The 72089-nt window shown below is 42.9% G+C and overlaps 1 protein-coding gene across 1 annotated transcript; it reads right to left on the reverse strand.

Moving 5' to 3' along the window:
• Window positions 1-37323: 37323 nt before the first annotated feature.
• Window positions 37324-39748, reverse strand: LOC125516096 (ethylene-responsive transcription factor 1-like). The gene is made up of 3 exons (XM_048681578.1): window positions 39343-39748; window positions 37645-38517; window positions 37324-37565 (listed from the first exon to the last, which is right to left on the reverse strand). The coding sequence occupies exons 1-2, from the start codon at window positions 39659-39661 to the stop codon at window positions 37676-37678; spliced, it is 1161 nt and encodes a 386-aa protein (XP_048537535.1). The 5' UTR covers window positions 39662-39748; the 3' UTR covers window positions 37324-37565; window positions 37645-37675.
• Window positions 39749-72089: the final 32341 nt, after the last annotated feature.

A 72089-nucleotide genomic window follows, 5' to 3' on the forward strand; every position in this document is an offset into this window, starting at 1 on the left:
CTTTAGTGAACAGGGTGGCTATATCATTCAATTTAGTAAGATGTGCCACAACAGTTTCAGATTCATAACCATGAAAAGGATCAGATTCAACCAAAGTAATTACATCAGGATCAACAGATAATTCATAATCCTTATCAGTAACAAAGATAGGTGAAGTAGCAAAAGTAGGGTCAGGTTTCATTCTAGCATTTAAAGATTGCTTACTCCATTTAGCTAATAATCTTTTGAGTTCAGTTCTATTTTGGAACGCTAAAATAGCTAAGGAAGCTTCTTGATCAAAGACATAACCCTTAGGAATAACAAGTGATTCTTCATCATCACTTTCATCAGTATCATCAGATTCAATATTTTCAATCTCTCTAGCCCTAGCAAGTTGTTCATCAAGAAAATCACTAAGTGGCATAGTAGTATCAGGCATAGAGGTAGTTTCATCATAAGTATCATGCATAGCAGAAGTGGCATCATCAATAACATGCGACATATCAGAACGAATAGCAGAAGCAGGTGTAGGTGTCGCAAACTTACTCATAACAGAAGGTGAATCAAGTGCAGAGCTAGATGGCAGTTCCTTACCTCCCCTCGTAGTTGAGGGATAGATCTTGGTTTTTGGATCTCTCAAGTTCTTCATAATGATAAGCAGATATATATCCCAAGTGACTCAAATAATAGAGCTATGCTCCCCGGCAACGGTGCCAGAAAATAGTCTTGATAACCCTCAAGTATAGGGGATCGCAATAGTTTTTGAGGGTAGAGTATTCAACCCAAATTTATTGATTCGACACAAGGGGAGCCAAAGAATATTCTCAAGTATTAGCAGCTGAGTTGTCAATTCAACCACACCTGGAAACTTAATATCTGCAGCAAAGTGTTTAGTAGCAAAGTAATATGATAGTGGTGATAACGGTAGCAAAAGGTAACAATAGTAAAAGTAATGTTTTTGGTATTTTGTAGTGATGATAGCAATAGCAACGGGAAAGTAAATAAGCGAGAACAATATATGGAAAGCTCGTAGGCAATGGATCAGTGATTGAGAATTATGCCGGATGCGGTTCATCATGTAACAGTAATAACCTAGGGTGACACAGAACTAGCTCCAGTTCATTGATATAATGTAGGCATGCATTCCGAATATAGTCATACGTGCTTATGGAAAAGAACTTGCATGACATCTTTTGTCCTACCCTCCCGTGGCAGCGGGGTCCTTACGGAAACAAAGGGATATTAAGGCCTCCTTTTAATAGAGAACCGGAACAAAGCATTAACACATAGTGAATACATGAACTCCTCAAACTACGGTCATCACCGATAAGTATCCCGATTATTGTCACTTCGGGTTTAACGAATCATAACACATAATAGGTGACTATAGACTTGCAAGATAGGATCAAGAACACTCATATATTGATGAAAACACAATAGGTTCAGATCTGAAATCATGGCACTCGGGCCCTAGTGACAAGCATTAAGCATAGCAAAGTCATAGAAACATCAATCTTAGAACATAGTGGACACTAGGGATCAAACCCTAACAAAACTAACTCGATTACATGATAGATCCCATCCAACCCATCACCGTCCAGCAAGCCTACGATGGAATTACTCACGCACGGCGGTGAGCATCATGAAATTGGTGATGGAGGATGGTTGATGATGATGATGGCGATGGATTCCCCTCTTCGGAGCCCCGAACGGACTCCAGATCAGCCCTCCCGAGAGGTTTTAGGGCTTGGCGGCGGCTCCATATCCTAAAACGCGATGATTTCTTCTCCCTGGTTTTTTTCTCCCCGAAACTCAATATATGGAGGTGGAGTTGGAGTCGAGAGGCAACAGGGGGCCCACGAGGTAGGGGGTGCGCCCTAGGGGGGCAGGTGCGCCCTCCACCCTCGTGGAGAGACGGTGGGCCCCTGGCCTTCATCTTTGGCAGGTATTTTTCTTATTTTCTGAAAAAGTGACTCCATGAAGTTTTAGGTAATTCCGAGAACATTTGCTCCTGCACATAAATAACACCATGGTAATTCTACTGAAAACATGCATCAGTCCGGGTTAGTTCCATTCAAATCATGCAAGTTAGAGTCCAAAACAAGGGCAAAAGTGTTTGGAAAAGTAGATACGTTGGAGACGTATCACTGTTTGAAAATAGAAAGTTTACCGCTATTTCAATAATTCCCTAGAAAAGTCAGAATGTGATAAAATGTTGAAACCTTTTTCATATTAAGCTCTGATAAATTTACTATAGTGGGAATTTTCTTTCATAATTTTTGGAGCTAGGGAAGTATGGATGTTGCTGCATTCTTTACAGACTGTCCTGTTTAGGAAGATTGCTGTTATGTTTGCATTGTTTACATATGTTTGCTTCTTTAATGATTCTATTTGAGGATAGGACTATTAAATATGCAAAGGCATTTATTATGAAATGTTGAATAATAATTTTAGTGATTTGCTACAGTAGAGTATGATAAGGTTTTTGCAATGTGTTATACTAACTTATCTCACGAGTCCTTGTTGAGTTTTGTGTGGATGAAGCTTTCGAGATTTAGGGAGACCGTGATATGAGAGGAATTAAGGAGACACAAAAGCTCAAGCTTGGGGATGCCCAAGGCATCCCAAGATAATATTTGAAGAAGTCTCAAGCGTCTAAGCTTGGGGATGCCCCGATTGGCATCCCACCTTTCTTCTTCAACAACTATCGGTTAGTATCGGTTGATCCTAAGTTTTTGCTTCTTCACATGATGTTTGCTATTCTTAGATGTCATTTTATTTTTCTTTGCTTGCTGTTTGAATAAATTATCAAGATCTGAAATTATTAAATGAGAGAGAGTCTTCACATAGTTGCATAATTATTTGACTACTCATTGATCTTCACTTATATCTTTCGGAGTAGTTTGTCATTTGCTCTAGTGCTTCACTTATATCTTTTAGAGCATGGCGGTAGTTTTATTTTGAAGAAATAGATGAACTCTCATGCTTCACTTAGATTATTTTGAGAGTCTTAAATAGCATGGTAATTTGCTTAAAATCCTAATATGCTAGGTATTCAAGATTAGTAAATTTTTCTTATGAGTGTTTTGAATACTAAGAGAGTTTGATGCTTGATGATTGTTTTGAGATATGGAGGTAATAATATAAGAGTCGTGCTAGTTGAGTAGTTGTGAAATTGAGAAATGCTTGTGTTGAAGTTTGCAAGTCCCGTAGCATGCACGTATGGTAAACGTTATGTAACAAATTTGAAACATGAGGTGTTATTTGATTGTCCTCCTTATGAGTGGCGGTCGGGGACGAGCGATGGTCTTTTCCTACCAATCTATCCCCCTACAAGCATGAGCGTAGTGCTGAGGTTTTTGATGACTTGTAGATTTTTGCAATAAGTATGTGAGTTCTTTATGACTAATGTTGAGTCCATGGATTATATGCACTCTCACCCTTCCATCATTGCTAGCCTCTTCGATACCGTGCATTGCCCTTTCTCACATTGAGAGTTGGTGCAAACTTCGCCGGTGCATCCAAACCCCGTGATATGATACACTCTTTCACACATAAACCTCCTTATATCTTCCTCAAAACAGCCACCATACCTACCTATTATGGCATTTCCATAGCCATTCCGAGATATATTGTCATGCAACTTTCCACCGTTCCGTTTATCATGACACATTCATCATTGTCATATTTCTTAGCATGATCATGTAGTTGACATAGTATTTGTGGCAAAGCCATCGTTCATAATTATTTCATACATGTCACTCTTGGTTCATTGCAATCCCGGTACACCGCCAGAGGCATTCATATAGAGTCATACTTTGTTCTAGTATCGAGTTGTATCATTGAGTTGTAAATAAATAGAAGTGTGATGATCATCATTTCCTAGAGCATTGTCCCAAGTGAGGAATTAAAAAAAAGAGAAGGCCCAAAAAAAAGAGAAAGGCCATAAAAAAGAGAAGGCCCAAAAAAATGAGAGAAAAATAGAGAAGGGACAATGCTACTATCCTTTGCCACACTTGTGCTTCAAAGTAGCACCATAATCCTCATGATAGAGAGTCTCTTGTTTTGTCACTTTCATATACTAGTGGGAATTTTGCATTATAGAACTTGGCTTGTATATTCCAACAATGGGCCTCCTCAAGTGCCCTAGGTCTTCGTGAGCAAGCAAGTTGGATGCACACCCACTTAGTTTCTTTTGTTGAGCTTTCATACATTTATAGCTCTAGTGCATCCGTTGCATGGCAATCCCTACTCCTTGCATTAACATCAATCGATGGGCATCCCCATAGCTCATTGATTAGCCTCGTTGATGTGAGACTTTCTCCTTTTTTGTCTTCTCCACATACCCCCATCATCATATTCTATTCCACCCATAGTGCTATGTCCATGGCTCGCGCTCATGTATTGCGTGAAAGTTTATAGGTTTGAGATTACTAAAGTATGAAACAATTGCTTGGCTTTTCATCGGGGTTGTGCATGATGAGAGCATTCTTGTGTGACGAAAATGGAGCATGACTAAACTATATGATTTTGTAGGGATGAACTTTCTTTGGCCATGTTATTTTGAGAGGACATAATTGCTTAGTTAGTATGCTTGAACTATTATTATTTTTATGTCAATATGAACTTTTTCCTTGAATCTTTCGGATGTGAATATTCATACCACAATTAAAAAGAATTACATTGAAATTATGCCAAGTAGCACTCCGCATCAAAAATTCTGTTTTTATCATTTACCTCCTCGAGGAAGAGCACGGATTAAGCTTGGGGATGCTGATACGTCTCCAATCTATCTATAATTTTTGATTGCTCCATGCTATATTATCTTCCGTTTTGGATGTTTATGGGCTTTATTATACACTTTTATATTATTTTTGGGACTAACCTATTAACCTAGAGCGCAGTGCCAGTTTTCTGTTTTTCCTTGTTTCAGAGTATCGCAGAAAAGGAAAATCAAACAGAGTCCAATTGACCTGAAACTTCACGGAAGTTATTTTTGGACCAGAAGAAACCCAGAAGACTTGGAGTGCATGTCAAGAAAGAAACGAGGGAGCCACGAGGTAGGGGGGCGCTCCCACCCCCCTAGGGCGCACCCTCCACCCTCGTGGGCCCCTCATGGCCCCCCTGACGTACTTCTTCCGCCCATATATTTCCATATACCCTAAAAACATTCGGGAGCATAATAGATCGGGAGTTTCACCGCCAGAAGCCTCCGTAGCCACCGAAAACCAATCTAGACCCGTTCCGGCACCCTGCCGGAGGGGGAATTCCCTCTCCGGTGGCCATCTTCATCATCCCAGTGCTCTCCATGACGAGGATGGAGTAGTTCTCCCTTGGGGCTGAGGGTATGTACTAGTAGCTATGTGTTTGATCTCTCTCTCTCTCGTGTTCTTGATTTGGCACGATCTTAATGTATCGCGAGCTTTGCTATTATAGTTGGATCTTATGTTTCTTCTCCCCCTCTACTCTCTTGTAATGGATTGAGTTTCCCCTTTGAAGTTATCTTATCGGATTGAGTCTTTAAAGATTCAAGAACACTTGATGCATGTCTTGCCGTGCGTATCTGTGGTGACAATGGGATATCACGTGATTCACTTGATGTATGTTTTGGTGATCAACTTGCGGGTTCCGCCCATGAACCTATGCATAGGGGTTGGCACACGTTTTCGTCGTGATTCTTCGGTAGAAACTTTGGGGCACTCTGTGAGGTTCTATGTGTTGGTTGAATAGATGAATCTGAGATTGTGTGATGCACATCGTATAATCATACCCACGGATACTTGAGGTGACATTGGAGTATCTAGGTGACATTAGGGTTTTGGTTGATTTGTGCCTTAAGGTGTTATTCTAGTATGAACTCTAGGGCTGTTTGTGACACTTATAGGAATAGCCCAACGGATTGATTGGAAAGAATAACTTTGAGGTGGTTTCATACCCTACCATAATCTCTTCGTTTGTTCTCCGCTATTAGTGACTTTGGAGTGACTCTTTGTTGCATGTTGAGGGATAGTTATGTGATCCAATTATGTTATTATTGTTGAGGGAACTTGCACTAGCGAAAGTATGAACCCTAGGCCTTATTTCCTAGCATTGCAATACCGTTTACGCTTACTTTTACCATTAGTTACCTTGCTGTTTTTATAATTTCAGATTACAAATACTATTATCTACCATCCATATACCACTTGTATCACCATCTCTTCGCCGAACTAGTGCACCTATACAATTTACCATTGTATTGGGTGTGTTGGGGACACAAGAGACTCTTTGTTATTTGGTTGGAGGGTTGCTTGAGAGGGACCATCTTCATCCTACGCCTCCTACGGATTGATAAACCTTAGGTCATCCACTTGAGGGAAATTTGCTACTGTCCTACAAACCTCTGCACTTGGAGGCCCAACAATGTCTACAAGAAGAAGGTTGTGTAGTAGACATCAGTTTTCCCTTGAAGAGGGAAGGGTGATGCAGCAAAGTAGCGTAAGTATTTCCCTCAGTTTTTGAGAACCAATGTATCAATCCAGTAGGAGACTACACTCAAGTCCCTCGTACCTACACAAACAAATAAGAACCTCGCAGCCAACGCGATAAAGGGGTTGTCAATCCCTTCATGGTCATTTACGAAAGTGGGATCTGATAAAGATAATAAGATAAATATTTTTGGTATTTTTGTATAGATTGGAAAATTAAATAAATAGTAAACTAGAATTGTAGATCAGAAACTTATATGATGAAAAGTAGACCCGGGGCCATAGGTTTCATTAGTGGCTCCTCTCATGATAGCATATATTACGGTGGGTGAACAAATTACTGCCGAGCAATTGATAGAAAAACGCATAGTTATGATGATATCTAAGGCAATGATCATGAATATAGGCATCACGTCTGTGTCAAGTAGACCGAAACGATTCCGCATCTACTACTATTACTCCACAGATCGACCGCTATGCAGCATGCATCTAGAGTATTAAGTTCATAAGAACAGAGTAACGCATTAGGCAAGATGACATAATGTAGAGGGATAAACTCAAGCAATATGATATAAACCCCATCTTTTTATCCTCGATGACAAAAATACAATACATGCCTTGCTGCCCTTGCTATCACTGGGAAAGGACACCGCAATATTGAACCCAAAGCTAAGCACTTCTCCCATTGCAAGAAAGATCAATCTAGTAGGCCAAACTAAACTGATAATTCAAAGAGACTTGCAAAGATATCAAATCATGCATATAAGAATTCAGAGAAGAACCAAATAATATTAATAGATAATCAAATCATAAACCCACAATTCATCGAATCTCGGCAAACACACCGCAAAATAGTATTACATCGAATAGATCTCCAAGAACATCGAGGAGAACTTTGTATTGAAGATCAAAGAGAGAGAGGACGCCATCTAGCTAATAACTATGGACCCGAAGGTCTGTGGTAAACTTCTCACACATCATTGGAGAGGCTATGGTGTTGATGTAGATGCCCTCCGTGTTCGAATCCCCTCCGGCAGATCGTCGCAAAAGGTCCTCAGATGGGATCTCACGGGTACAGAAGGTTGCGACAGTGGAAAAGTGATTTCGTGGCTCCCCTGGATGTTTTCAGGGTATAAGAGTATATATAGGCTAAAGAAGTAGGTCGGTGGAGCTCCATGGGGCCCACGAGGATGGGGTGCGCGCCCCTTGCTTCGTGGAAGCTTCGCGGACTTCCAGACTTGTACTCCAAGTCTCAAGGGTTGCGTTTGTTCGAAGAAATATCCTCGCGAAGGTTTCGTTACGTTTGGATTCCGTTTGATGTTTCTTTTCCGCGAAACACTGAAATAGGCAAAAACAACAATTTGCACTGGGCCTTCGGTTAATAGGTTAGTCCCAAAAATAATATAAAAGTGCATATTAAAGCCCATTAAACATTCAAAACAGATAATATAATAGAATGTAACAATTAAAAATTACAGATACGTTGGAGACGTATCAATATGCTCGATTGTGAAATTGTTCCTGATCGTCAAGAGCGCCCAACAAATAGCCAGGAAAGCCACCCAGAACAACCGCTTAGAGGCCCCAACCAGACTAGAAGGGTCCGGAGGTCCGAGAAGGAAGAGGACTCCAAGCCACGTGGAGCCAGGACCTGATACAACACCGGACGAACTTTGCCAAAACACATTTGAAAAAGATATGGTCCGTATCCTCCATTTCACCACACAACGCGCACCTGTCGGATCCAGATCCAATATGTTTACGAATTTGATCCGCCGAGGGCATCCGCCCTCTGTAGGCTTGCCACAGAAAAATCTTGACCTTATGAGGAATACATGCCCGCCAAATCAACTTGAACTTGGTGGTAGGAGTACCAGAAATAAGCTTAGCATAAAGACTTAACAGAAAAATGCCCGAAGGCAGAATGGGCCAGTCCACCGAGTCTTCCCCCTCCAAGAACACGGGGATGCAGGCAATAAGACGATGCCAGTCATCCAACTCTTTGGGAGAGAGAGAGAGTGACGAAGGGCCAGGTCCCAGATATTACCGAAGACCTCAGAGATAGAGATCTCCGGATCCGGGCAATAGGAAAAAAGAACCAGAAAGGAAACCGCAAGGGGAGTGCTATGGCTTGAGCTTGCGTTGGTTTTCCCCGAAGAGGAAGGGATGATGCAGCAGAGTAGCGTAAGTATTTCCCTCAGTTTTTGAGAACCAAGGTATCAATCCAGTAGGAGGCCACACTCAAGTCCCTCGTACCTGCACAAAACGATAGCTACTCACAACCAACGCGATTAGGGGTTGTCAATCCCTTCACGGTCACTTACGAGAGTGAGATCTGATAGATATAATATTTTTGGTATTTTTGGTATAAAGATGCAAAGTAAAAAGTAAAAGCAAAGTAAAAAGCAAATCAAGATTAAAGTGATGGAGATTGATATGATGAGAATAGACCCGGGGGCCATAGGTTTCACTAGTGGCTTCTCTCAAGAGCATAAGTATTCTACGGTGGGTGAACAAATTACTGTTGAGCAATTGACAGAATTGAGCATACTTATGAGAATATCTAGGCATGATCATGTATATAGGCATCACGTCCGTGACAAGTAGATCGAAACGATTCTGCATCTACTACTATTACTCCACTCATCGACCGCTATCCAGCATGCATCTAGAGTATTAAGTTAAAAACAGAGTAACGCCTTAAGCAAGATGACATGATATAGAGAGATAAATTCATACAATATGAAATAAACCCCATCTTGTTATCCTTGATGGCAACGATACAATACGTGCCTTGCTGCCCCTTCTGTCACTGGGTAAGGACACCGCAAGATCAAACCCAAAGCTAAGCACTTCTCCCATGGCAAGAACTACCAATCTAGTTGGCCAAACCAAACAGATAATTCGAAGAGACTTGCAAAGATAACCAATCATACATACAAGAATTCAGAGAAGATTCAAATATTATTCATAGATAGACTTGATCATAAACCCACAATTCATCGGTCTCAACAAACACACCGCAAAAACAAGATTACATCGAATAGATCTCCACAAGAGAGGGGGAGAACTTTGAATTGAGATTCAAAGAGAGAGAAGAAGCCATCTAGCTACTAACTATGGACCCAAAGGTCTGAGGTAAACTACTCACACTTCATCGGAGGGGCTAGGATGATGTAGAAGCCCTCCATGATGACGACCCTCTTCCGGCGGAGCTCCGGAACATGCCCCAAGATGGGATCTCGTGGATACAGAAAGTTGCGGCGGTGGAATTGGGTTTTTGGCTCCTGTTCTGATCGTTTGGGGGTACGTAGGTATATATAGGAGGAAGGAGTATGTCGGTGGAGCACCGAAGGGCCCACGAGGCAGGGGGCGCGCCCTAGGGAGGGGGCGCCCCCCACCCTTGTGACCTCCTCTTTGACTCCCTGGAGTAGGGTCTCGTGTATCACGTTCGGTGAGAAAATCACGTTCCCAAAGATTTTATTCCGTTTGGACTCCGTTTGATATTCTGTTTCTCCGAAACACCGAAATAGGCAAAAAACAGCAATTCTGGGCTGGGCCTCCGGTTAATAGGTTAGTCCCAAAAATAATATAAAAGTGGGAAATAAAGCCCGATATAGTCCAAAACAGTAGATAATATAGCATGGAGCAATCAAAAATTATAGATACGTTGGAGACGTATCAGGCATCCCCAAGCTTAATTCCTGCTCGTCCTCGAGTAGGTAAATGATAAAAAGAGAATTTTTGACGCGGAGTGCTACTTGGAATAATTTCAATGCAAATCTTCTTAATTGTGGTATGAATATTCGGATTAGAAAGATTCAAGACAAAAGTTTATATTGACATAAAAATAATAATACTTCAAGCATACTAACAAAGCAATTATGTCTTCTCAAAATAACATGGCCGAAGAAAGTTATCCCTACAAAATCATATAGTCTGGCTATGCTCCATCTTCACCACACAAAGTATTTAAATCATGCACAACCCCGATGACAAGCCAAGCAATTGTTTCATACTCTAAATTTTTCAAAACTTTTTCAATCTTCACGCAATACATGAGCGTGAGCCATGGATATAGCACTATAGGTGGAATAGAATGGTGGTTGTGGAGAAGACAAAAAGGAGGGGAAGATAGTCTCACATCAACTAGGCGTATCAATGGGCTATGGAGATGCCCATCAATAGATATCAATGTGAGTGAGTAGGGATTGCCATGCAACGGATGCACTAGAGCTATAAATGTATGAAAGCTCAACAAAAGAAACTAGTGGGTGTGCATCCAACTTGCTTGCTCACGAAGACCTAGGGCACTTGAGGAGGCCCATCATTGGAATATACAAGCCAAGTTCTATAATGTAAAATTCCCACTAGTATATGAAAGTGACAACATATGAGACTCTCTATATGAAGAACATGGTTCCACTTTGAAGCACAATATATGAGACTCGCTATATCATGGTGCTACTTTGAAGCACAAATGTGGAAAAAAGAATAGTAGCATTGTCCCTTTTTTGGGCCTTCTTTTTTTTCTTGGGCCTTTCTCCTTTTTTTTGGGACAATGCTCTATTGAATGATGATCATCACACTTTTATTTATTTACAACTCAATGATTACAACTCGATTCTAAAACAAAGTATGACTCTATATGGATGCCTCCGGCGGTGTACCAGGATATGCAATGAATCAAGAGTGACAAGTATGAAAAAATTATGAACGGTGGCTTTGCCACAAATACTATGTCAACTACATGATCATGCTAAGCAATATGACAATGATGAATGTGTCATGATGAACTAGATGGTGGAAAGTTGCATGGCAATATATCTCAGAATGACTATGGAAATGCCATAATAGGTAGGTATGGTGGCTGTTTTGAGGAAGGTATATGGTAGGTGTATGATACCGGCGAAAGGTGCGCGGTATTAGAGAGGCTAGCAAAGGTGGAAGGGTGAGAGTGCGTATAATCCATGAAATCAACATTAGTCATAAAGAACTCATATACTTATTGCAAAAATCTAGAAGTTATCAAAGCAAAGTATTACGCGCATGCTCCTAGGGGGATAGATTGGTAGGAAAAGACCATCGCTCGTCCCCGACCGCCACTCATAAGGAAGACAATCAATAAATAAATTATGCTCCGACTTCATCACATAACGGTTCACCATAAGTGCGTGCTATGTGAATCACAAACTTTAACACAAGTATTCTTTAAATTCACAACTACTCAACTAGCATGACTTTAATATTATCACCTCCATATCTCAAAACAATTATCATGTTTCAATCTTTTCTTAGTATTCAACACACTCAAAAGAAAGTTTCACAAATCTTTAATACCAAGCATATTATTATTAGGCAAATTACCATGCTATTAAGAGACTCTCAAAATAATTTAAGTGAAGCATGAGAGATCAATAGTTTCTTTAAAACAAATCTACCACCGTGCTCTAAAGGATCTAAGTGAAGCACATAGAGCAAAATTATAACGCTCAAAAGATATAAGTGAAGCACACAGAGCAAAATTATCTAGCTTAAAAGATATAAGTGAAGCACATAGAGCAAAACTACTTAGCTCAAAAGATATAAGTGAAGCACATAGAGCAAAACTACATAGCCCAAAAGATATAAGTGAAGCACATAGAGTATTCTATCAAATTTTAATTCATGTATGGCTCTCTCAAAAGGTGTGTACAGAAAGGATGATTGTGGCATACTAAGACACAAAGACACAAATAATACAATATGCTCCAAGCAAAACACATATCATGTTGGTGAATAAAAATATAGCTCCAAGTAAATTACCGATGGAAGTGGACGAAAGAGGGGATGCCTTCCGGGGCATCCCCAAGCTTTGACTTTTTGGTGTCCTTGGATTATCTTGGGGGTGCCATGGGAATCCCCAAGCTTAGGCTCTTGCCACTCCTCGTTGCATGATCCATCAAAAGAATTCACCCAAAACTTGAAAACTTCACAACACAAAACTCAAAATAGAAAACTCGTGAACTCCGTTAGCGAAAGAAAACAAAAGACCACTTCAAGGTACTGTAATGAAATCATTATTTATTTATATTGGTGTTAAACCTACTGTATTCCAACTTCTCTATGGATTATAAACTATTTTACTAGCCATAGATTCATCAAAATAAGCAAACAACACACGAAAAACAGAATCTGTCAAAAACAGAACAGTGTGTAGTAATCTGTAGCTAGCGCAAGATCTGGAACCCCAAAAATTCTAAAATAAATTTCTGGACGTGAGGAATTTATATATTAATCATCTGCAAAAAGAATTAACTAAATAGCACTCTTAAAATAAAAATGACAGCAGTTCTCGTGAGCACTAAAGTTTCTGTTTTTTCAGCAAGTTCAACAAGAATTTCCCCAAGTCTTCCCAACGGTTCTACTTGGCACAAACACTAATTAAACACAAAAAAACACAACAAAAATAGAGGCTAAATAATTTATTTATTAAATAACAGCAAGGAAAAATATTGGGATGTCTCCCAACAAGCGCTTTTCTTTAAAGCCTTATCGCTAGGCATTGATAATTTTAACGATGGTCACATGAAAGACAAGAATTGAAGCACAAAAGGAGCATCATAAAGAATGTGACAAACACATCTAAGTCTAACATACTTCCTATGCATAGGCATCTTATAGGAAAACAAATTATCAAGGCAAGCAAAAATTAGCATATGCAAGGAAGAGGAAAGAAACAATAGCAATGTCAATATAACGAGAGGTAATTTAGTAACATGAAAATTTCTACCACCATATTTTCCTTTCTCATAGTAATTACATGTAGGATCATAAGAAAATTCAATAATATATCTATCACATAAAATATTCTCAACATGATCCACATGCATGCAAAGTTGGCACTTCTCCGAAATAGTGGGATTAACATTAACTAAAGTCATGACCTTCCCAAATGCACTTTTATCAAAAACTTCATAAGATTGAACATTCTCTAAATATGTGGGATTTAAAGTTGACATTCTTCCAAACCCACTTTTAATATTATTGCAAACATTATAATCAATCTCATATTCATCATGGGGTGTAAATAAAATTTTAAGATTAAAAGAAGAATCACCCCAATCATGATCATTGCAACAAGTAGAGGACATAACAAAACTAGCATCCCCAAGCTTAGGGTTTTGCATATTATTAGCACAATTGTCATTAATAGAATTTATAATAACATCATTGCAATCATGCTTTTTATTCAAAGATCTATCGTGAATCACTTCATAACATACTTCATTGCAATTTTCAGATTCACGAATTTCAAGCAAAACTTCATAAAGATAAGCTGGTGCACAAAACTCACTAGCAATTGGTTCAACATAACTGGATCTCTTAAAAAGATTAGCAAGCGGATGAGGATCCATAAATCTTAGGTTCTCTGTTTAGTAATAAATAAATGACTATTCCAACCATACGAGCAAACAAAAAGCAAACGGGCCAGAAGAGGCAAATAGAGAGGGAGGATAGAGAGAGAGAGGGCGAATAAAACAGCAAGGGTGAAGTGGGGGAGAGGAAAACGAGAGGCAAATGGCGATAATGTAATGCGAGAGATAGGGATTGCGATGGGTACTTGGTATGTTGACTTTTTGCGTAGACTCCTCGGCAATGGCGCCAGAAATCCTTCTTGCTACGTCTTGAGCTTGCGTTCGTTTTCCCCGAAGAGGAAGGGATGATGCAGCAGAGTAGCGTAAGTATTTCCTCAGTTTTTGAGAACCAAGGTATCAATCCAGTAGGAGGCCACGCTCAAGTCCCTCGTACCTGCACAAAACGATAGCTACTCGCAACCAACGCGATTAGGGGTTGTCAATCCCTTCATGGTCACTTACGAGAGTGAGATCTGATAGATATAATATTTTTGGTATTTTTGGTATAAAGATGCAAAGTAAAAAGTAAAAGCAAAGTAAAAAGCAAATCAAGATTAAAGTGATGGAGATTGATATGATGAGAATAGACCCGGGGGCCATAGGTTTCACTAGTGGCTTCTCTCAAGAGTATAAGTGTTCTACGGTGGGTGAACAAATTACTGTTGAGCAATTGACAGAATTGAGCATAGTTATGAGAATATCTAGGCATGATCATGTATATAGGCATCACGTCCGTGACAAGTAGATCGAAACGATTCTGCATCTACTACTATTACTCCACTCATCGACCGCTATCCAGCATGCATCTAGAGTATTAAGTTAAAAACAGAGTAACGCCTTAAGCAAGATGACATGATGTAGAGAGATAAATTCATGCAATATGAAATAAACCCCATCTTGTTATCCTCGATGGCAACGATACAATACGTGCCTTGCTGCCCCTTCTGTCACTGGGTAAGGACACCGCAAGATCGAATCCAAAGCTAAGCACTTCTCCCATGGCAAGAACTACCAATCTAGTTGGCCAAACCAAACGGATAATTCGAAGAGACTTGCAAAGATAACCAATCATACATAAAAGAATTCAGAGAAGATTCAAATATTATTCATAGATAGACTTGATCATAAACCCACAATTCATCGGTCTCAACAAACACACCGTAAAAAGAAGATTACATCGAATAGATCTCCACAAGAGAGGGGGAGAACTTTGTATTGAGATTCGAAGAGAGAGAAGAAGCCATCTAGCTACTAACTATGGAACCGAAGGTCTGAGGTAAACTACTCACACTTCATCAGAGGGGCTAGGATGATGTAGAAGCCCTCCGTGATGACGGCCCTCTTCCGGCGGAGCTCCGGAACATGCCCCAAGATGGGATCTCGTGGATACAGAAAGTTGCGGCGGTGGAATTAGATTTTTGTCTCCTGTTCTGATCGTTTGGGGTACGTAGGTATATAAAGGAGGAAGGAGTACGTCGGTGGAGCACCGAGGGGCCCACGAGGCAGGGGACGCGTCCTAGGGGGGCGCCCCCCCACCCTCGTGACCTCCTTTTTGACTCCCTGGAGTAGGGTCCAAGTCTTCGGGATTACGTTCGGTGAGAAAATCACGTTCCCGAAGATTTTATTCCGTTTGGACTTTGTTTGATATTCTGTTTCTCCGAAACACTGAAATAGGCAAAAAATAACAATTCTGGGCTGGGCCTTCGGTTAATAGGTTAGTTCCAAAAATAATATAAATTGAAAATAAAGCCCAATATAATTCAAAACAGTAGATAATATAGCATGGAGCAATCAAAAATTATAGATACGTTGGAGACGTATCAGAGAGGTACCGCACCATCAATCAAGCCAAAAGCGAGTGGACTTATCATTACAAATCACAAACTTAAGGAGAGATTTCTCCGACCGATTCTTGCCTCAACAGCTATTAGCGCCCGAACGTGGATGCATGCACGAAGCAAGTATTGAACCCGACGCTTTTGGTGTGCATACGTAGCTTCTTGGAACGTGGATGCATGCAAAGAGCAAGCGTGGAACGGGATGCTCCTCGTATGCATGCATGGGCAGACACCCGGGCGTATTGGGTTGACGCCAGGCCGGCCGGCCGAGCGAACCAATGAGAACTTGTCAGCCGCGAGAAGATGTTGGAGCAAAGCACCGTAACCTAATCTTTTTTTATTCTAGCTAGATAAATTGAATGGGTACGATTAAAGATAATTAGTGTAGATAATTAAGGGCATTGGTGGGTAATTTGATTGAACCTTATGTAAATAGACTATTTTGGAAATCCATTGGTCATAATCAGCTAGTCAATTTAATTGATGGTCAGATGTTTCTGATTATTGTGTGATTTTCTAGACTAATTATCTTTTTTTTTCTGATTAGCTCTTGTATTATTTTTTGTATATAACAGATAACAGATTACTAGAAGGGTTGGGCGCGCTTTGTTGCAAGGTTGATGTTGTTAGGTTTCTTCAAAAAATAATCACTCTATTTCAAAATATAAGATGTATTACTTTTGAAAAGTCAAACCTTAAGTTTGATCAAATTTGTAGAGAAATATACCAAAATCCATAATGTCAAACCAGTATTTTTAAATTCATCATGAAATGAATTTCCATTTTTTTTAATATATTGTAGATGTCAATATTTTTTCTCTGAACTTGGTCAAAGTTAAAGTAATTTAAATTTCAACAAAACCATGCCCCTTATATTTTGGTACAGATGGAATAATTGATTTGGTGGATGGGGATGATGATAGCGTGTTTTTTGTATAATGTGGTGATTTGGTGGGCCTTTCGTGGTGTGATTCTGTGTTATCCGCTAACCAACATATATTTATGTGGGAAATTTTTTGTGTTGTTGGTGGTATATACTACTATATTGGTGCTACAATATCACATGATGACACTGATTTTTTTCAGGTGATGGGAGGGTGAGCGGGATTGATATGTTTTTAGGCCGATTGCAACTGATTGATTTGAAAAAAATGTTGACCCATCGAAATCGTATGACAAATTCAAAATTAAATAGCTCAATTGAATGGAAGAGCTTCAAAATTAAGGAACATAGTGAATAAAAGAATTAAATGGGAGAACTTAAGAAAGTGTTGACCCAATCAAAATCGGTTGACCAAAGCCTAAATTGAATGCCTAAATTAATTGTGAGGCCTTAAAAATTGAAAGCATGGTGTATAATATAAAATAATTGAATGAGATATCTTTGAGAAATTGTTGACCGGGTCAAAATCGGGTGACCTAATTTTTATTGGGAACCTCAATTGAATGTGGACTCTTTAAAACTAGTCACGGTGGGGAGTAACTTAGAGTAGTAACATGTATATGTTACTAGTCTATGTTACTACCTCCACAGTGGGTAGTAACATATATGTTGTGCCATGTATCACTTCATTTATTACGTTGTAGACTCATCTTTTCTTGGTATGTATGATGTTACAGTAACTAGCTATGTTATCACATGCTTCTCTTTCTTTATTAATTACATGCCACATCATCTATTTTGCTTAGATAAGTGTGATGTTGTCATCTATGTTACTCCCACTGTGGGTAGTCTAATGCTCCTGCTTTTGACCACTTTCACATGCATGCAGGCAATCCGGTCAAGGTTCTGCCATGAGCGGTTACGCACGTGTCTTTGCAGTTCATATATCATTGAAGAGAAAAGGGTGCCATCACCAATAGGTTTTGTCCGTTCTTGCGAGTATTATGTTTTCAACTTTCTCAAGTATTCAACCAACAAGCGAAGATCAATATATCAACTAGCATATTCTTACTTGCTTATTAGTACTTGCAGTGGAGCTTGATTTTTTTTGAGGGTTAATGCCACTTTATTTATCTAAGACGAGTCTGGGATCTCCGCAAAGACGACATCAAGCACAAAGTCTGGTGGCACCATGAGCCACACCTTACACAGTTCCTCTCCTAACCCTACTCTAGCAAGTTTATGCGCGGCAGAGTTCGCAGATCGTCCGACCCAAGATACTTTCACCTCGTGAAACAAGTGGAACATTGCTTTGATCTCCTCCACTGTTGGCCCTATGGCAGCCAAGTTCTTATCCTTTCCCTGAAGCATCGACACCACTGCCTTGTTGTCAGTCTCCAAGTGCAGCTTCTGTACGTTGATCCCGACCTGCTAGTTGGACCGCCCTTTTGCTCGCTAAGATCCCCATCATCTCCGGCTCCGTTGCATGGTGATAGACATGACAGGCAGCCGCCCGGAAATCCCCCGCATGGCCTCTCAGGATCACTCCTCCGCCTCCCTTATCTCTATGCTTTGACACATCACCATCGGAATTCGCTTTAATCCACCCCTCTGCCAGAGCTGTCCACTTCTGAATTTCCTTCTTCGACACAGCCGGTGCCTCCTTCTTGTGTACCGAGAGCCATTCTGCCATGTACGTACACGCTGACGTCTCTATTTAATGTGGCGCTGCAATCTTCTTCCCCATCCTTTGCTTCATTTCGAGCCAACCATAATCCATAACAAGCCTGGACCATCACCACCCGTTCGTCGGCACTCGCCTCTGCGAGCCATCCCAGCAGCCAGGTTGAGAGAGCACCCGAGGAGTCAATCTGACACGATTGGATTGCCACCGCAACTCCTTTCTCCGAGTGCAAGACCTTCCAGAAAAGAACCGAATGCAGACATGTCCAAAACCTGTGCATAAGCGTCTCCTCTCTCCCACACACTGCATAAAAGACCCCAGCCTTGATGCTGCGTCTTAGAAGCTCCGACCTGACTGCTAGCCCGTTTCTCATCAACCTCCACATATGTATTTTCTCCTTATTTGGAGCACATGTGCCCCGCAAGCCCAGCCACCCTTTGTGTTTTTGAACCGAGGAAGAAGTTCCCGGCCCTCCGGTCTTAATTCCATTTAGCATCATCTTAAGGTGGTATGCAGACTTCACCGAGAACACTCCGTTCTTCGTATAGTTCCATGCAATATAATCTTCCATTCCCGGTCCTCCAATAGCTATTTGTTTGCATCGTTGGCGTCCTCCAGTGAGAACATAACGTCAACTTTGTTCATGTCCCATGCCATGCCAGTTGGTGTCATCAGATAGCATACCTTAGTGACACCCTGCACATACACTTGCCCAAGTGGCTTCAAACTTCCCTGTCTTGGTATCTAGTTGTCATGGTGGATGTTGATTTGAGACCCATCTCCTATGCACCATATAGTGCCCTCCCTCAACAGATCGCGTCCGTATAGGATACTTCGGAAAGTGTATGAGGCCCCGGAGGGGCATGTTGCATTCAAGATCGCCCCTTCCTTGAAATATCGCACCTTGAGTACTCTTGCACATAATGAGTCTGGATTCTGTAAAAGTCTCCATGCATGTTTCGCCAGTAGTGCTTGATTAAATGCCACTTGGTCTTTGAATCCCAGCCCCCCTCCCGCTTAGCAGTACACATTTTCTTCCATGCTAATCAGTGCACCTTCCCTTCACCATTTGCTGCACCCCACCAGAAATTTGACGAAATTGAAGTCAGGTTCCAGCACATCTTCTTTATGAGTTGAAAACAGCTCATGGTAAAAGTCGCTGTAGCTTGTAACACATATTTAACTAACGTTTCTCTCGCTACTTTTGATAATCCTTGTCCTTTCCATCCCGAGACCTTCCCTTTTGAACATTCAGTAACATATTTAAGAGTACCATCCTTGGACTTCCCAACCACTGTTGGCAATCCTAAATACGTCTCACTCAATGCCTCTGATTCAATCCCAATTGCCTGCATAAGTGTCCCTTTCTCCTCCTCAAGAGAACCTTTACCAAAAAATATAGATGATTTTTGAAGATTTACTTTTTGCCCAGATGCAGCCTCATACTTCTCTAAGATATCCTTCAGGGCCACAAAATTGTCTTGAGATCCTTCCAAAAACACAATGCTATCATCAACAAACAAGAGATGTGTCACGTGGGGGCCAGTGCTCCCAAATGAGACACCCTTGATGATTTGGTTCTCTTAAGCCTTTTCCAGAAGTACTGAAAAACCCTCAACATAGAATAAGAATAAATAAGGGGATAGAGGGTCTCCCTGACGCAGCCCCCTAGATGGTAGAAACCCCCTAGAGCATCCACCATTTAACTTGACCATGAATTTTTCTGATGTTACACATCTCATCACCATCGATATCCATCCCTGAGCAAAGCCAAAACGTGATAGCATTTGTTCTAAGAAAATCCACTCTACCCTGTCATATGCCTTCATCATATCCAACTTGACCGCACACAATGGTTTCTTCCTCTTTCTTTTCCTGATTGCATGAACACTCTCATACGCCACAAGCACGTTATCCAAACATGTACTATGAATTTGCTGGTCCCTTTGGAGATCTTTTAATTTATCTTTCCTAATTAAGGTGCTGATTTCTGGATTTAAAATTTTGTTAGGTTCATCATAAAATAAATAAAGAAAATATCTACTGATTGTAGTCGATGATGGTTATGCACTACTTTTAGTTGTAGTCCAAAAATATCATATGTGATCACTAATAAGGGCAAGTGAATATAGTTATATACGATAGTATTTTTCTACTCAAAATCACAAGCTAGACATAGTACTCCCTCCGTCACAGTTTAGAAGGTGCGGTTAAATTTGCATGCGTTTCCACAATAGACAAGGTTTAGGGCGTATTGCATATATTTCTAGTAGCTAATTAGTACTCCGATATACTATTTCAATATGCATGCGTAGTGTGAATGCTATTTTTTAACACATCTCACAACCAATAGATAACCACCTAGGTCACAGAGAATTTTAAAGTGCGTCTTCTAAACCGTAACGGAGGAAGTAGCTTATTTTTATGGACGCGGCGTTTCAATGCCCGAGCCCAGCTGCTCCCGTTATCCTCGGCGTTGGCTCTGCTACGTGTCCGTGAAAGGTGATTTGACTGTTGCCGTGTGGGCGCTGGAAAATTGCTCGTGAGCGAGAAATACGGTATGTCACGGTGGTCTACGGTGCAGTCCCCCGAGCGATGCGCGCTGGACGTTTCAAATTTGCTGGGTGACTCCGCCAAGACCTCTATCTGTTCCGTGGCTCAGCCGGTTTGTATGGAGAAGAGCCGTAGCACATAATATATGTACAGGTTATTAGGATTTTTTTAGGGACACAGGTTATTAGGATTAATGCGAGCTGTGGCACAGAAAGAAAAACGACCCTGCATGGACTACAACAATATCTTGTGGATCTAGCGCTGGGGTCTTTAAAAAACGTTAGAGAAAGTGGTTGTAGTCCGTGGCAGCGACGGAGAATCACCGGCGTGCGATGGCGGACAACGGGTTTGAGTTCCTGGTGGTCGGAGCATGCTCCCGTACGTGCTGGCACGCAGATTGGACATGCCAGTTAAAACAAAGATTGTAGGTAATTAATACTCCCTCTGTCTCAAATTATAAAACAGTTTTGCTAAAGCACATCTAGATGTGCCATTAGTATTGCACATCTAAGTCATATATCATTGATCTTACATTAAGATTCGTGTAAATATTTTATTTCTTTTTTTCTCTTTATGCTTGATTCACTCACTTAGATGTGCAATAATTAGAGCACATTTAGATGTGCCCTAGACACACCCATTATAAAAACATTTTTAACACTATACTAGTATCAAAAACATTTTTATATTATAAGACGGAGGGAGTAATACTTAAGATACTATCAAAACTGGCATCCATCGCCCGGCGATAGGTCTAGCTTCCATTGTCTGTGGGGCTCGATGATGCGTTCGTTCAGTCAACCACAAGGATTAATTAATAATTGACAGGAGTACATGACAAAATGCTCAGTGACTGATTAGTAGACCTAAGTAGTCAAGCATCGCCGAGCAGGAGACCTCGCACGTTTGTGAACGGTGGTGCATGGCAATGCGGGACAGAGGAGTAGCCCTGTAAGTAAAACAAAAAATGTCGCTTGAGTAGCTCTGCTTGTTTTCTAGTGCTTGTGATCCGGTTCATGCACATGCAGCAGAAGATGCACACGAAAGTTCATCGTGTTTTTGGAGAGATGACGAGTGTTAACTGGGGAAGTTCATGTACTTTCTCGCATGGCTGATAATTATCCATCCATAATCCATGGAAACAGGGCAACAGCTCGAGGGGCACATCATTTGGAAGTAGCTAAGATGCATATTTTCTTAGTTGATCATTCATGGGAGAAGTATCCGTAAGCCAACACGACGACGCCTCAACCAATTAGTCTTTGCTTGTTTGGTAGCGTGGTGATTCAGTTCATGCACATAGCAAGGATGATCGACTCAAAGCCACACTGGAAACTGCAAAAAAAATGTTGAGATCTTCATGCTTTGGGTGTGGCATGGATACATACATCTTAGATGAGTGAACTTAACTGGGAAGTGCATTGTACTTGCACGGATGCATGATTGTGATTCTTAGGTGTCTCATCAGATAAATGTGGGAACATGTAGAACACAATCTGCTCTTTCAGGAATTCAGAAATTTACCAAACAATGCTACATCTTACATGAAGAGCACCATGGTTTTAACTATGCAACGGATTGTACTAATTAAGTTTCGACCAATGATTCCTTCAGCTTAGCATCAACCATGAAACACATTAATATTCAAGCCATGGTTTCTGCATATTGCTAGGGAGACAGACAGAAAGAAGAGGCAGAATGCAGCTTCAGATAGTACATGGTAGCCTGGAAATTTACACATAGGTTAACCAAAATTTCTTCATTCCATGTATACACATGGGCGTTGTATGATTAATACCTTGCCTTCGAAATAGTTTCGACTTGCATCCGAGTGAGGCAAAAACATTATCATTGCATGGGAAAATCTGCTAGCGTCACGAGGACATCAGATGATCTCCGTGGGTATTCAGGCCTTCAAGGACCTGCAGTGCATCCTGGAGACCTGGACAGATCTGAAACCGTCTCTTTCCAAACATTCTGCAAGCTTGGACTGTTGATACACGTCAAATCATCATCAACATTAGAGTTCAAACAAGATTATTTTACTATACAGAATACCGAATTATAGGGCTCGTTTCTAGTGGAGAGTGATATCTTGAGATCGAAGGCAAAAAGGCTTGTGGCTCCTGCGGGTTAGAAGATACTTGTCCTGAAACTCGAAGAAATTGCACAGGCCGGCTAGAGAAAGGGAGAAGGAGGCAAGAAGATCTGGTTGCTGGCGAAGGAAATGATTAACATACTAAATGACTGGTGGAGAAGATGAGCTGCTGCTCCTATTGTCGACACTTCAGTCGATTTGGTGGGAGGGGGCGAAGAAGGAGATCGAAGGAACCTGGGGCGAGCCAAGAAGGGAAACGATAGGGGAGACTGGAGAGGCGGTCCAGCAAGGCCCAGAAACAAAGAGGGGCCGTCTTGCGTTGTTCTGGACTGGGATGGCTGCAACGTTACCCATATGTATTAAATGCGCGGACCCGGGTCAGATTTCACCCCAATACGCATAAAGTATACATATGGAATACAAGATACTTCACAGATCTTGAAACGAATGAATGCACGTAATAACAGGACCATCTGAGCTTGGGCTCAGAAATGAGTTTTCGCTTATTTTGGTTTCTGTTTGTTCATACTTGCGAAAATACCTTTTGAAGCAATATTATGGAGCTGCCCCATTGCTAGAAACTAATATCATTTTGCTTCTATACTTGCAGTTGTGCAACTATTTACCGAATGAAAACTTCACTCCTGCGTCATGTCAATTTCTAGCTTGCAAAATTAAATCACTTATCAATACATCTTCCTTCGACAGACGCTCATGTTTACGAAATCTTATTTAATATTCATGTGTATACAAACTGTGATGTTCAATGGTCTATGACAATATGATTAATCTTCAAAATACAAATTGCAAAGCCGCTGATATGTTTAGTGCATGCTTAACCGCATGCCAATTTCTTGCAAACAACCAAAAAGAGACCAATGCTCTATTTGTATGATTAAGAAACAACTTTCTAATGATTATGTTGAGCACTTGGAAGCCTACTAAATGTCCTGTAGTAACGCGCAGGGTACCCGTCTAGTTTCTAGAATTTAGGCATATAGTTGGTCGTAGAGAGAAGATCGGCAAGCAACGTTTTGCATATATATTCACTGTAAGTGTTCACTACATCTTTGACTGTTCATACAATGGTTGTTAGATCTGGCATAAATAGTATTCATTGCAATATTACAAGAAGTACTAATATTCCAGTATGCCGCATTTCTTGCTTAATGTTGCCCACGAATAGGAAATAAAGAGTAATGTATGCAGTATTACTTTGTAGTTTGTAGTGGTTTACTCTGCTTTTCTAGGTTGCAAAAGGGACAACACTTGTTTGGGATACTTGCAGTTTACTCTGCCCATTCTACGTGCACTAATAGGACCCATTGGTAGATTCAGGTTGGATGGCAGGACGACTAGAGAATGCCTCAGGAGAGGGTGTCCATCAAGCACTATTAAAGATATTCGAAAAGGAACTGTAAGTGCCCATGCTATTTAGAAGAGTGAGAGTTTTCCAGTATGGAAGCGTGACTAATCTGGCATATTTTTCTGCTTCCTGGATTCTGTTTGTTTCTAAATAAGAACAATTTTCACATTTCATTGTTAAGTGATCAGTCTGGCGGGGAGGGGGAATACCAGTGCCTATGCTCCGGTTAGTAGTTTAGGTTAGGACTTTTTAGTCCTCGCAGGTGGGGTGCTCAGGCGGATGGCGGCGCTACTTCTTCGAGTTTGTCTTCCGGACTTCGATCCTCCTCGAATTCGTCCATCCGGATCTAGTCGGCAAAGCTCCGGCATAGATTCATGTCGTCCCTTTGGGGTGGTAAGGTTAGGGTTTATCGTCTTGTAGCGAGTTTGATGTCAGCTGCTTCAGATCTATGTGAGGGTTCAACGATAATGACTGCAGCTCCGGGGCACTGGCCCTTAAGGGCCCGACTGTCATTGACAAGGTCAAGCCGGCTCCGGTAGGAGAGCGGCGACAGCGGCGCGTCATCGGCTCGTATTAGGCGTCTAGGACAAACTCTCCCCTCCAAACTTCACCAGTGAGCCCGTGGATGTGCCTCCACTCTGCCTGCCGCTTGGGCGGCCGGTGGAGGGGAGGGGAATCCCGGAGCCTCTGTTCCTGTTAGTAGTTTAGGTTAGGGCTTTTTAGTCCTCGCAAGCACGGTGCTCGGGCGGATGGCAGCCCTACTTCTTCGAGTTTGTCTTCCAGGCTTCGATCCTCCTCGAATTCGTCCGTCTGGATGTAGTCGGCGGAGCTCTGGTGTAGATTCCCGCCATCTCTTTGGGGCGGTAAGGTTGGGGTTTCTCATCTTGTGGAAAGATTTGATGTCAGGTGCTTTAGATCTATGCGAGGGTTCAAGAGTGACGACTGCGGCTCCTGTGCACTAGCCCCTAAAGGCACGTGCACGAAGACTTCCTGGTTGTCATAGACAAGTTCAAGCCAGCTCCGAGAGGGGAGCGGCGATAGCGGCGCGTCAACAACTTGTTCGGGTGTAGCGACCCGACCTCAGACGGTCAAGTCTTTGTGCTTAAGTGTCATCCCTGGATCGGTATGCTGACACACATAGTACTCGAGGATTTGTAATAGAGGTAAATCACATGTATAAAGTAACGCAAATACTATTACCTCAATCCAAATAGCGAAAGTAACAAGGTTGTGGATTCCCATCAACACCAACGACAAAGTTGAGTGTAAAAATCGTAACCCTAACGTATCACTTGCTCGTCGTAAGAATCCTGCAACATGAGACGCTGCAGCCACAAAGGGTCAGTACATTGAATGTACTGGCAAACTCACACCATAGGATAATGATGAATAAATGCTATAACTACATGCATTTTTGGCTGGTGGAAAAGCTCTATGGGTATACTGTTTTTGCGAAAAGCCAATTTTTCCCTACTGCAAAGGAATATATTTTATTTAACTATACGGTTGGTTGAAAAAATTGAGAAGGTAAACCCCCTCTCAATCCCAATTAAAAGTAAACATTAACAACCCAACAAATTATTTAAGTAACGTGATGAGATCAATATGATAATCCAAGAACCAGATACTCAAGATGTCCATAACCAGGGACACGGCTAATCATAATTAGTTTGTACACTCTGCAGAGGTTTGTGCACTTTTCCCCACAAGACCCGATCTCCTCCATTGGTTTTCTGGCACTACATGATGTTTGAGAAACGGATGACCGAGACACAATCTTTCAGAAGCGTTAGCACCTTACGATGGGTATACCGGTACACCTACATCCCCTACATCTGCTAGTCTACCACCGTAAGAGTTCACACAACTTAATCAACTATGCTAGAGCCCATCATAGCTTGTGGCTGCACACGGAAGTTTCTAGCATGAATAATCTTATGATCCCTTTGAGCCTGGGTGGCAGTCCATAGGAGAATCACACGGTACCCCGGGATTTCCAAAAATACAGGCAATCACTGGGTTCCCCAGGTGCCTCAATCCAACCAGATGTGTATTAACATTGCCACCTTAAGTTGAACCATTAAGTAAACAATCTCACATCTGTCATGAATTCACTCAAACCCAATCCACGTCTACGAGCATAGCATGGCAATATAAGCATAACGTAATAGTAACTCCCGAGGTTTGAATGCAGGGCAAAAGGTTCCTACCTCATCAACTACTTCCCAATACCCACATGTTAGCAATCCTACTCATGCAATGTTTGAGGGTGAAACTAATGCATAAAAACTAGGTATGAAAGGGATATGATCAAAGTGTGAACTTGCCTGTACTGTTGATGAAGATGATTCACACTCAAAACTCTTGATAGTTCTACTCATCACACTTCGGTCAATCTATCGTAAGCAATCAATAGTAACCACACATAAGCAATCACTCAAAAGGCCGGAAAGAACGAAAAAGACAAATTGGAAAACATCAAAACCAAATAACTGTTGCAACATAAAACAATTTCTAACAGCACCAAAATTATGTGTATTTGGCCTTATCAGAAAGTTTAGGTCAAGAGCTTTAATATGCAAAAAGAATCAACTCAAACGGAGTTATAAAACTCGAGTTATGATCAAACAAAGTTTGAATTAAAATCTGATCTAATTCAAATTTTAAAATTTCAAAAACAAGTTTAAGTTGTTTTACTGGATAGAGGAGATCATAACGAAGAAGTGGGCGTTGGTTTCGTTGGATTTGGACTAATGAGTAAAAAGTAGTGATCGCTTGAAAATCAGGGGCTAATCTGTAAATAAAATATTCACAAACGAGTCCCTGGCAAAAAACTAAAATAAAAGAAAAAGACTAAATAGCAGACGTTCGTTACCGATCGCTAACGAGCGAAAATCGTTCGCTCCCGAACCCTAGCTAATGAATGCTCGCAAAAGTAACTAACGTAAAATATAAAAACCGATCTAAAAGAAAAACCGATCTATATATATTGTTACTATTCATCATCCAGGGTGCATAATAAGTTATTCTTCATCCAGGGTAATCTTACGATCGCTTTCTAAATAAATTATGTTTAGAATATAAATAGTTACATGCATATTGATTCAATATGTAAAATTTGGTATAAAAATAAAAATATAGGTTATAAGACCAAAAAAATAACATTTTATGTATGTTTTACACTGTGTTTTATATTCGTAATTTTACGTAACATAAAATATTTTTTACGCGAGTACATATTTTCTTACGTTTTCTTTTTATGTATGAAATAAGACAAAATTTACGAAACGTAAAAATACGGCGAATTGATGTCAAAATAGAGAGGGGGTGAAGAATAACTATTCCTCACCCAAGGTGGGGAATAGCGTGACCCTATATATATATATAACTGAAGAAAAACCGGGGAAGGGTTTTATAGCGGTTTATACCGGTTCACCAAATAAAACCGGCGTCCGCGGTGAACGGATTCCGGCGAGGCTAGCGCGGCTCCAGCGAGGTGCGGGTGAAGGCGGCTACGCGGGGCGGCGCGGGGAAGTGCGCCAGCGTGGCGAAGCGAGATGCGGCGGCGGCGCGATGCGGTGCGAGGGCGGCGGTGCGGCGAGAGGCAGGCGAGGCGAGGATAGAGAGGCGGGGGCCTGGGGCGGCGGCTTTATAGGGGAGGGGCGGAGGAGGCCTTGGAGGAGGGGGCAGAGGAGGCCGGAGGCGGCACGGCGTCCATGGCGGCGGCAGTTGGCATGCGGGAGCCAGAGTCCGGGCGGAGGTCGGGGGCGACGCGGTGCGGGCTGGGCTTGGCCTGGAAACTGGGCCGACCTAGTCGGGGGCCTAGAATTTTTTTAAAATATTTTCCAAACAAACAAAAGTAAATAAAACAAAATAAACAAAAATACTATATAGGCATATAATATATCAAATTTTTTAGAAAAAGATTTCCTACAACCTGTACATTTTTCTAGAGTCGAATAAAATCCACATAAATTCATATAAAGCAAGGAGTGCTGTTGCAATAAGACCTAATAAAAATCATTTAAAAAACCAAAATTATTTCAAATTTATTTCTCTCCTATTTTCTGTTGTAGTGAATCATGTTACCCTATTTTCCATATATTTTTATTTTGGATAATTGTTTTCGAATAAAAATCCAAATAACTTCAAATTGAAAATAAATTCAAAAGGACTTTGAATTTAATTTTTTAAAACTTCCAACTCATATTTCATTTTTTTGAAGAATTTATATTATCTTCTCTCGTGAAAATCATTGAGTTGCTTAAAGTTTCTGAATTTGAAAATAGTTCCAGATGAAATTCAAATATTTTCAAATACCCTTTTCATTTATTTAAATGGAAGAAGTCATGTCATCTTCTCTCTAGGGTTTTGTATTTGAAAAGAATTTGAATTCACGGAGATCAAAATGCAAAATGAAAGTTTGGGAAAGTCCTTTTATTCCCTCTCATTTAACTTTCAAAAGGTTTCAAATAACACTCACCTTCAGTCAATCAATCACACAACAATCAAAAAATCAATCAAATCTATCTATTTATTATAACATTCCAAAATTTAGAATTTTGGAATGTTACAAAACTACCACCCTTAAAATGAATCTCGTCCTCGAGATTCGGTGAGGATAGAAAGAAATAGGTTAGGTTTGGGGGTCTTCTCAAAATCCATTGATCGTCGGAAGGGTATGGGGTGCTACCACCCTTAGAAAGATGGTTACGCTTCCATCAAAACTTATATATTCCATCCTTTTTGTTGACAGGGCCAGTCTTCTCAGATCGTCAGTATAATTCCTTATCGGGCTCTTCCGGTAGCGGCATAACCTTTTCCTCAATTCTCATGTCCTTTCATCTTGGTACGGTCTTCCTGTGGCTGGATCTTCTTATCTCACGGGTCTGGCGCCAATACTAAACAACTATCGATATCTCATGGCGGTTAACAATTTATGGTTTCTCCTGCAGGGAATGGGTCTGGGCTTGAACCTCACCGTATATCCTACGATTGGCAAAAGCTTCCGTGTACAAGGGAAAAATTCTTATACCATTCTAAGGTTTAAACAAGGTTTAATATCGTCGTCTCTCTACTATAGGTAAGTCACTCAGATTTACCATCCCGTATAGCAAGGCGAATAATAAGAGTAAGTCGGTATGGTGATCAATCCATCCTGCACCCAAATCATTACCCTGTATATGGTTTAGTGAATCTCGTATTCTAACACTAGGTCATCCTCACAAGCATTGCAGAATTTCTCTTGTCGATGAACCAAGTTCGGATAAATCCATTGATTCTACAAGCCAAACAAACATCTATCATTTCTTCACAACTGTCAGGTTTTGCGTAAACTCCTATAAGATCGTCTGTCGATAAGGTCGTAAGTTCTTCCAGGGTTTTTCCTTCAGCAAGAATGTGCTTGCTTATTGGCAGGTCCTGGGGCCTGTGGGTTATGGCCCATCTTATCACTTGTAATCCTTGAACACATCGTCTGGGCAATTGCTCATTATCCCAACATCCAACTTCCAGCTTCCTAGCATACTTAAAATTCATCCAATTGTATTGTCTCCCTTCCTTCTAATTGTGCCAAACTAAAACGTGTTTACTCAAACTCATCATGGAGTTCCAATTGCTCCATATTACCAACATTTTACCTCCTTTACATCCAATAATACTCCATACCTTCATACTCTTGGGGTATCCCACATATCGAGATAAAATTCGTACTTATGAAGTCCACTCCGTGGAACAATCATTATCCTTTCCAGGGGCCAAGGGTCCTCACAGGGTACTACCACCCTTAAAATGCACAAACTCATCCATATACCATATTTCTCATATCTTCGAAAATGGTAAAAATCTTTCTTCATAGAGTAACTACTCAAAAATCCGAATCAGTACCAACGATGCTAACTTTATTGATTCTCAAATTCTTACAATCTCTTGCATTTCCATTACATACCTCAACTCAACACCTCAATATAAAAGAAAAATGTTCTCACTGCTATACTTCTCATAGACACAACTAATTACCACAAGTCTCCTTCTCCTTGGGACAATCTCTGGCAAAGTGCCTTGCTTCATTACAACGAAAACATATTACTTCTAACAAGTCCTGAGGTTTCCTTGTGATTACATAGCCTCCTTGGGTCCTTGGCTTCCTTTTTGGGCAACTGTTGAGGTAGTGCCCTGACTCCTTGCACCTGAAATAGGTGATATGACTCAGGTCCTTGCTGGTATCCAATCTACTTCTCTTCCTGGACCTTTCCATTCCAATCATGTCTTCTATTTCTTATGGGTCATACTCTACTTCCTCCGTCGGGAATTCTACTAGATCCCCATTCATACAACTCTGGGAGATGTGTACTTCTTCTCCACATGAATAGCATGACTTGGTGCAGGGTTTAATTGGGTCTTCTTCGGGTGTGCCCTCCACCTCTTCCTTCATCACGGGTTCTTCTAAAATTTCTATGAGGGCTCCTTTCTTTACTTCTTTCTTCTAATGGATGGTTCGTTGTACCATGGGGTAAATGTGACACTGAGCAGGGTAGTGGGTAGTCCCTTCATACAAGAAACAAGTGATCTGCCTAGTTGGGCATTCTTCAGCTGGGTGACTTCCTTCACAATTTGGGCATTCATCCTTGTGTTCCTTATGGTTGTGTCCTATTTCTCCACAAAGCTTGCATGCACAAGACTTCCTTGTATCATTTCCATAAGGCTTCAATTCCTGGGACAAGAGCAGAGGCTTTAGCAAAGTCAACTTAAATTCTTTCCAAGTGGTTACTCCTTGCCATCCATTGATGGATTGGTACATCGTCCACCAAGTAGCAGCACCTCTTTCAAAGCACTGAAGAGCATGCTGGGCCATATCCATTCCGACTATAGGGTTGTTCTCCATATGATCCTCCATGTTCTGAATCCATCGGTCTGTCTCCAATTGACTCATCGGTCCAGAGAATACAAGCTTATCTCCATTCATCCTCTATTGGGTCCATGGGTTTGGGGTGGGATAAGAGAGATCGAGAGGGATGCACACAATACAAACAAAAGTTTTGAAAAAGCAGATTTTATTTGTGGCTGTCGGGAAAAACATCAAACAAATGACAGCTCACAAATGTCGCATCTAACGTAGGTATAACAGGGGTTTGGTCTTCTAAAGGTCAATAAATATTCAAAAATCGCCAAACTCTTCAAGTCTTATTCATGTCTTCGATGGCTTCCTCTGATCGTGCTTGACCTTCTCAAGTTCTTTTGCCAGATCATCTCTGTTGTCGCAAAGTCTATATTGACGTCCTTTAATATTTCTGGAGTTGTGTTCCAAACTTCTAGGTTTCAACATCCTTGGCATGAGCCATGGTCCTACTACCCTTCAGTTCCTGACAAATGTCCGGTATCTCGAGGTTGTAGCTCCTCCAGCTTGGCTACTTTCAGCTTCTGGTTCCTGAGTTCATCACGAAATGCTTCCTTGTCTAATACGACTTCCTGGAGTTCCATCTTAAAATTCTCGATGTACTACTCCAGATCCTGGTGATACACCGGCTAAGGTTAAAACTTCATCTTTTGCTGAGAGATGCTCCATCAGCCTTCTACCATCCAATCCTTTCGAAGAAATGCATGCTTAGCTCAGCTCGGTGACCATAGTATTAGTGGCGATGACATCACGGGTAACCGTGTTTCTGCCGTTGTCATTGCCATGATCTATCTTCCATAGTTGATATCTCCTACCTTAGGGTTTTCTTGACAAAACTTTGAGTTCTCATGCTCCATGTTCCGGTCTTTCTCTGATACACCTTGATCTCGAGTATTGACAGCTTCCATAGTCTAAAAAATTCCAATAGGGTAGCCTTCCTAGGTCATACAAATCTAGAAATTCTACAGGGCCTTCAAATTCTCCTAGTCCTTAGAGTCTTCAACCGTTGCAGTTTCCATTATTATAATACACAGTAAAATCCTCTTCATTCCGATGTGGTCTTAGTGGTCCGATATCTTGTACTTCTTGGAGTGGTCTCATCAGCCGAATCTTTGAGTGGTCAAAAGGGGAAAAGGGGTATAGTCTCACTAAAAAAGAATATTTGAATAAGCTCAGAAGATAAGAGAGGTAAAAGATCCTTTTGAAAATGAAGTTGTAGAGAAAAATCTTTCCTATGGGCTTGGCAGTTTCTAGGGGTCATGTCCTACAGTCAACATGTGCTCTAGTACCATCTTGTAGTGACCCGACCTTAGACGGTCAAGTCTCTGTGCTTAAGTGTCATCCCTTGATCGGTATGCTGACACACACAGTACTCTAGGATTTATAACAGAGGTAAATGACATGTATAAAGTAACGTAAATACTATTACCTCAATCCAAATAGCGGAAGTAACAAGGTTGTGGATTCCCATCAACACCAACGACAAAGTTGAGTGTAGAAATCGTAACCCTAACGTATCACTTACTCGTCGTAAGAATCCCACAACATGAGACGTTGCAGCCACAAAGGGTCAGTACACTGAATGTAATGGCAAATTCACACCATAGGATAATGATGAATAAAGGCTATAACTACATGCATTTTTGGCTAGTGGAAAAGCTCTATGGGTATAATGTTTTTGCGAAAAGCCAATTTTTCCCTACTGCAAAGGACTATATTTTATTAAACTACAAGGTTGGTTGAAAATATTGAGGAGGTAAACCCCCTCTCAATCCCAATTAAAAGTAAACATTAACAACCCAACAAATTATTTAAGTAACATGATGAGATCAATATGATAATCCAAGAACCAGATACTCAAGATGTCCATAACCGGGGACACGGCTAATCATGATTAGTTTGTGCACTCTGTAGAGGTTTGTGCACTTTTTCCCACAAGACCCGATCTCCTCCGTTGGTTTTCTGGCACTACATGATGTTTGAGAAATGGATGACCGAGACACAATCTTTCAGAAGCGTTAGGACCTTACGATGGGTAGACCGGTACACCTACATCCCCTACATCTGCTAGTCTACCACCGTAAGAGTTCACACAACTTAATCAACTATGCTAGAGCCCATCATAGCTTGTGGCTGCACACGGAAGTTTCTAGCATGAATAATCTTATGATCCCTTTGAGCCTGGGTGGCAGTCCATAGGAGAATCACACGGCATCCCGGGATTTCCAAAAATACAGGCAATCACTGGGTTCCCCAGGTGCCTCAATCCACCCAGATGTGTATTAAAATTGCCACCTTAAGTTGAACCATTAAGTAAACAATCTCACATCTGTCATGAATTCACTCAAACCCAATCCACGTCTACGAGCATATCATGGCAATATAAGCATAACGTAATAGTAACTCTCGAGGTTTGAATGCAGGGCAATAGGTTCCTACCTCATCAACTACTTCCCAATACCCACATGTTACCAATCCTACTCATGCAATGTTTGAGGGTGAAACTAATGCATAAAACTGGGTATGAAAGGGATATGATCAAAGTGTGAACTTGCCTGTACTGTTGATGAAGATGATTCACACTCAAAACTCTTGATAGTTCTACTCGTCACACTCCGGTCAATCTATCGTAAGCAATCAATAGTAACCACACATAAGCAATCACTCAAAAGGTCGGAAAGAACGAAAAAGACAAATTGGAAAACATCAAAACCAAATAACTCTTGCAACATAAAACAATTTCTAACAGTACCAAAATTTTGTGTATTTTGCCTTATCAGAAAGTTTAGATCAAGAGCTTTAATATGCAAAAAGAATCGACTCAAACGGAGTTATAAAACTCGAGTTATGATCAAACGAAGTTTGAATTCGCCCTATAGTGAGTCGTATTACAATTCACTGGCCGTCGTTTTACAACGTCGTGACTGGGAAAACCCTGGCGTTACCCAACTTAATCGCCTTGCAGCACATCCCCCTTTCGCCAGCTGGCGCTAATTTGTAAATAAAATATTCACAAATGAGTCCCTGGCAGAAAACTAAAATAAAAGTAAAAGACTAAATAGCGGACGTTCGTTACCGATCGCTAACGAGCAAAAATCGTTCGCTCCCGAACCCTAGCTAATGAATGCTCGCAAAAATAACTAACCTAAAATATAAAAACCGATCTAAAAGAAAAACCGATATATATACACACACACATAAACCGAAGAAACACCGGGGAAGGGTTTTATAGCGTTTTATACTGGTTCACCAAATAAAACCGGCGGCGACGGCGAATGGATTCCGGCGAGGGCGGCGCGGCTCCGGCGAGGTGCGGGCGAAGGCGGCTGCGCGGGGTGGCGTGGGGAAGTGCGGCGGCGGCTGCCGGCGAAGTGCGGCAGCGCGGCGAAGCGAGATGCGGTGCGAGGGCGGTGGTGCGGCGAGAGGCGGGCGAGGCAAGGAGAGAGAGGCGGGGGCCTGGGGCGGTGACTTTATAGGGGAGGGGCGGAGGAGGCCTTGAAGGAGGGGGCAGAGGAGGCCGGAGGCGGCACGGCGTCCATGGCGGCGGCGGTTGGCGTGCGGGAGCCGGAGTCCGGTCGGAGGTCGAGGGCGACGCGGTGTGGGCTGGGCTTGGCCTAGAAACTGGGCCGGCCTAGTCGAGGGCCTAGAAGTTTTTTTAAAGATTTTCCAAACAAACAAAAGTAAATAAAACAAAATAAACAAAAATACTATATAGGCATATAATATATCCAAATTTTCAGAAAAAGATTTCCTACAACCCAAACATTTTTGTAGAGTCGAATAAAATCCACATAAATTCAAATAAAGCAAGGAGTGCTACTGTTGCAATAGAACCTAATAAAAATCATTGAAAAAACCAAAATGATTTCAAATTTATTTCTCTCCAATTTTTTGTTACAGGGGAATCATGTTACCATATTTCCATATATTTTTATTTTGGAGAAAAATAATTTGAATAACATCCAAATAACTCCAAATTGAAAATAAATTCAAAAGGACTTTCAATTTAATTCTTTTAAAACTTCCAACTCATATTTCATTTTTTTTTTGAAGAAGTCATATTATCTTCTCTCGTGAAAATCATTGAGTTGCTTAAAGTTTCTGAATTTGAAAATAGTTCCAAATGAAATTCAAATGTTTTCAAATGCCCTTTTCATTTATTTAAATGGAAGAAGTCATGTCATCTTCTCTCTAGGGTTTTGTATTTGAAAATAATTTGAATTCACGGAGATCAAAATGCAAAATGAAAGTTTGGGAAAGTCCTTTTATTCCCTCTCATTTAACTTTCAAAAGGTTTCAAATAACACTCACCTTCAGTCAATCAATCACACAACAATCAAAAAATCAATCAAATCTATCTATTTATTATAACATTCCAAAATTTAGAATTTTGGGATGTTACATCAGGCGGCAATAGTGGTTGTTTGGGGGTCTTGGAATCTCAATGTAATATTTATTATGTTCGAGATGCTTTGTACTTCTACTGAACTTTGTTAATATATCTGGATCATTGTCACAAAAAAAATTCTGTGAAGAATAAGTAGAGATATCGTATCCCATGGTTATGTCAAGGTAATTTTTATTAGAACTTCCGATTAGCATTGGCTGCTGAAATCTGCTACATAAACATATGTAAGTAACCTTTCAGCAGTCTACACCAAAAGTTTTAAACTATTTCATGGTGCTATGACTTTCACAGTCTTCATTCTATATATGTTGGTTGCTTGAGGAACACAGCCAACCGAACATCATAGATTGATGCCCTTGTTTCACAAACAGTTGGCCCTAGGTACTAAATATGGTTTAAATTTGTAATAAACACCTTCCATTACAATGATGAGTGGCGCACATTAATTTGTTTCACAAACAACTTGCAGGTAGAAGAACTACAATTTAAACTATAATGTGTGCCACTCATCATTGTAAACTATAATATGCATCTAAAAGATGTTCCTTCTTCTTTTTGATGCATATATTGATTTTTTTTGCAGGTTGATACAAAAATATACTCTTAATTTGTTGACGCGCCTTCTCTAACTTGGGAAAGATTTATGCCAGAAACTTTATATGATTGGAAGTAATAAAACCTCTACCTTTTGGAACTATAATCCTTCTTTTATCTTCCATAGCGTGTCTGAAAGTATGTGCGTTGTGCAAGGTATCACCACTATCCTTTTGGTTTTTGGAAGACTAATTTGTAATGAATTGTGCCATTATGCTTTGATGAATTCTCTGCAGGAATCAAGTATGCTTGATGATGTAAGTTAGTTGATGGTCTTGGGACACTTACTAGATTTTTCAAATTTATCAGGAGGTTGACAATAACAGTTGGCTTCACTCTTCTCACTAAAGATCAATTGATTCAGGTAACAAACTTGTTTGCATGTTTTGGTCTCTTTACTGGCTATCTTATTCAAGATCATATTTATTCTAATGGCTACTTCTAGAAGGCCAACTTTCTGGGTTCAGTTACTAGATCCTACATTGCAGTTTATCCTTCCTATTTTGTTGACAACTTAACACCTAGCTCATATATCTTGCAAGTTCTTTGGCAGCCTATGAATGTAATAGGAAAGCACTAGAAGTTTTTCCTTCCATGAATGTAACTAGTTGACCCTCTAATCAAGATTACTACTAACATACTTATGCCGATGTCAAATTAAATCAAGGACATAACATGACAGTGACACGAGACCACCAATTTGGTGACGGTTCTGGTAATAAATCAAGTGAAAAGTATATGTACTTCACATGGCTTCTCACATGGAGAGGACTGAGAAAAATAAAATGCATTTCTATAAGAATGCACTGAAATGGAACATATCCTTCAACTCATGAATTAGGTGCACTAAATGTTTATCTAAGAACTACATCGGTAAGAAGAAATACATGTAGAAGGAACAGCTCCATATGACCATGCATCTAGTATCAAAGATTAGTAAACCGGGTATGTTTTTCCAGAGCTTGAAGTGAAGATGTATAATATAGAGGAAAATTTGGCCTAACACACACTCTTTCAAAATAGAGGTTGAAACGTCCAGCCCCTGCATCAATATGATGCACACAACCATAAACTTACCAAATTCAGAAGATATATAGGTTACTTCTGTCACCAATTAAACATACAGAACTAAAGGAAAAAACGATCAAGTGCATAGATTAACACAAATTGGACATAGATTCATGTTGTTCACATTTTGAAATGGTAGCAACGACATAAAAGTTGATAGAAGATAAAGACAACGGTTCATCATAAACGGCTGCCACACATAAACAGTTGAGTAGGGAAAGGGTCTATCCAAAAAGAGACTTAGGATGCAACTTTTCTGCATCAAATCTTGGACATAAGCATATGCTAGCCAAAGGTGACAATAGGGTGCTTCCCAATCTCCCATAGTCTTACTCCTGAAAAATGGAACAGAAAGTTAAGAGTGTTGAAAAGACTATCAACCTCAGACTGGACATGCAATATGCAAAGGCTTACCTTTTATCCCTATATAGAGGGTGTGAATCCCTTATAAAAATTCGCCACACATGGGCATGCCATCGAAGCTCCAGAGGTCCATGTTGACAATGACATCCTGAGGTACATCAAAATTCAGAAGGCTATCAATCGGCTCGTCCACTTCATCATCCATAAGAAACCTTGGCCAAGCATCGAAATCGACACCATTGTTCTCCATAACATGATGCACCACTAAGTTGTAGGTGTTACTCTGGGCAAGTGCAGATTCAGCTCCTTCAGGAATCACAACTGAGTTATAGGCGTTACTCTGGGCAAGTGCATATTCTGCTCCTTCAGTAATGGTAGAAATTGGAGCAATGGATGGTATATCTAGATTCTTGGTGTTGTAATCCCACTCCAAGTCAGAGAAGCTAAAGGAGTTGATTCCCTGGTCAAAGTACTGATTCATAACAGAGGCTTCAACAGGGCCATCAGAGTTCATTATAGGAACAAATGACAGGTTGTCAGGCAGAGCAAGTGGCTGGTTTGATGCAAAGTTAGCACATGGGTAGATGAAAGCATTTGGGTTGGAAAGGTTGTTGACTGATGGCATGACAGAAGGTTCTGATGCCACGCTTAGCTTTGGTGCTTTAGGAGCACCAGGGCGAGCACGACGCTTCTGTGGAACTATTGGTTCCTTTGGAAAGTTAACCTTGGCCTTGTTGCCACGGATCCTGCGTGCTTCAACATCGTAAGCTCTTGCAGCTTCTTCAGCACTGTTGAAAGTACCAAGCCAGACACGTGCACCCTTGCTTGGATCTCTGATTTCAGCAGCCCACTTACCCCAGGGGCGCTGACGAATACCCCTGAATTGACTCTTTCTCTTCCTTTTTGCTGAAGGACCATCAAAACCTGCAGTAGTCATGGTGCTTAAGTCATCTGAAGATCAACGTCAATGCTAAGAGGGATCAACACGCAAAAAATTCTTCCACAAAAATTAAATAATTTCATCACAGACATGAGTTTATATGTAAAAATATGATGATGGTAATGAATAATGAACCATGATGGGTCAAGTTTAGGTGAAAGCATTAGTCAACCACAAAACAAACGAAATAAAATAAAATGAAATCACAAATTAATAAATAAGAAAATATAGGGTCCTGATAAACAAGACCTCATGTTAGACCTCTGACATCATTCTACAATTGCATTATAGACGAAACCAAGTACAATCCTCACGGATAACTACAACCACCTAACAAGGAAACAATTTAAGAGGACAAGGCCTCTAAGCAAAATAGAGAAATTTGGGCCTTTTCGCGGATTTACTACCCCTTTTGACTAAACGGTAAGCTTATGGATCACCATCGAAGGTCTAGAAAATTACAAGTCATAAGATCAACAACTTAATAACCAAAATCGCTTCTCTGAAAGAAAGGGACATTGTCAAAAACAGCCTACCAACCGACCACAACAGACAAATGAAAAAAGCCTAACCCTTCACCGAAATAAACTTTTTGATAGCACATCCAATCCAAAATCGCTACACAAACAGAAGTAACACCGCCCAAACATAGCCTTCCAACAGCAACCCCTACACAATTTCTCTTCCTACCAAATCAAATGATCAAACCTTTTTCGAACCAATCACACAATCTCCTGGTACAACAACCAATCACTAAAAGGTAATGATACGTAGATTAAAAACTAGTCCAAGCGAGCAAGGTCTGATACCTTGGGAGAGGGAACTCTTGGCGGCGGCAAAGGACTTGATCTCGACGACCTCGTTGTCGTCATCCTTCTCATCCACCCTAGTGCGCCCGAGCTCCACGTCGGAGTCCCCGAAGTCGACCTCGAACACTTCGAGTTCGGCCTCGAAATCCTCCTCGTTGTCGTCCACGCCGGGTCCCATGCGCCCACCAAGCCCTGTGAAGCGTCGGCCCCCGTTGCTGCCATGCCGGGGCTTCTTCTTCTCGGGACATAGAGCCGCCTTCGTCACTTTCTGCGTCACCGTGGGAACCTTGACGTCCGCGAGGTACGCTCCACCACACATGATGGCCGCTGGTACCTCGTCGAAGTCGTCGTCAGGGGGGGGGTCGCCGGAATTGGTAAATTGGTAACTTTTTTTATTGAAGCGGAGTAGAAGTTGTGGGTTGGCAAGTGGGTGTGAGGCGAGTCCCTATATACACGATGGCCATGTGAAGGCAAGAGGGGGCTTGCGGTGGGTCCCACGCGCCAGCGAGGGACCACGCGGCCGGTGGAAGGCACGAGGAAGGTTCCGAACGAGCATTTCTACCCAGGAAAATCTTGTGCGTTGGCCCCTTGGGAGAAGTGATTTCTGGTATTGCCCTTGGGGAATTAATGGATGAATGTACGTTTCACTTTCTTTCATTGGAGGCAAGCAAACATTTATTAGCTCAATATTAATTGTTGTACTACAAACCTATAGTACGAGTGTACTACTACTGTCGTACACTCTCCGTCTGGGTTTACTGGATGGGTTCATCCAATCGAACATTTAACCAAAAATCTTCTTATAAATGATTATGTGTAATGCAGAGATTTTTGCAAATCACTCATAGCTAGTTACACCATTTATTAGCTCAAGATTGTACTGCACACCTATATAAGAATGTACTACTACTATTGTACTCCTCCCGTCTGGGTTTAGTGCACAGATTCATCTAACCGAACTTTTAAACAATATCTTCTCATAAATGATTGTGTGTAATTCTAAGATCCTTGAAAATAACTCATAGCTATTTACTTCATTTATTAGCTCAAGATTATACTATGCACCTCTAGTATTTACGTATTATTACTGTCATACTCCCTCTGTCTAGGTTTATTGGATTGGTTCATCCCACCAAATGTTTGACCAATATCTTCTCTTAAATGATTATTGTAACTCTATGATTCTTGTAAGTTACTCATAGTTACTTACTCCATTGTTCTCAGTGAAAAGGAAAGTTGCTCCATTTAGTTAATAGCATGTGCTTCATGTGTAATCATTTGCATTATTATATGGTAGTTATGTGAATTATAAGTTAGAATTACAACGTTCTCATCACATTCTTGATCTAACCATGTATATGGAGATCTAGCATTTCTTTTAAACTACCATGGCATCGACCTTACTTAAAGTTCAACCAATATCTCCTTATAAATGACTATGTAACTCTATGATCTTTGTAAACCACACATTGTCGGTATTAAAATCAGCTGATCTCGGGTAGGGGGTCCTGTTGGGGATATAGCTTCGAGGTGTGACTCGCCCAGGAGGGGTGGGATTACACCATTGGTGGTTTAATATGAAGAAGGTTCAAGAAGGCCCAAGGTGTGAAGATGGCGGCTCATGGAAGCAGGCCTGGGGTGTTGGGGAATGCAGTAATTTCAAAATTTTCCTACGCACACGCAAGATCCATCTAGGTGATGCATAGCAACGAGAGGGGAAGAGTATGTCTACGTATCCTCATAGACCGAAAGCGGAAGCATTATGAAATGCGGTTGATGTAGTCGAACGTCTTCGCGATCCAACCGATCAAGTACCGAATGCACGGCACCTCCACGATCTGCACACGTCCAGCTCGGTGATGTCCCTCGTACTCTTGATCCAGTTGAGGCCGAGCGAGAGTTTTGTCAGCATAACGGCGTGATGACGGTGATGATGAAGTTACCGAAGCATGGCTTCACCTAAGCATTGCAACGATATGACCGAGGTGGAAATCTATGGAGGGGGGCACCACACACGGCTAAACAATCAACTTGTGTGTGTATGGGGTGCCCCCTTCCCCCGTATATAAAGGAGTGGAGGAGGGGAGGGCCAACCCTCATAGGGCGCGCCCAAGGGGGGAGTCCTACTCCAAGTAGGAGTAGGTTTCCCCCCTTCCTAGTAGGAGTAGGAGATGAAGGAAGAGGGAGAGAGAGGGAAGGAAACAGGGGGCTGGCCCCCACCCAATTCGGATTGGGCTTGGGGGGGGGGGGCGCCCTCCACCTGGCCGCCTCCTCCTCTCTCTCACTAAGGCCCAATAAGGCCCATTGACTCCCCGGGGGGTTCCGGTAACCCCCTAGTACTCTGGTAAATGCCCGAACTCATTTGGAACCATTCCGATGTCTAAACATAGCCTTCCAATATATCGATCTTTATGTCTCGACCATTTTGAGACTCCTCGTCATGTCCGTGATCACATCCAGGACTCTGAACTACCTTCGGTACATCAAAACACATAAACTCATAATACCGATCGTCATCGAACGTTAAGCGTGCGGACCCTACGGGTTCGAGAACTATGTAGACATGACCGATACTCATCTCCGGTCAATATTGGGTCCCACATATTCTACGAAGATCTTTATCAGTTAAACCGCATAACAACATACATTGTTCCCTTTGTCATCAATATGTTACTAGCCCGAGATTCGATCATCGGTATCTTAATACCTAGTTCAGTATCGTTACCGGAAAGTCTCTTTACTCGTTCTGTAATGCATCATCCCATGACTAACTCATTAGTAACATTGCTTGCAAGGCTTATAGTGATTTGCATTACCGAGACGGCCCAGAGATACCTCTCCGACACACGGAGTGACAAATCCTAATCTTGATTTATGCTAACTCAACAAACACCATCGGAGACATCTTTAGAGCATCTTTATAGTCACCCAGTTACGTTGTGATGTTTGATAGCACACTAAGTGTTCCTCCGGTATTCGAGAGTTGCATAATCTCATAGTCATAGGAACATGTATAAGTTATGGAGAAAGCAATAGCAATAAACTAAACGATCATAGTGCTAAGCTAACAGATGGGTCTTGTCCATCATATCATTCCCTAATGATGTGATCCCATTCATCAAATGACAACACATGTCTATGGTCAGGAAACTTAACCATCTTTGATTAACGAGCTAGTCTAGTAGAGGCATACTAGGGACACTCTGTTTTGTCTATGTATTCACATATGTACTAGGTTTCCGGTTAATACAATTCTAGCATGCATAATAAACATTTATCATGATATAAGGAAATATAAATAACAACTTTATTATTGCCTCTAGGGCATATTTTCTTCAGCCTCCCACTTGCACTAGAGTAAATAATCTAATTCACATCGCCATGTGATTTAACACCAATAGTTAACATCGTCATGTGATTAATACCCTATAATTCACATCGCCATGTGACCAATACCCAAAGGGTTTACTAGAGTCAATAGTCTAGTTCACATCTCCATGTGATTAACACCCAAAGAGTACTAAGGTGTGATCATGGTTTGCTTGTGAAAGACGTTTAGTCAATGGGTCTGACATATTCAGATCCGTATGTATTTGCAAATTTCTATGTCTACAATGATCTGCATGGAGCTAATCTAGCTAATTGCTCCCACTTTCAATATGTATCCAGATTGAGACTCAGAGTCATCCGGATCGGTGTAAAAGCTTGCATCGACGTAACTCCTTACGATGAACTCTTTATCACCTACATAACCGAGAAATATCTCCTAAGTCTTCTAAGGATAATTTTGACCGATGTCCAGTGATCTACTCCTAGATCACTATTGTACTCCCTTTCCAAAATCATGCTAAGGTATACAATAGATCTGGTACACAGCATAGCATACTTTATAGAACCTATTCCTGAGGCATCGGGAATGACTTTTCATTCTCTTTCTATTTTCTGCCGTGGTCGGGTTTTCGGTCTTTACTCAACTTCACACCTTGCAACATAGGAAAAAACTCCTTCTTTGACTGTTCCATTTTGAACTACTTCAAAAACTTGTCAAGGTATGTACTTATTGAAAAATTTATCAAGCGTCTTGATCTATCTCTATAGATCTTGATGCCCAATATGTAAGAAGCTTCACCAAGGTCTTTCATTGAAAAATTCTTATTCAAGTATCCTTTTATGCTATCCAGAAATTCAGTATCATTTCTGATCAAAAATATGTCATCCACATATAATATCAGAAATGCTACAGAGCTCCCACTCACTTTCTTGTAAATACAGGCTTCTCCAAAAGTCTGTATAAAACTATACGCTTTGGTCAACTCATCAAAGTGTATATTCCAACTCCGAGATGCTTGCGCCAGTCCATAGATGGATCGCTAGAGCTTGCACACTTTGTTAGCACCTTTAGGATTGACAAAACCTTCTGGTTGCATCATATACAACTCTTCTTTAATAAATCCATTAAGGAATGTAGTTTTGATATCCATTTGCCAGATTTCATAAAATGCGGCAACTGCTAACATGATTCGGACAGACTTTTAAGCATCAATACGAGTGAGAAAATCTCATCGTAGTCAACACCTTGAACTTGTCGAACCTTTTACGACAATTAGAGCTTTGTAGATAGTAACAATACTATTAGCGTTCGTCTTCCTCTTGAAGATCCATTTATTCTGAACGGCGCACCGATCATCGGGCAAGTCAATCAAAGTCCATACTTTGTTCTCATACATGGATCCCATCTCAGATTTCATGGCCTTAGGCCATTTCGAAGAATCTTGGCTCATCATCGCTTCCTCATAGTTCGTAGGTTCATCATGGTCCAGTAACATGACTTGCAAAAAAGGATTACTGTACCACTCTCGTGCAGAACTTACTCTGGGTGACCTACAAGGTTTGGTAGTAACTTGATCTGAAGTTTCATGATCATCATCATTAACTTCCTCACTAATTGGTGTAGGCGTTACTGGAACTGATTTCTGTGATGAACTACTTTCTAATTCGGGAGAAGCTACATTTACCTCATCAAGTTCTACTTTCCTCCCACTCACTTCTTTCGAGAGAAACTCCTTCTCTAGAAAGGATCCACTCTTAGCAACGAATATCTTGCCTTCAGATCTGTGATAGAAGGTGTAGCCAACAATTTATTTTGGGTATCCTATGAAGATGCACTTCTCCAATTTGGGTTCGAGCTTATCAGGTTGAAGCTTTTTCACATAAGCATCATAGCCCCAAACTTTTAAGAAACGACAGCTTAGGTTTCTTGCTAAACCATAGTTCATATGGTGTCGTCTCAACGAATTTATATGGTGCCCTATTTGATGTGAATGCAGCTGTCTCTAATGCATAACCCCAAAATGGTAGTGGTAAATCGGTAAGAGACATCATAGATCGCACCATATCCAATAAAGTACGGTTACAACGTTCGGACACACCATTACGCTGTGGTGTTCTAGGTGACGTGAGTTGTGACACTATTCCACATTGTTTCAAATGAAAACCAAACTCATAACTCAAATATTCACCTCCACGATTAGATCATAGTAATTTTATTTTCTTGTGACGATGATTTTCCACTTCACTATGAAATTCTTTGAACTTTTCAAATGTTTCAGACTTGTGTTTCATTAAGTAGATATACTCATATCTGCTCAAATCATCCGTGAAGGTCAGAAAATAATGATACCCACCGCGAGCCTCAACATTCATCGGACTGCATACATCAGTATGTATTATTTCCAATAAGTTAGTTGCTCGCTCCATTGTTCCGAAGAACAGAGTCTTAGTCATGTTGCCCATAAGGCATGGTTCGCAACCATCAAGTGATTCATAATCAAGTGATTCCAAAAGTCCATCAGCATGGAGTTTCTTCATGTGCTTTACACCAATATGACCTAAACGGCAGTGTCAAAAATAAGTTGCACTATCATTTTTAACCTCGCATCTTTTGACTTCAATATTATGAATATGTGTATTACTACGATCGAGATTCAATAAAACATTCACCTTGGGTGTATGGCCATATAAGGTTTTGTTCCTGTAAACATGATAACAATTATTGTTTGACTTAAATGAATAACCGTATTGCAATAAACATGATCCAATCATTTTATGCTCAATGAAAATACCAAATAACATTTATCTTAGGTTCAACACTAACCCCGAAGGTAAAAGGAGTGTGCAATGGTGATCTTATCGACCTTGGAATCATTTCCAACACACATCGTCACCTTGCCCTTAACTAGTCTATGTTCATTTTGCAACTCCTATTTCGAGTTACTAATCTTAGCAACTGAACCCATATCAAATACCCTGGGGTTACTATGAACACTAGTAAAGTACATATCAATAACATGTATACGAAATATACTTTTGTTCACTTTGCCATCCTTCTTATCCGCCAAGTATTTGGGGTAGTTCCGCTTCCAGTGACCATTCCCTTTGCAGTAGAAGCACTAAGTTTTAGGCTTTAGGTGTAGCTTTGGGCTTGTTTACGGGAGTGGCAACTTGCTTTCCATTCTTCTTGAAGTTCCCTTTCTTTCCTTTGCCCTTTTACTTGAAACTAGTGGTCTTATTAACCATCAACACTTGATGCTTTTTCTTGATTTCTACCTTCGCCAATTTCAGCATCGCGAAGAGCCTGGGAATCGTTTCCGTTATCCCTTGCATATTATAGTTCATCACAAAGTTCTAGTAACTTGGTGATAGTGACTAGAGAACTCTGTCAATCACTATCTTATCTGGAAGATTAACTCCCACTTGATTCAAGTGACTGTAGTACCCAGACAATCCAAGCACATGCTCACTGGTTGAGCCATTATCCTCCATATTGTAGGCAAAGTACTGTCATAAGTCTCATACACTAGTGCAAAACCGGGCAATAGCACCGGTTCGTAAGGCCCTTTAGTGCCGGTTTAGGAACCGGCACTAAAGTTTCGGCACTAAAGGCCCCCCCCCTTTAGTACCGGTTCAGCACGAACCGGTGCTAAAGGGGATCCACGTGGCACGAGCCAGCTCCGGGGGCCGGGAGCCCTTTAGTACCAGTTGGTAACACCAACCGGTACTAAATGGTTGTGGGTTTTTTGGTTTTATGATTTCTTTTTCATTTAATTTTGTGTTTTCCATTTATTTCTTTTTCGTTTGCTGGTATTTTACGGTACTACACATTGTACACGTTATGCATATCTATATATATATATATATATATAGAATTTCTAGTAGAACCAATCATATATATATATCATCAATGTCTCACAAACCACCATATTAATTTACACATACACACATGTATAGCTATATACAATTTCTCCTACATATGCATGTTGCCTTCGGAGCCAGTGGCATTAGCCTAATTGGTGCCTTCGGAGCACGATGACAATTGGAAGTGGTTCATGGGGGCGGTAGCGGGTAATAGTATTCTCCCTTCGGATTTATGACCTGGTCGAGCAAAAATCCCGCTATTTCCTCTTGAAGTGCTTCTACGCGCTCCGTTGGTAGGAGCTTGTCCCGCACCTCTTTGAACTATTAAGAAGGAGATCAATATGCATGTGTATTAGTTGTGTGACTAGATATCGATAATGGTGTAAAAATTGTGAATAGTGTTCTGACAAGCGTACCCATTCCTGTCTTTGAGATCTGCTCCTTTCGGACGCCATCATGCGAATGTTCTCGCAAACGCAGAATGCACACAGATCAGTCCCCTGCGCCTGCTTCAGGGCCTTTATTACGAGAATGGAATTTAATTTGATCAGATAATAATTAATCAAGCATGATAATTAAAGAGATGGCAGCTAGCTAGCTAGCTAGTACTACTTAATTACTTACCTTGGATCGAAACCATTTCAGCTTTGGTTTCCATTCGCCTTCCATGACGCTGATGAACCTTGCCCAAGCCCTGCCCGTCGACCGACAAAGAAAATGAATAAAGGGGTTATTAAATAGTTCATATCATGAAATGACGAACTAAATAGGCCGAGATATATAGTTAATAATGATTGAAATTACCTGTTGACTATCCCAAACAAGATGTTATAGTCACTATTTGCTTTGAGTAGCGAGTCCAGTATTTCAACTGTTCCGGCGTCAACTTTAATGATACACAAGATCCAGTGAAATCTGCATGCACACACGTTTGCATGTCTTAATTAAGCGGGCATATGTAAGCAAAAACATGTAGCTAGCTAGTAGGCAAAAACAGAGAATTTGTAGTACAAGAAAGTGTGACTCACTGGAAGTTGTAAGGAAGTAGTATATCTTCATTGTATTTGAGGCGCTTCAAGAACTCTAGCATGCTGTCCTCTACCTGCTTTTCATGATGCTTGTTTATTTTCCATGTGTAGTATTCATTAACGGTGTTTGGGTCAATGAACCCAATGCCATAGCGTCCACCTTTTCTCATTTCATACATCTTCATACTGCATAATACCACAGAAAAGAATATAGTGAGGATAATTACAGGTAATCATTGATCAAAAGGATCACTACAGCTAGCTTGAGACTTAAATTACAGAAAGAAATCACTTACAGACAATAGCAACTGACGATAGATTTGTCGAGTGCATCTTGATTGTATAACTGAAACAGTTCAGGATACTCAACGGCCACAACTTTCTCATGGTAGTAATCATCCTTCTTGACATTCACCATGAGGGACTCTCGATTGGATCTCTTGGTAATGTCAATGTACCATTGATGCAATTCATACATTCTCGTTGGGAGCTTGTTGACATCTTCTGGCTCGACCAAAGGTTGGCCCCGGACATATTTCCGTTTTATTTCCTCCTCTGTAATCCCAGGCATGTCCTCGATCTTGAGGAGTTGTCCAACAGTGATCTTGAGTTCTTCAGCCTGCATTATATGCTCCTGGGTTATTACCACATCGCCCACCTCGGGAACGTAAACTGTTTGGCCACAATAATATTGGGCGCGCGTACTGTCACGTGTTGTTGGCGGCACAACAAGCGGGGGGGGGGGGTCGATTGCGCCGCCTGTTTTCCCAGCTGGGCAACGGTTTTCCTGCATTTTTTGACAGCTGCTTGTTGTTTGCTCGAGCTCGAGCTCGCCTCCTTCTGTAGACGTCGTCGATGTAACTTCCTGATGTGGCGCTCATAGTCTGAGTCAACAGGCTTAGGAGCTGGTGGTTGAGCCATACGAATGAAGTGGTCAACTACTTCCACAGGCACTTTCTCCCTTGGCGGCGGTGGCGGTTTCGGTCCAAAATGGGCGTCGACTTCTGCCTGCACTATGGCATTGGTTTGCTCCTCGGTCCTGTCGTAAGCCCTCACAGGAAGAGGAGTAGTGAGGTTTGGACCATATTTATATCGCTTGCCTCCGCCTGTACTATGACCTCGACTCGTACCGCTACGCACCATAGCTGCGGGGTGTCTCTTCTGCGACTGCTGAGGCGGCGGAGACGGCTGACGGGGCTGAGTTGGACGAGGAGGAGTGGCCTGAAGCTGTGCCGGACTTACAGTGGCCTGAGGTTGTGCCGGACTTGGAGGAGGAGTGGACGTCTGACGCTGTGTCGGACTTGGAGGAGGAGTGGCCTGACACTTTGCCTGACTTGGAGGAAGAGGAGTGGCCTCACGCGTTGGTGGACTTGGAGGAGCGGGAGTCTGCTGACTCGGTGGCGGACTTCGACGAGGAGTCGGGTGACGCGGTGTCGGTGGCCTTCGAAAGATGATGCAATCCTTTCTCCATAGGATGACACGATGTATGGCCTCTCCCAATGTGTGCTCGTCGTCACCTCCAGGAATGTCAAGCTGTAGCTCCGAATATGGGTCCACCACCTCATCAACCAAGACACGAGCATAGCCCGCTGGAATCGGGTTGCAATGGAAGGTTGCCTCGGGGGAATTTGAAAAAGCAACGGCGTCCGCCACCTTCATGGATATGTTCTTCATTTTGAAGTGTAGCTCGCAGTTAGTGTTCTCCGTGATGTCATCCACGGGGTATCTATCCAGCACTACTGCGTCGCCCGGGGTGGAACCCACGCTGCTTCTCGGCATGGATGGGGCGGTGGTATCCAATGCTGGATCATCCGCTAGGTGCTGCAGATGCTGAGACCCCCTTTGCTGGCTAAGTGAGTCGATCTGCTCCTGCTACCGCTGGAATTTAGCTGCCAATTCCGCTTGACTTGCTTCTAGGCCTTGAAGGCATTCATAGTCCCACTTCCTCTGCTCCTCCTCCATCTTCCTCTTCTTCTCCTCCGCAATCTTCTTTCTCGCACGGGTTCTGTAGTCGGCGTTCCAGTCCGAAAACCCCTCATACCACGGAAGAGCGCCCTTGCCTCGTGTTCTTCCCGGGTGTTCAGGATTTCCCAAGGCACGCGTAAGCTCGTCATTCTCTCTGTTGGGCTAGAACCCCCCCGATCGAGCCTCTTCTATTGCAACAAGTAGCGCATCGCCGGCTCCGTTCAGACATGCCTTCGTCGAAACATTGCCTGTCTTCGGGTCCAACTCCCCCCCATGTGCATAGAACCAAGTCCTGCACCTAGGGGGCCAGCTCTTAGTAACTGGAGTGACACCTGCATCCTCCATCTCTTTCTCAGACTTATCCCACTTAGGCATTGCCACCGCGTAGCCACCTGGCCCCAGCTTATGGAACTTATCCTTTTTTTCGGCATTCTTCTTGTTTATTCTCGACCGTTCCTTAGCTAATTCTGAATCCTTGAATTTCATGAAATCGTCCCAATGAGCACTTTGATTCTCTAGTATCCCCTCGAATACTGGAGTCTTCCTTCCTCCCTTGACGTACTTCTCCCACGTCATTCTCTTGTGGTTCTTGAATGCAACCGCCATCTTCCTAAAAGCAGCGTCCTTGACTTTCCGCACATCTGCTTCTGTGAAATTATCTGGTAGGGTGAAATGTTCCATGAGAGTATCCCAAAGCAGATTTTTTTGATTCTCGTCGACAAAAGTAACATCTGGACGTGGATTTGCTGGCTTTCTCCATTCTTGAAGGGAGATCGGGAGTTGGTCCTTCACAAGAACTCCGCACTGGCGAACGAACTTGTCCGCAATCTTCTTAGGCGCTAATGGTTCGCCATTAGGTTTGAATGCCTCGATATTGTACTTTACGCCCTCCTTCAACTTTTTGTTCGGGCCTCGTTTCGTCCTTTTGCCTGAAGATTTGCTCGATCCGGATGGCTGAAAGAAGAAAGATCGATTCGTTAATATATCTTCAACTCATTTAAAACATGCGATGATCACCAGATTCCTCGCCGGTGTTTGTTGTTTTAGGATCAACATGTTCTTTGTCGTAGTTCATGACTTCATCTTCTCGGTCGTCGCGATCGAATATCATATCACCCTCTCCGGTGTTGTTTAGAAATTCGGAGCCGTCAAAATCTTCTTCATTCTGATCATCATCTGGCCCGCGTATGATATCGAACATGGTCTGTTCTCTCTCTCTCTGTCGCTATTGTCCGCCATAGCTTTTATTTAACTATGCCAAAAGAAATATAAAACAATTTAGTATAATCTCGAATAATAGATATAATCTCGAATACATCGTCTCGAATAATAGATATAATATTGAATACATCACTAGCTAGCTAGCTAGCAAGCTAATAAAGATCGAATACTACAGAGTAATCTAGGCCACTCGCGGTTCCTGAGGTGCGGGCGGTGGACACCCAAAGAGAAGGAACCATCACTGGATCATAGCTCGGGTGATCTCCCCAAAGAACCTGCCAGGTATTGGAGAACCTGATGTCCATAGCAGCCATGTAGTGATGGACGTGCTCGTCCTCCTCCCTGACACGGCGACGTACCACCTCCGGCGGGGCCGGCTCCCTCCGCACCGAAAGTGGCCCACGCGAATGCCACCAAAGGAGATGAGGGTCGACGACGGGACCCGGGGTCGGGTTCCTCACCAAGCGTCGCGCCCCTGAAGGTAGCACCTCCCAGTGCCAGCCCGGCGGAGCCCAGTCCCGGACATGGGTCCTCTGAAGCAGGACGTCGTCGCGGACGTGTCGACGGCGAGGATGCGGGCCGGGCATCGTCGACAACAAAATACTATATGCCGCAAAAGTAAAGTAACATTTTTTAAATGATGGATTGTGATGATTTCATATATGCAAATTCTAAATTTTATAACTAAAAATATAAGAAACTAAAAAAACATCGATCATCGTCTAACAATTTGAAATTAATCTAATTCATCTAGCTAGCTAAAACTAACATTTCCAAAATTTCTAACATTTCTATAACATTTGACATTATATATATTATAACTAACATTTCTACACACTATTTGACATTAATCTAATCTAATTAATTAATTCATCTAAAACTTTGTATGAAAAATAGAAAAACAGAAAAAACTAAAAGCTAAAAACAGAAAAATTGTGTGTGTGTGCGCGTCTAGTGTGTGTGTAGTGTGTGTGTGTGTGTGTGTGTGTGTGTGCATGTAGTGTGTGTGTGTGCGCGCGCATGTGTGTGCGCTACGGTCGGCGCCGGCGTCGGCGCCGGTGCGCGCTACGATCGATTGGAGGGAGGAGAGGGGCCGGGGGAGGGGCTCACAACGCGCGCGGGCAAGGTCGAGGCGACGGCGACGGCGAGGCGAGGTTGATCCAAAGGCGACGGCGACGGCGAAGCGAGGGGATCGGCGACCGGGACGGCGACGGGGGTGCCGCGGAGTCGACGGGGACGACGCGACGAGGACGGGGGCATCGCGGAGTCGACGGGGACGGCGCGACGGGGGCAGCGACGGCGCGGGACGGGGCGGCGGCAGAGAGAAGTGGGAGATGAGAAACTGAAAATTTTCGAAGTGTTTCTTATATAGGGGACACCTTTAGTACCGGCTGGAGCCACCAACCGGTACTAAAGGCCTGTTTTGGCCAGGCCAAGCGGGGGGAAGCACACCCCCCCTTTAGTACCGGTTCCTGGCTCCAACCGGTACTAAAGGCCCCCCCTTTAGTACCGGTTGGTTCCACGACCCGGTACTAAAGGGGGTGCGCTGCCAGGCGAGGGGCGCAGAAGTTTAGTCCCACCTCGCTAGCCGAAGGGCGCTCACACCTGCTTATAAGCCCCGCCGCCGCTGCTGTCTCGAGCTCCTCTCTAAAGCAGGCCTTCTGGGCCTACCTCTGCTACTCTGCCCTGTGGGGCCTATTGGGCTTGCGGGCCTGCATCCTGGCCCAACAACAGGTTGGGTTTCTAGTCGTATGCAGGCCGCTGTGGCCCGGTAGGTGGGCTTTTTTCATTTAGTTTTTTCTTTTCTGCTTTATTTATTTTGTTTTATTTATTTTAGTTGTTTTTTGCTGTATTTAGAGTTTCTTTGTGAATATTTTTGATAGTTTTTAGAAACTTTCAGTTAGTGCCGGTAGTTTTTAAATTTGAATAGTTTAAATTTTGAATTATTTGAAATTTGTGTGAATCACTAGTTTGTGAATAACTTAACTTTAAAAATACATTTTCCAGTGATTCTTTTTTCTTATGTTTAATATTAGTGTGTTTTATCATTATATTCAATTTGGTAATGCTTAAGTTATTTAAAAATGAAATGCCTTTGTAACGGATGAGTTTTCGTCCGAAACCCTGATACTTCGAAACAGATTGTCCATTTTGTACACGAAGTGCATCCAGTTTTTGCGGTAACCCTCTCTACTTTTTTGCACATGCTATGTGGGTGAAATTATGATACCATGCCAACTTTCATCCTTTTCTGAGTTCATTTGAAATGCTTTTCAATTTCAGGGTCATTTAGCTGAAAAAATCAATAAATGCATGAAAGAATTTGCTTGCACATAAAATTTCTTCGTATTTCAAATGCCAAAACACATAACTAGCTACCCTAACTATTACAGAGATTCCCTCCTGGGTGTGAAACACAGAAGAAAGTGATGATAGTTAAGCCGATCACATCCCAGATCTTTGGGTGTGAAACTTTTTCTTCGCGTGTGTCCCTTTGCGTCATAGCCATGGAAAATCTTCATCATTTAACGGGATGCTCGGGTCAATATTCACTGTGAATGGAGCAATTTCATCAAACTTTTCATAATCTTCTGACTTGTCTGTCTTGTCATCCACTCCCACGATGTTTCTCTTCCCAGAAAGAACTATGTGCCGCTTTGACTCATCGTACGATGCATTCGCTTCCTTATCTTTTCTTTTTCTTGGCTTGGTAGACATGTCCTTCACATAGAAAACCTGTGCCACATCATTGGCTAGGACGAATGGTTCGTCTGCATACGCAAGATTGTTGAGATCCACTGTTGTCATTCCGTACTGCGGGTCTTCCGTTACCCCGCCTCGTGTCATATTGACCCATTTGCACTGAAACAAAGGGACCTTCAAACCACGTCGATAGTCAAGTTCCCATATGTCCTGTATATAACCATAATATGTTTCCTTTCCCGTCTTGGTTTCTGCATCAAAGTGGACACCACTGTTTTGGTTGGTTCTCTTCTTATCTTGGGCGATCGTGTAAAATGTATTACCATTTATCTCGTACCCTTTGAAAGTCATTATATTCGAAGATGGTAACTGGGACAGCAAGTACAGGTCATCTTCAATAGAGGTGTCATGCATGGTACGTGCTTGCAACCAGCTGGCGAAACTCCTAGTTTGTTCACGTGTAATCCAGTCATCAGACCGCTCCGGGTGTTTGGAGCGTAGCAAATTCTTGTGTTCATCCATATACGGAGCCACCAAGGTGGAATTCTGTAGAACTGTGTAGTGTGCTTCAGTGAGAGAATGTCCGTCCATACATATTATTTGTTCCCCTCCTAGCGTGCCTTTTCCATCCAGTCTGCCCTTATGCCGCGATTCAGGAACACCAATCGGCTTAAGGTCAGGAATAAAGTCAATACAAAACTCAATGACCTCCTCATTTTGACGGCCCTTCGAGATGCTTCCTTCTGGCCTAGCACGGTTATGAACATATTTCTTTAAGACTCCCATGAACCTCTCAAAGGGGAACATATTTTGTAGATATACAGGACCCAAAACATTAATCTCTTCGCATAGGTGAACTAGGACGTGCGTCATGATGTTGAAGAAGGATGGTGGGAACACCAACTCGAAACTGACAAGACATTGCACCAAATCATTCTGTAACCTTGGTATGATTTCTGGATCGATTACCTTCTGAGAGATTGCATTGAGAAATGCACATAGCTTCACAATGGCTAATCGAACGTTTTCCGGTAGAAGCCCCCTCAATGCAACCGGAAGCAGTTGCGTCATAATCACGTGGCAGTCATGAGACTTTAGGTTCTGGAACTTTTTCTCTGCCATGTTTATTATTCCCTTTATATTCGACAAGAAGCCAGACGGTACCTTAATACTGAGCAGGCATTCAAAGAAGATTTCCTTCTCTTCTTTGGTAAGAGCGTAGCTTGCATGACCCTGATGTATGCCGTCTTTTCCGTGCATACGTTGCTGGTCCTCCCGTGCCTCAGGTGTATCTTTTGTCTTCCCATACACGCCCAAGAAGCCAAGTAGGGTCACACAAAGATTCTTCGTCACGTGCATCACGTCGATTGCGGAGCGGACTCGAGGTCTTTCCAATAGGGCAGGTCCCAAAATATAGATTTCTTCTTCCACATGGGTGCGCGTCCGTCAGCGTCATTCAGAACAGGTTGTCCACCAGGACCCTTTCCAAAGACCACCTTCAAATCCTTGACCATATCATGTACATCAGCACTAGTACGGTGGCGAGGCTTCGTCCGGTGATCCGCCTCACCTTTGAAATGCTTGCCTTTCTTTCTTACGGGATGCCTGCTCGGAAGAAATCGACGATGTCCCAGGTACACATTCTTATTAGCCAAATATATACTGTCAGTACCGTCCAAACAGTGCGTGCATGCGCAGTATCCCTTGTTTGTCTGTCCTGAAAGGTTACTGAGAGCAGGCCAATCATTGATGGTCACGAACAGCAACGCCTTTAGGTCAAATTCTTCCCCCATGTGCTCATCCCACGCACGTACACCTGTTCCATTCCACAGTTGTAAGAGTTCTTCAACTAATGGCCTTAGGTACACATCAATGTCGTTGCCGGGTTGCTTAGGGCCTTGGATGAGCACTGGCATCATAATGAACTTCCGCTTCATGCACAACCAAGGAGGAAGGTTATACAAACATAGAGTCACAGGCCAGGTGCTATGGTTGCTGCTCTGCTCCCCAAAAGGATTAATTCCATCTGCGCTTAGACCAAACCATACGCTCCTTGCGTCATCTGCAAACTCCTTCCCGTACTTTCTTTCGATTTTTCTCCACTGCGACCCGTCAGCGGGTACTCTCAACTTTCCGTCTTTCTTACGGTCTTCTCTGTGCCATCGCATCGCCTTGGCATGCTCTTTGTTTTGGAACAAACGTTTCAACAGTGGTATTATAGGAGCATACCACATCACCTTGGCAGGAATCTTCTTCCTGGGGCGCCGGCCCTCGACATCACCAGGGTCATCGCGGCAGATCTTATAGCGCAATGCACCACATACCGGGCAAGCGTTCAAATCCTCGTACTCACCGCGGTAGAGGATGCAATCATTAGGGCATGCATGTATCTTCTGCACCTCTAACCCTAGAGGGCAGACAACCTTCTTTGCTTCGTACGTACTCTCGGGCAATTCGTTGTCCTTTGGAAGCATATCCTTTATCATTACCAGCAACTTTCCAAATCCCTTGTCAGATACACCATTCTCTGCCTTCCATTGCAGCAATTCCAGTGTGGTGCCCAGCTTTTTCTTGTCACCTACGCAATTCGGGTACAACAATTTTTTGTGATCCTCTAACATGCGCTGCAACTTCTTCTTCTTCTCCAAATCACTTGCGCAGTTTCTCTTTGCATCGGCAATGGCCCGACCTAGATCATCAACGGGCTGATCTGATGCCTCTTCTTCAGCTTCTTCCCGCATTGCCGGCTCAGCTTCTTCCCGCATTACCGGCTCAGCTTCTTCCCCCATTGTTGTATCATCGTATTCAGGGAACCCATGGCCAGGATAGCTGTCGTCGTCCTCTTCTTCTTCATTGTCTTCCATCATAACCCCTCTTTCTCCGTGCTTGGTCCAAACATTATAATGGGGCATGAAACCGGTCTTAAACAGGTGGACGTGAATGGTTCTTGACGTAGAGTAATTGTGACCATTCTTACAGCGAGCACATGGACAAGGCATAAAACCATCCGCCCGCTTGTTTGCCTCAGCCGCAAGCAGAAAAGTACGCACGCCCTCAACGAACTGGGGAGAGCATCGGTCATCGTACATCCATTGCCGGCTCATCTTCATTACCACAACACCGAATAGACCAAATTAATACAAGTTCATACATAAAGTTCATACAACACTTAAATGCAACAAACAAATAACTCTCTAGCTAAAGCATTTAAATGCAACAACAAATACGATCAAGATCGCAACTAAGGTAACAATGGATCCAACAGCATAATGATACCAAGCCTCACTATCGATGGCATATTTTCTAATCTTTCTAATCTTCAAGCGCATTTTCTCCATCTTGATCTTGTGATCATCGACGACATCGGCAACATGCAACTCCAATTCCATCTTCTCCCCCTCAATTCTTTTCAATTTTTCTTTCAAGTACTCGTTTTCTCTTTCAACTAAATTTAACCTCTCGGCAATAGGGTCGGTTGGAATTTCCGGTTCAGATACCTCCTAGAAAAAATTTCTATGTCAACTTGATGGGCATAATTTGTCATAAACACGAAATGCAACTAGTTTTAATATACATACCACATCCGAATCATAACAAGGACTAGGGCCGACGGGGACGGATATCAAAACCATGGCACTATATGTATAACAAACAACGTACGGGTAAGATAATTATACGAGTAACTATATATCCAAATCACACAAACATCAATTTTTATATAGAATTTCATGAACAAGAGGCTCACCACAAGGTGGTGCCGGCGACGGGACGGTGCGGGCGATCGACGGTGGCTACGATGGAGATTTAGAAGGCACTAAGTAAACCACACCTACATATGCAAACTAAGTGTTATTTTTGACCTCAAATTGCATATAAATCAAATACTAGCACATATATATATATCCTCCCAAATTACTAAACTCACAAATTAATCACTATATAAACCAATGAAAGAGCTAATCTAGCAATGAGAGATGAAAGGACAAAGTTGCTAACCTTTGTGATCATTTGAATGGATGAGGGCCTTCAAATCTTGACAAATTTTGGGCAAATTTTGTGATGAACTCAAGAGGAAGAAGGGAAGAACAGAGGAGAGGGCCGGAGAGGGGAAAGGGGGAAGAAAAGAGTGCTGGTGGACGAAGGGTTTATATAGGACGACCTTTACTACCGGTTCGTGGCACGAACTGGTACTAAAGGTGCTGGAGGGGCCCCACTCTGACAACATCCTGCCACCACTCTCATTAGTACCGGTTCGTGGCACGAACCGGTGCTAAAGGTTCGCCACGAACCGGTACTAATGAAAGCGGCCCGGCTATCCGTTGGAACCGGCACTAATGTATACATTAGTGCCGGCTCAAATACAAACCGGCACTAATGTGCTTCACGTTTGACCATTTTTCTACTAGTGATACCTCTCGACACGGGCATGAGTCTGAAATACTAATTTCAACTCTTGGAACATCTTATATGCTCCGTGGCGTTCAAAACGTTTTTGACGTCCCGGTTCTAAGCCATAAAGCATGGCGCACTAAACTATCAAGTAGTCATCATACTGAGCTTGCCAAACGTTCATAATGTCTGCATTTGCTCCTGCAATAGTTCTGTCACCTAGCGGTGCATCAATGACATAATTCTTCTGTGCAGCAATGAGGATAATCCTCAGATCACGGAGCTAGTCCGCATCATTGGTACTAACATCTTTCAACATAGTTCTCTCTAGGAACATATCATAAGTAAAACGAGGAAGCTATACGCGAGCATTTGATCTGCAACATAGATATGCAAATACTATCAGGACTAAGTTCATGATAAATTTCAGTTCAATTAATCATATTACTTAAGAACTCCCACTTAGATAGACATCCCTCTAGTCATCTAAATGATCACGTGATCCATATCAACTAAACCATGTCCGATCATCACGTGAGATGGAGAAGTTTTCAATGGTGAACATCACTATGTTGATCATATCTACTATATGATTCATGCTCGACCTTTCGGTCTCAATGTTCCGAGGCCATATCTACATATGCTAGGCTCGTCAAGTTTAACCCGAGTATTCTGCTTGTGCAAAACTGGCTTGCACCCGTTGTATGTGAACGTAGAGCTTATCACACCGATCATCACGTGGTGTCTCGGCACGACGAACTGTAGCAACGGTGCATACTCAGGGAGAACACTTGTACCTTGAAATTTAGTCAGAGATCACCTTATAATGCTACCGCCGTACTAAGAAAAATAAGATGCATAAAGGATAAACATCACATGCAATCAAATAAGTGATATGATATGGCCATCATCATCTTGTGCCTTTGATCTCCATCTCCAAAGCACTGTCATGATCACCATCGTCACCGGCTTAACACCTTGATCTCCATCGAAGCATCGTTGTCGTCTCGCCAACTATTGTTCCACGACTATCGCTACCACTTAGTGATAAAGTAAAGCAATTACATGGCGATTGCATTTCATACAATAAAGCGACAACCATATGGCTCCTGCCAGTTGCCGATAACTGTGTTACAAAACATGATCATCTCATACAACAGTTTATATAACCACGTCTTGACCATATCACATCACAACATTGTAACACCCCGGATGTAATTTACCTTATCTGTACTCCAACTCTTGCCATTTCCGGCCTAAGTTATTTTATTTTCCTCGGGTTCGGGTTTTTGTCTCCGTGTGTTGTTGCCTTTGTCATGCATCTCATATCATGTCATCATGTGCATTGCATTTGCATACGTGTTCGTCTCATGCATCCGAGCATTTTTCCCGTTGTTCATTTTGCATTCCGGCGCTCCTATCTCCTCCGGTGCCCCTTTCTACCTCTTTTCGTGTGTGGGGGTTAAACATTTACGGATTGGACTGAGACTTGCCGGCCTTGGTTTACTACCGGTAGACCGCATGTCAAGATTCATGCCATTTGGACTTCATTTGATACTCCAACGGTTAACCGAAGGACCGAGAAAGCCTCGTTTGTGTTGCAGCCCAACACCCTTCCAATTTGGCCCAAAACCCACATAAACCCTCTCCATCATCTAGGGCATTCGATCACGATCGCGTGGCCGAAAACCGTGTTCACTTTGGAGCCTCCTAGCTCCTCCTACCTATAAAATAGCATCTCCCCCGAAATTTTTGGGTCATTCCACCCCCTAACCCTAGCCCCGCTCCTCTCCGCGCGGCCGGACACATCCGCCGGCCGCCGGACACACCGCCGCCACCACTCGGGGCTGCCACGTGGCCCTGTGCCGCCTCCCACTGCTCCGGCCCGGGTGGCCCAAGTCGGGCCCCGCGCCTTCACCCGCGAACCCCGCCGCCGTCTTCCTTCCGTCCGGCCGCCCGACGGCCCGGCACCGCCGCCCGCCATCCCCGGCCGCCGAGCTCCGGTGACCCTGCCGCCCATCGCGCGGCCGCGCCACCCTGCCTCCGCCGACCTCCGTCGCGCCTCCTCACCGGGGTCACCTCGTCGCCGGCCCCGGCGACCTCCTCCTCCGGCCAGCTCCCTCAACTCCAGCCTCCCTCGCTACTCCGGTGAACAGTGAATCCGGCGACCTCCTCGATCCGTGCGCCGGCCAGATCTGGATCTGAGAGGGTTGGCTTTTTCCCAGAGAACCCTAATTTTTTGCATTCTTGCACATGCTATAACTTTGCATCCGTAGCTCCGATTTGCGCATGTAGCATATCAAAATGTTCGTCTCAACGAGTACATCATTTCATCTCATTGCATCATTTTCATTTGAGCGCATATTGATGCCCGAAATGCTGTTGGAAGAGGGCTATGTGATAAATTTGCCAGATCTGTTTCATCAAATAGATATTTGTCATTTTTGCCATGATTAATGTGTGCATGATATGCTCCTGAGCTCTACATGAGTTTTGTTATATGCCATGCCATCTTTACAGGGGTGCTTACCATGTATTTTTGTGATATGTGTGGTGACTAGCACACGCTTGCAAAGTAGCATAATCGGTAATGCTGATTTCAGGAACTTAGAATTTCACTAAGTCCTTGATCTGCTTTTGTCATTATGCCATATGTTCATGTTGTTTCCCGGCGATCCGTGCCTCTTTTGAGGATGATTAGTAAGGATGTTTTGTTAACATTGTGGTGATCTATCCATCCATGTCTTTGTTTGCATTTATGGAGCAACCTAGCTTGAGTCAATCGAGCTCTACTTTTGCTATTTCGTGAATCCTGGAAGATTGTTGACGTGATTAGCGATTTTGCCGAGGATGTTGCTATTGATCCGTGCATGCTATGTTGTTGTTCTTGCCATGTCTAGCTTCTATGATATGTATTATTGATGGGTGTATGCTTAGTTTGTCATGCCATGCTGTGTAGTGAGTGCATCAAGCTCGTAAACATGCCTACTCGTTAACTGATTTGCATGCTCCAGTTTTTCTCTAAGTCTGAGATCTGTTTATGTTTTTGCCATGTTCACATGCTTGCAATTGTATTTGCTGATCCCTTTTGGCTCAAGGTCACTAAGGGACTTTTGTTAAGTGCTGTGAGTATCTTCATGCCGTGCCTTGCTTTGCCATGTTAAGTTCCTGTAGCATGTAGTTTTCATGTTCTAAAGTGTGCTTCCTGATGATAAATTCCAGACTTGTGTTAATTTCACTAAGTCTGAAACCTGTTATCATTTGCACTTTTGCCATGCTTGTTTGAACCTGTTAATGGATGAATTAGCCATAGCTTAGTGTTCATATTTTGTCAAGCATCATGAGTGAATCCCTGCCATGTATTTTTTTGTCATGTTTGAGTGCTGTAGCATATTTATCTTGATGCATTTAGTTGGTCACTTGCTGATTATCGCAGACCAATGCCATATTTGTTTTGCTTGCCATTTCCAAACCGTGCATCCGATTCCGGTTATCTTTATATCGATTTCAACCGAAATAACCTCACCTTTCCAGTGTCACTCTTGGATTTCCAAGTTGAGGCCAGGTTCAATCATTCCTTGTTAAATCTTGCATATGCATCACATACCGCATCCCGCATATCATACCATGTTTACATCATGTTGTATGAGCATTGCACGTGGTTGATTGTGTTCCGTTTGCTTGTTGTTCTTGTTTGGGTAGAGCCGGGAGACGAATTCGTGAATGAGGAGCTCGTTGAGTTCGCTTACGAGGATCCAGTCAACTCTGACAACTTTGCAGGCAAGATGATCATACCCTCGAAATCACTTCTATCTTTGCTTGCTAGATGCTCGCTCTTTTGCTATGCCTATGCTATGATACCTACCACTTGCTTATCATGCCTCCCAAATTGCCATGTCAAACCTCTAACCGACCATGTCCTAGCAAACCGTTGATTGGCTATGTTACCGCTTTGCTCAGCCCCTCTTATAGCGTTGCTAGTTGCAAGTGAATATTGGAGATCGTTCCTTGTTGGAACATTGTTTATTGTTGGGATATCACCATATTATCTTGTTATCTTAATGCATCTATATACTTGGTAAAGGGTGGAAGGCTCAGCCTTTTGCCTACTGTTTTGTTCCACTCTTGCCGCCCTAGTTTCCGTCATATCGGTGTTATGTTCCCGGATTTTGCGTTCCTTACGCGGTTGGGTTATAGTGGGAACCCCTTGACAGTTCGCCTTGAATAAAACTCCTCCAGCAATGCCCAACCTTGGTTTTACCATTTGCCACCTAGCCTCTTTTTCCCTTGGGTTTCCGGAGCCCAAGGGTCATCTTTATTTAAACCCCCCCTGGGCTAGTGCTCCTCTGAGTGTTGGTCCGACTGAGCTGCCTGCGGGGCCACCTCAGGGAAACTTGAGGGTTGGTTTTACTCGTAGCTAGTCTCATCTGAGTGTGCCCTGAGAACGAGATATGTGCAGCTCCTATCGGGATTTGTCGGCACATTCGGGCGGTGTTGCTGGACTTGTTTTACCATTGTCGAGGATGTCTTGTAAAACCGGGATGCCGAGTCTGATCGGAATGTCTCGGGAGAAGGAATATCCTTCGTTGACCATGAGAGCTTGTGATGGGCTAAGTTGGGACTCCCCTGCAGGGATTTGAACTTTTGAAAGCCGTGCCCGCGGTTATGGGCAGATGGAAATTTGTTAATGTCCGATTGTAGATAACATGAAACTTAACTTAATTAAAATGAGCCAACCGCGCGTGTTACCGTCATGGTATCTTCTCGGTGGAGTCCGGGAAGTGAACACGGTGTTGCAGTAATGCTTGACGTAGGTTGTTTTAGGATCACTTCTTGATCATAGTTGTTCGTCCATGCTTTGCTTTCTCTTCTCGCTCTCTTTTGCGAATAGGTTAGCCACCATATATGCTAGTCGCTTGCTGCAGCTCCACATCATACCTTGTCTTACCTATAAGCTTAAATAGACTTGATCGCGAGGGTGCGAGATTGCTGAGTCCCCGTGACTCATAGTTTACTTCCAAAACCAGATGCAGGGACCGATGATACCGTTCTAGACGATGCGCTTGAGCTCAAGTGGGAGTTCGATGAAGACTCTCGCCGTTACTATGTGTCTTTCCCAAATGATCAGTAGTGGTGCCCAGTTGGGGCGATCGGGGACCGTGTCGCATGTGGGGTTGATCTTTTATTTTGGTACCGTAGTCGGACCATGAGTGTATTGGATGATTGTAATGTTATTCATGTATTTGTGTGACGTGGCGACTGTAAGCCAACTATGTATCCTTTCCCCTTTTATATATTTACATGGGTTGTTGTGAAGATTACCTTACTTGCGACATTGCTTTCAATGCGGTTATGCCTCTAAGTCGTGCTTCAACACGTAGGAGATATAGCCGCATCGAGGGCGTTACAAGTTGGTATTCAGAGCCTTCCCCGACCTTAGGATTCCCCTGCTTGATCGAATCGTTGGCGTTGTTGAGTCTAGAAAAATGTTTTAAGTCATTTAGGAATTATATATCATAGAGTTTAGGAATTCTTTTTACTCCCCAGTCCCTTCATCACTCTGGTGAGGCATCCTGACGTAGAGTTTTGACTCTTCTCTTCTCAAATTTCACTAATTGTTTTTTAGGATCACACGGGTATCTTGGAATCGTTTTGATCGATTTGTGACAAAAACATTGTTCTTGGTGCCTCCTGTCATTTAGGGGTTGTGGCAGTGTCCCGGGGATTTGAGCTCCGAGGTGTTGTCGTCACAATTTTATCGTTGAGATTCTGGAATACCTGAGTTTCGCCAACATCGAAAATCTCTTTTATGCAGTTGTTGGTGAGATAACCTCGACGCCACCCAGTACTAGGGCGGGAGTTCAGGAGTATTGCCATAACTTGTATAACGGTTGCTTTTCGAAGGTTGAGGTAGATGATTTCCGAAGGTTTTTCGATTATGTGTTGAAGGATGGATACAGCTGGATGTAGGATTTGCTAGATTTGGGTGAGATATTATGCTTCCCCGGTATCCCCAACACCTGATTGCATAACCGGAAATGTTCGAGAGTTTCATAGGTGGGAATTCTTGTAGCTCTAGTTCTTCTTCCGCGGATATTTGGTTTGGGATTGGGTAATCCTCACCAAGTATTCATTCTTGTTCCGTACCCTGTTGTTTTTCTTCTAGCTAATTCTAAGTGGCTTCTCAATTTATGGATATGTGACCATTTCAATTGGAATGCATTCGTTCATTTTGTTTGGATGTGAAGACTTTATGTTGCAATTTCAACCCGTTTGATTCAGCTTCAATATTTGTCTGTCAATGTGCTAATGGATGTCAACCTCTTCAGGATGTCTCCTCCAACACGCACGACTCCGAATCCTGATCCGCCACCACTACCTCCATCTCCGGAGGCATGGCAAGCTGTGATGGCCGCTACCAATGCAAACACGCAGTTGATCATGCAACTTCTTCAAGAGCGCAACCAAGGGAACCAGGGCCATGGAAACAATCAGAATCAGTTTGCTACACTCAACCAGTTCCTTGCTAACTAGCCAAAGACCTTCAGCAATTGTGTTGAGGCAACAGACGCTGATGATTGGCTCGTGGACATATGCAAGCATTTCGAGTGCAGTAACATCAGGCCTGAGGACTTTGTCAAGTTCGCCTCCTTCCAACTCAAAGACCAAGCTGCAGAATGGTTTCAGCAGTACAAAGATTCCGGAGGAGGCCGTGTGATTACCTGGGATGAATTCTGTCAAGACTTCAAAGCTCATCATATTCCTCAGAGTGTGGTTGAAAGCAAGCGTGAGGAATTCCGCAACCTGAAGCAAGGCTCTATGTCTGTTTACGAGTACAACAAAATGTTTCAGAAGCCCGCCCGTTTTGGTAAGCAAGACGTCCCTGACGAGAAGAGCATGACACAACAGTTCAAGGGTGGTCTCAGAGAAGAAATCCAGCTAGCTCTCGTTCTCTTTGAGCCCAAGAGGTACGATGAGTTCTACAACATGGCAATGAAGCAAGAGATTGCTCAACTGAAGTGCGATGCTTCCAAGAAGCGAGTCAGAGATGCTACTCCTTCTTCCTCAACTCAAGTGGCTAAGCAGCAGAAGTATTGGCTTCCTCCTCCTCTATTCCGTCAGCCTTATAAGCAGGAGAGCAAAGGTGGCAGTGGATCATACCACCCACCCAACCCTGGCTTTCAGAACAAGACTTCGTCTCAAGCTCCAAGATCAAGTGCTCCGTATCACCGTCCACTCTCGGAGGTCACGTGCAACAAGTGCCAACAGAAGGGTCACTATGCCAACAAATGCTTCAATCAGAGGTGTCTCCCTCCTCCTCCTCCTGTGAGATCGGCAAGTACAGTTGTGGTCAAGCATAACCCCAAGCACGCCATGGTCAACTTGATGAATGCAACTCAGGCAGAGGACTCATCAAATGTCATCATGGGTAACCTTCCTGTTAATGATATTCCAGCTAAAGTACTTTTTGACTCTGGTGCATCACATTGTTTCATGTCAAAGCCATTTTTTTTGCCAAGAATGAATTCGTTTCTTCTCATTTGGGCAAACAAATGGATATCATTTCTCCTGGCAAATGTTTGAGTGCAAGTTTGGAGGTTCCAGATGTTACTATCACGTTGGGCGATTACAAGTTTCTTTCTTCTCCAATGGTCCTTGGTAACTCGGATATTGATCTTATTCTTGGAATGGACTGGCTTTCTAAGCACAAGGCTCAGCTTGATTATGCAGCCAGGCAGATTCAATTGACTCATTCGTCTGAGGATGTAATTGTCTTTGCCGCTCGGGATAATACCATCCGTCTGTTTTCTCTCAATGAGAAGGGTGAACTGGATGCCATCTCTCAAATTCCAGTCGTTTGCGAATATCGAGATGTCTTTCCAGAAGAGATTCCAGGAATGCCTCCGCACCAGCCAGTTGAATTCGTTATCGATCTTGAGCCGGGAACGGAACCTGTTTGCAAACGTCCTTACAAGCTTGGACCTTAAGAATTGAAAGAGATGAAGAAACAACTCGATATTCAAGAACGAATGGGTCTCATCCGACCTAGTTCTTCTCCGTGGGGTTGTGGAGTTCTTTTTGTGAAGAAGAAGGATGGAACAGACCGACTTTGTGTTGACTACTCTCCATTGAACAAGAAGACTATAAAGAACAAGTACCCACTTCCCAACATCAAGGAGCTGTTTGAACAACTCAAAGGTGCTCAAGTATTCTCCAAGCTTGATCTCCATATGGGCTATCATCAGATTCGAATCCGTGTGCAAGATATCCCCAAGACGGCTTTCAGAACAAGCTATGGTTCATATGAATACACTGTCATGTCTTTTGGCCTCGTCAACGCTTCGCAGACTTTCTCTCACATGATGAACTTCATTTTCAACGCCTACACAAATGACTTCGTCTTGGTCTACCTCGATGACATTTTGGTCTTTTCCAAGAACAAGGAAGATCATGCCAAGCACGTGCGTTTGGTGCTCGATAAGCTCAGAGAACATCAGTTCTACGCCAAGTTTTCAAAGTGCGAGTTTTGGCTCGATGAGGTTCTTTATCTTGGACATATCATCTCTGCCAAGGGCATAGCGGTGAATCCTGAGAAGGTGTCTGCAATTGTGAATTGGGAACCACCTCAGAATGTGAAGCAACTCCGCAGCTTCCTTGGTCTCGCAAGCTACTGTCGAAGGTTCGTTGAGAACTTCTCAAAGATCGCGAAGCCGCTTTCCAACCTTCTCCAGAAGCATGTCAAGTACGTTTGGTCTCCGGAATGTGACATCGCTTTCAACACCTTGAAAGAGAAATTAGTCACTGCTCCAGTTCTGACTCCTCCTGATGAATCCAAACCGTTCGAGGTCTTCTGCGATGCCTCTCTTCAAGGTCTTGGCGCAGTGTTGATGCAAGAGAAGAAAGTTGTGGCTTATACCTCTCGCCAGTTGAAGCCCAATGAAAAGAACTACCCCACTCATGATCTCGAGTTGGCGGCAGTTGTGCATGCTCTTTTGACTTGGAGACATCTCCTATTGGGAAGAAAAGTGGACATCTTCACTGACCACAAGAGTCTCAAGTACAACTTCACTCAGCCTAATCTCAACCTCAGGCAGACTCGTTGGGTCGAAATGATTCAAGAGTATAATTTGAGTATCGAATATACTCCAGGCAAGGCCAATGTAATTGCTGACGCATTGAGCAGGAAGGCTTACTGCAACAGTCTGATTCTCAAGCCTTACCAACCCGAGCTTTGTGAGGCTTTCCGCAAACTCACCCTGCAAGTTGTTCCTCAAGGATTTCTCACAAACCTTCAAGTCTCTCCTACTTTGGAAGATCAGATTCGCGAGGCTCAACTTCTTGATGCTATGGTGCAGAAGGTGAAGATTGGGATTGCCAAGAGTCAACCCAAATACAAGTGCTATCATCTTGATGACAATGATACTCTCTTCTTTGAGGATCGCATTGTTGTGCCTAAAGGTGACCTTCGTAAAGTCATTATGAACGAGGCTCACAATTCACTCATCTCTATCCACCTTGGAAGTACAAAGATGTACCAGGATCTCAAGCAGGCGTATTGGTGGACTCGAATGGAGCGCGAGATTGCTCAGTTCGTGAATGAATGTGATGTCTGTAGAAGAGTGAAGGCAGAACACCAACGACCAGCTGGTCTCCTCCAACCTCTTGTCGTTCCAGAATGGAAGTTTGACCACATTGAGATGGACTTCGTGACTGGATTTCCAAAGTCCAAGCGTGGCAATGATGCCATATTCGTTTTCATTGACAAACTCACTAAAGTGGCTCACTTTCTGCCTATCAAAGAATCAATCACAGCAGCTCAATTGGCAGAGCTGTATACCTCTCGGATTGTCTCTCTGCATGGCATTCCGCAGTTGATCTCTTCAGATCGTGGCAGCATCTTTACCTCCAAGTTTTGGGATTCTTTTCAGAAGGCCATGGGCACCAACATCCGTTTCAGCACAACTTTTCATCCTCAAACTAGCGGTCAAGTCGAACGTGTCAATCAGATTCTCAAAGATATGCTCAGGGCTTGCGTTATCTCTTTCGGTATGAAGTTGGAAGATTGTCTTCCATATGCCGAGTTCTCCTACAACAACAGCTTTCAAGCGAGTTCGGGCAAGGCCCCATTTGAAATTCTCTATGGCAGGAAGTGCCGTACTCCTCTTAACTGGTCAGAGACTGGTGAACGCCAACTTCTTGGAAATGACTTGATCACAGAGGCAGAAGAGATGTGTAAAGTCATTCGTGATAACCTCAAAGCAGCGCAATCGTGCCAGAAGAGCTACTATGATAGTAAGCATCGTGATTTGGCTTTCGAGATCGGAGACCATGTTTACCTCCGCATCTCTCCAACGAAAGGTACTCATCGCTTCGGTGTCAAAGGGAAGCTTGCCCCTAGATACATGGGTCCTTTCAAGATTGTCAGCAAGAGAGGCGATCTCGCCTATCAACTCGAGCTTCCCTCCAACTTTGCAAATGTGCACGACGTGTTCCATGTCTCTCAGCTTCACAAGTGCTTCAAGACCCCTGACCGCACCGTTAACTTCGAAGACATTGAACTCCAAGAAGACCTTTCTTATCGTGAGCACCCGTTGCTATCCTTGAAGAAACTGAGCGCAAGACTCGCAATAAGTCAATCAAATTCCTCAAAGTCAAGTGGTCACACCATTCCGACCGTGAAGCCACCTGGGAACGCGAGGATCACCTCCGTTCTGAGTACCTGACATTTTTCCAGTCCTAGATCTCGGGACGAGATCCTTTCGTAGTGGTGGAGTGTTGTAACACCCTGGATGTAATTTACCTTATCTGTACTCCAACTCTTGCCGTTTCCGGCCTAAGTTATTTTATTTTCCTCGGGTTCGGGTTTTTGTCTCCGTGTGTTGTTGCCTTTTTCATGCATCTCATATCATGTCATCATGTGCATTGCATTTGCATACGTGTTCGTCTCATGCATCCGAGCATTTTCCCTGTTGTCCGTTTTGCATTCCGGCGCTCCTATCTCCTCCGGTGCCCCTTTCTACCTCTTTTCGTGTGTGGGGGTTAAACATTTCCGGATTGGACGAGACTTGCCATGCGGCCTTGGTTTACTACCGGTAGTCCGCCTGTCAAGTTTCGTGCCATTTGGACTTTGTTTGCTACTCCAACGGTTAATCGAGGGACCGAGAAAGCCTCATTTGTGTTGCAGCCCAACACCCTTCCAATTTGGCCCAAAACCGACATAAACCCTCTCCATCATCTAGAGCGTTCGATCATGATCGCGTGGCCGAAAACCGTGCTCAATTTGGAGCCTCCTAGCTCCTCCTACCTATAAAATAGCATCTCCCACGAAATTTTCGGGTCATTCCACCCCCTAACCCTAGCCCCGCTCCTCTCCGCGCGGCCGGACTCGTCCGCCGGCCGCCGGACACACCGCCGCCACCACTCTGGGGCTGCCACGTGGCCCTGCGCCGCCTCCCACCGCTCCGGCCCGGGAGGCACAAGTCGGCCCCCCGCGAGCCCGCGCGCCCCGCGCCTTCACCTTCGAACCCCGCCGCCGTCTTCCTCCCGTCCGGCCGCCTGACGGCCCGGCGCCGCCGCCCGCCATCCCCGGCCGCCGAGCTCCACCGAGCTCCGGCGACCTCGCCACCCATCGCGCGGCCGCGCCGCCCCTGCCTCCGCCGACCTCCGCCGCGCCTCCTCACCGGGGTCACCTCGTCGCCGGCCCCGGCGACCTCCTCCTCCGGCCAGCTCCCTCAACTCCGGCCTCCCTCGCTACTCCGGCGAACACTGAATCCGGTGACCTTCTCGATCGGCGCGCCGGCCAGATCTGGATCTGAGAGGGTTGACTTTTTCCCAGAGAACCCTAATTGTTTGCATTCTTGCACATGCTATAACTTTGCATCCGTAGCTCTGATTTGCGCGTGTAGCATATCAAAATGTTCGTCTCAACGAGTACATCATTTAATCTCATTGCATCATTTTCATTTGAGCGCATATTGATGCCCGAAATGCTGTTGGAAGAGGGCTATGTGATAAATTTGCCAGATCTGTTTCATCAAATAGATATTTGTCATTTTTTCCATGATTAATGTGTGCATGATATGCTCCTGAGCTCTACATGAGTTTTGTTATATGCCATGCCATCTTTACAGGGGTGCTTACCATGTATTTTTGTGATATGTGTGGTGACTAGCACACGCTTGCAAAGTAGCATAATCGGTAATGCTGATTTCAGGGACTTAGAATTTCACTAAGTCCTTGATCTGCTTTTGTCATTATGCCATATGTTCATGTTGTTTCCCGGCGATCCGTGCCTCTTTTGAGGATGATTAGTAAGGATGTTTTGTTAACATTGTGGTGATCTATCCATCCATGTCTTTGTTTGCATTTATGGAGCAACCTAGCTTGAGTCAATCGAGCTCTACTTTTGCTATTTCGTGAATCCTGGAAGATTGTTGACGTGATTAGCGATTTTGCCGAGGATGTTGCTATTGATCCGTGCATGCTATGTTGTTGTTCTTGCCATGTCTAGCTTCTATGATATGCATTCTTGATGGGTGTATGCTTAGTTTGTCATGCCATGCTGTGTAGTGAGTGCATCAAGCTCGTAAACATGCCTACTCGTTAACTGATTTGCATGCTCCAGTTTTTCTCTAAGTCTGAGATCTGTTTATGTTTTTGCCATGTTCACATGCTTGCAATTGTATTTGCTGATCCCTTTTGGCTCAAGGTCACTAAGGGACTTTTGTTAAGTGCTGTGAGTATCTTCATGCCGTGCCTTGCTTTGCCATGTTAAGTTCCTGTAGCATGTAGTTTTCATGTTCTAAAGTGTGCTTCCTGATGATAAATTCCAGACTTGTGTTAATTTCACTAAGTCTGAAACCTGTTATCATTTGCACTTTTGCCATGCTTGTTTGAACCTGTTAATGGATGAATTAGCCATAGCTTAGTGTTCATCTTTTGTCAAGCATCATGAGTGAATCCCTGCCATGTATTTTTTTGTCATGTTTGAGTGCTGTAGCATATTTATCTTGATGCATTTAGTTGGTCACTTGCTGATTATCGCAGACCGATGCCATATTTGTTTTGCTTGCCATTTCCAAACCGTGCATCCGATTCCGGTTATCTTTATATCGATTTCAACCGAAATAACCTCACCTTTCCAGTGTCACTCTTGGATTTCCAAGTTGAGGCCAGGTTCAATCATTCCTTGTTAAATCTTGCATATGCATCACATACCGCATCCCGCATATCATACCATGTTTACATCATGTTGTATGAGCATTGCACGTGGTTGATTGTGTTCCGTTTGCTTGTTGTTCTTGTTTGGGTAGAGCCGGGAGACGAATTCGTGAATGAGGAGCTCGTTGAGTTCGCTTACGAGGATCCAGTCAACTCTGACAACTTTGCAGGCAAGATGATCATACCCTCGAAATCACTTCTATCTTTGCTTGCTAGATGCTCGCTCTTTTGCTATGCCTATGCTATGATACCTACCACTTGCTTATCATGCCTCCCAAATTGCCATGTCAAACCTCTAACCGACCATGTCCTAGCAAACCGTTGATTGGCTATGTTACCGCTTTGCTCAGCCCCTCTTATAGCGTTGCTAGTTGCAAGTGAATATTGGAGATCGTTCCTTGTTGGAACATTGTTTATTGTTGGGATATCACCATATTATCTTGTTATCTTAATGCATCTATATACTTGGTAAAGGGTGGAAGGCTCAGCCTTTTGCCTACTGTTTTGTTCCACTCTTGCCGCCCTAGTTTCCGTCATATCGGTGTTATGTTCCCGGATTTTGCGTTCCTTACGCGGTTGGGTTATAGTGGGAACCCCTTGACAGTTCGCCTTGAATAAAACTCCTCCAGCAATGCCCAACCTTGGTTTTACCATTTGCCACCTAGCCTCTTTTTCCCTTGGGTTTCCGGAGCCCAAGGGTCATCTTTATTTAAACCCCCCCTGGGCTAGTGCTCCTCTGAGTGTTGGTCCGACTGAGCTGCCTGCGGGGCCACCTCAGGGAAACTTGAGGGTTGGTTTTACTCGTAGCTAGTCTCATCTGAGTGTGCCCTGAGAACGAGATATGTGCAGCTCCTATCGGGATTTGTCGGCACATTCGGGCGGTGTTGCTGGACTTGTTTTACCATTGTCGAGGATGTCTTGTAAAACCGGGATGCCGAGTCTGATCGGAATGTCTCGGGAGAAGGAATATCCTTCGTTGACCATGAGAGCTTGTGATGGGCTAAGTTGGGACTCCCCTGCAGGGAT

This window comes from Triticum urartu, chromosome 6 (genome assembly GCF_003073215.2).
Source record: "Triticum urartu cultivar G1812 chromosome 6, Tu2.1, whole genome shotgun sequence".
Classification (NCBI taxonomy): domain Eukaryota; kingdom Viridiplantae; phylum Streptophyta; class Magnoliopsida; order Poales; family Poaceae; genus Triticum; species Triticum urartu.

Excerpts from the sequence above, each read along its gene's own strand:
- LOC125516096 (XM_048681578.1), bottom strand. The coding sequence starts at position 39,661 with ATGTGTGGTGGAGCGTACCTCGCGGACGTCAAGGTTCCCACGGTGACG. Across the intron at positions 38,518-39,342 it reads CAAGAGTTCCCTCTCCCAAG|GTTTTGATGGTCCTTCAGCA; the intron begins GTATCAGACCTT and ends TGACTACTGCAG.